This window comes from Pseudophryne corroboree, chromosome 4, assembly GCF_028390025.1.
Source record: "Pseudophryne corroboree isolate aPseCor3 chromosome 4, aPseCor3.hap2, whole genome shotgun sequence".
Lineage (NCBI taxonomy): Eukaryota > Metazoa > Chordata > Amphibia > Anura > Myobatrachidae > Pseudophryne > Pseudophryne corroboree.
In genome coordinates, this window is record NC_086447.1 from 541868240 (window position 1) to 541940328 (window position 72089).

At 44.5% G+C, this 72089-nt stretch overlaps 1 long non-coding RNA gene across 1 annotated transcript; it reads left to right on the forward strand.

Annotated features, from left to right (window-relative positions):
• Nucleotides 1–25820: 25820 nt before the first annotated feature.
• Nucleotides 25821–49882, forward strand: LOC134909925 (uncharacterized). Its single transcript, XR_010176064.1, has 2 exons — nt 25821–26142; nt 49158–49882. It is a non-coding gene; the product is annotated as an uncharacterized LOC134909925 (long non-coding RNA).
• The last annotated feature ends 22207 nt before the right edge of the window (nt 49883–72089 follow it).

Here is a 72089-nt window from a genome sequence, read left to right on the forward strand (position 1 = left end):
TATCCAGTGTATCAGATGTTCTGCTTGATCCATCTTCTATCTGCTGATTTGATGCATCGCTTGTCACTCCTCTTGTCCTTCCTCTTGCCCAAATGTATGGAACATCCAGAAAACTGGTAAGTCTAACTATTACAGGAAGGCCATGTTAGGTTTTGTCTTACACTTTCCTCAGTCATAAATTTCAGCTCATTTTATTACTGTCGTCTCTCTTTAGCTATCCCAATGATTGTTTTCCCTTCCAGCCTGCACTGATTCCCATGCTGATGGAAATGTTATCTTAGTTTTGGTTAAGCTAGGGTTGCCTTCTGTATCTCTCCGGGTACTCCTCTTCCCTATTGGCTGTAGATGGCAGCAACATATCTTTTTCTATATTGCTTGTATATAAAATATATACTCCTCTTCGAAAACTTCTTTGCCATCACAGTATGAAACTTTTGTGGTTGTCTTTAGTAAACAGAAGGCTGAAGAACTACCTCTTCATTGGTAATGGGATTGTCCCATTGATTTGATTTCAGTAAAAACTCCCCAACCGGGCCTTGTATTCCCCTTGCCTCTTTCAGAATCAGAAGCATTGTAAGTGTACATTAATGAGAATTTTGAGAGTGCTGTAGGGATGACACAACCCCACTCCTGTGTTATGCTGTGACATGCGCCATGCAGTACCCATTAACCCTGTGCCAGGGGCACCCTAAATGTTTGCAGTATAGGTGCTGTGCAGTGTATGTCATGGCCTCCTCCAATATTACCTGATGTCTCAGAATGAAGAGTGACAGAAGTCCAGAGCAGTGGCAGACCTTGGCAGTGAGTCAATAGTCTAGTGAGTCACCAAGCTGGGGGGGAAGGGGAGCAGGGGGAGGCAAACCCATAATCTCTATTCATCATCACACACTGGGCTCAGCGGCTCCGTGCATCCATCCTCTGTGCTCCCTACCCATTCACCTTTACTGTGTCCATCACTGTCCCCTACACTCACCCTCACTGCTCACTATACTCACTCTCACTGGTCCCTACACTCACCCTCACTGCTTCCTACTCCAACCCTTCCTCACTGCTCCCTACATCCTTACTGTTCCCTACACTCACTGTTCCCTACACCCACCATCTCTGTTTCTGACACTCACCCTCACTCACTGCTCCCTATACCCTTACTCACTGCTCTCTACAACAACTCTCACTCACTGCTCCCTACACCCATCCTCTATGCTACCCACCCACCCTCACTGCTCTCAACGCCTACCTTACTTCTCTCTATACTGACCATCCATCATTATTCCCTACTTTCTCCATCACTCATTGCTCCCTACACCTACCCTCACTGCTCCCTCACAAATCACACACTACACACAAATAAAAACCACTGCAGCACTGCTAGATCAGACTTAGGCAGTGTGTGAGAGGGGTGTATTAGAATAAACAAAGATATTAGAATTAAAAAAATTATTGTTCTTCAATGTTATAGTTGGATTCTAATGCTCCCCCTCTCCCTATCTAAGTCTGATCTAGAAGCAAGACTAGTGTTTTTATTGTCCATAATACTGTGTGACATACTGTAATAGGTACTAATGTGTGGCATACTGTGCATAATGGGTACTACTGTGTGGCATACTGTGTATAAGGGGTATTAGTGTAGCATACTGTGTATAAGGGGTACTACTGTGTGGCAAACTGTGTAAATAGGGTACTAGTCTGGCATACTGTGTATAAGGGGTTCTCTATGAGAAGTGCTGAATGAGGATTGCTGTGGGTGAGGGGTGATGGGTGTTTCTGGCTGCTGCTGTGAGCTGTGCTGCTGGGTGATGGGTGCTGTGCTGGGATAGGGGTGCTGGGTCAAAGGTGGAACTAGTGGTGGTGCTGTGGAGCACCAGCTCATTATCTTGCCTTGGGCATGAAATTGGCTAGGGCCTGCTCTGCACGAAGGAACTATTTCCTATTTTGCAAAATGAGTGTTCCAAATCCAACCTTGTATTTCACTGGAAGAACAGTCCCATAGGCTGCCACATGTATTACAGTCTATTATAAATATAAAACATGGACCCTGTGCTAACCTGATTGAGAAAGCTGAGCAACAAAAGTTAAGAGATTGGGGAGCAGCTGCATACAGTGGGGCTGAGCAGCATACAATGATCCATCTGAGCTATTGGTCTGGCTCTCAACACAGCTCTGACTGATACATTATTCTTTTTTTTTCATCAAAAGTTTTTATTGAAATTGTGTTCCGTTGGTCACAGAAGGGGGGGATGCAGAAAAAAAGAAAGGGGAAGGGAATGGAAAGGGAACAATGAGTCAACTAGCACAGTCACAGAAAATATTGTATAAACAAACACGGTAACTGTCCACATAATTGAAGCAAACGTAACTATATTAAAATGCACAGTGACACCAATGAGAATAGACTAACAGCAACTTGACCTCTAATAACAAATCAGTAATCGGTTTCAAGCAAGGTATTGGCACCCTCTCCCGAAGTTGTGTAGTTGTGCCTCCGAACCACGTAACTAGAGGGGATGTTGCTGAAAATGCATATGGTAAACCCTGAGTTTCCATCTCATAGGCATGGTGTATTTTACGGATAATTTGAGGAGAGATTGAGGGGAGGGGTTTTTCCAGTTTTGAGCTATTGCAGCCCCAGTGACTATTAAGATATGGCCTAGTAAATAGCAATCGGCATTTGTGAGGCACTTAGGAAAAAGATGAAAAAGGGCCATAGAAGGAGAGTCTGGGAAGGAAATATGGAGAACTTTAGAAGCGAGAGTAAAAACATCCCTCCAGAGTTGGCGTAGATTGGGGCATGTCCAAAATATATGGAAAATGTCTCCAATCTCTAAGCAATTCCTCCAGCAGAATTTTGATTGATTAGCCAAAATGATATGTCGTTTGGTTGGTGTGAAGTATAGTCTATGCAGAAGTTTTGAAATGCATTTCTTTGTGGTTATTGCATTTAGACATATTACAGTATGTGTAGTAAGGTATATCGATTCCGATTGTTACTGTGTAAATGTGCAATTTAAATCCGCTGGCCATCTTAACTGAGCAGGGGATTTGTCCCGTGTCAGATTATTCTGATTTATACCATACCAAAATCTAATGGCACCTCTGCCATTGCTGGATGGAAGTTTTAATAGTATATTAGGAGGAGGTAATAGTAGTGGCCCTGAAGATCTTATTGAGCTAGTAATCCAGAGTACTATGTGATTATATGTAAACATTTCTTTATGAGGAAAACTGGGTTGTAGTTGTAGTGTAGAAAACGAAGTCAGAGTAGTTTGTTCGACTAGGTCAGCAAATCTTGAATTAGTCTAGAGAAAGCAACTACAGACAATTTACAGGAAGGTAAAGAAATCATTTTTGAGGTGGTTACTGACTGTAGCATCCCATGCTTTGAGAGAATCTAAAATAGTACTTGGGGTATTTTGTAGAGATGGTCTTTGTTGCATGGGAATCCATAAGTATGAAAGATTAAAGAGTGGATGTAGGCCCTCATTCTGAGTTGATCGAACCATGCAACATTTTGCTGCTGGTGCGATCAACAAATCTCCGCCTATGGGGGAGTGTATTTTAGCATAGCAGGGCTGCGAACGCTTGTGCAGCCCTGCTATGCTAAAAAAGTTTCCTGCAAAACAAGACCAGGGTAAGAGTTACTTACCCTGTGCAACGGCTCCAGCGATGGAGGTCTCGGTCCTGACGTCTGACATCCGCCCTCCGTTTGCCAGGACCACACCTGCATTTTTCTTACCACTCCCCGAAAAGGGCTGGAAATGGTGAGTATCCGCCCCGGAACGCCTCCCGCCTGTCCATCCGCCACTGCGATCACATTTGTTGCTGGCGGCATCGTTGCCCGGCGACGATCGGCGCCAGGCAACGACGCGTGTGTGCATGTGTCCGCCACACATTTGCGACCCGTTCGCACCGCAGCAAAGATCCGCAGTGTGCAAATGGGTCGGAATGACCCCGCCTTAATTCTTCCTCCAAATTTACCCATTGTTTTGTACCAGTAGGCAGGGACCAATCACTAATTTGAGCCACTAGGCAAGAATTTTGATATGTCTTCAAGTCAGGCACCTCCAAACCTCCCAATTTACTAGACTTTGTCAGATGTTTATAAGCCATCCGGGGTTTTGTTTTTCCAAATATATTGGGTGATTACTGAGTGTACTTGTCTGATAAACTAATGGGAGACCAAATTGGGGATCGTACAAAAGAAGTACATTAAGATTGAGAGAATTTACATATTATAAGCTGCCAACTTGCCCAGCTACGATATTTCTAGGCCTCCCCATATTTTTAAAATCGCTTCTATCTGAGAAAGTAAAGGGGTGTAATTAATTACTGCTATTTTGGTCAACGCGTTGGGAATGTTGATACCTAGATAAAGTATGTAGTGTTTTTTTTCCAATTATAGGGGGTAATTCATACCTGATCGCAGGGCTGGATTTTTTGCTGCCCTGTGATCAGATAGTCGCCGCCTACAGGGGGATGGGAAAATGCAAGTGTGCGTTAGCTTCATGAGCAGAGCTGCAGAAACATCAGTTTGTGCAGTCTCTGCTCCAGAGCCAGCCCTAACCAATATGATGCCCTAGGCAAGATTTTTGCTGGTGCCCCCTAGCATTGCCGCTAGTTCTGCCTCTGACCCTGTGTCCCTTTCCCAGGACCATCACTCCTCACCCATTGCAGACCTCATTTTGGTGTTCCTACCCCCTATATTTTAAATAGGAGCAGTGCACACATTCGGCACACAGCTCAAAAAGGAATGAGTTCTTGCTGGGAAGGAGCATGGCCACACAATAGTACCCCCAATTCAAATTATGCCACACAGTATTGCAATTTTATTCACATTATATCATGTGATAGTGTCCCTTCTTCATGCTACATCACACAGTAGTACCACTTAAACTTGTAAACATTACTCCTCACACTTGTGATCCTTATTCACATTGTATCACACTGAATTGCTCCTTATTCACATTACACCACACCATATTGCTCTTTATTCACATTAGACCACACTGTAGTGCCCTTTCTACTGTATATGTTACGCCACACAGTAGAGCATCTTATGCACATAATGCCACACATGAGTAATGCTTTATACACATAATACCACACAGTAATGCCCCTCACACATATGACACTCATTACTAATGTCCTTATAAACATAATGCACCTTACATATTAAGCCGCACATTGGTGGTCATTCCGAGTTGTTCGCTCGCAAGCTGCTTTTAGCAGCTTTGCACACGCTAAGCCGCCGCCTACTGGGAGTGAATCTTAGCATAGTAAAATTGCAAACGAAAGATCAGCAGAATTGCGAATAGACACTTCTTAGCAGTTTCTGAGTAGCTCCACACTTACTCGGCAACTGCGATCAGTTCAGTCAGTTTCGTTCCTGGTTTGACGTCACAAACACACCCAGCGTTCGCACAGACACTTCCCCGTTTCTTCAGACACTCCCGCATTTTTCCCATAAACGGCAGCGTTTTTTCACACACACCCATAAAACGTACAGTTTCCGCCCAGAAACACCCACTTCCTGTCAATCACATTACGATCACCAGAACGAAGAAAAAACCTCGTAATGCCGTGAGTAAAATACCTAACTGCATAGCAAATTTACTTGGCGCAGTCGCAGTGCGAACATTGCGAATGCTCAATTAGCGGAAAATCGCTGCGATGCGAAGAAAATTACCGAGCGAATAACTCGGAATGAGGGCCATTGGGCCTAATTCTGAGTTGATCGCAGCAGCAAATTTGTTAGCAGTTGGGCAAAACCATGTGCACTGCAGGGGAGGCAGATATAACATGTGCAGAGAGAGTTAGATTTGGGTGGGGTGTATTCAAACTGAAATCTAAATTGCAGTGTAAAAATAAAGCAGCCAGTATTTACCCTGTACAGAAACAAAATAACCCACCCAGATCTAACTCTCTCTGCACATGTTACATCTGCCCCCCCTGCAGTGCACATGGTTTTGCCCAATTGCTAACAAACTTGCTGCTGCAATCAACTCAGAATTACCCCCATTATTAATGCCCTTATACACATAATGACACAAATAGTGTCCATCACACATATGTGGAACACTACTGCACAACCAACCCTCCCATACACAGCACTCACCTGGCTGCTGACACTGTGACTTCTGCCTCTGCTTGGATACAGATGAATCCGCATACATCTTGCCTCAATATGCCATGAAGCAGGAGTTTCCTGGCATGAGTCAGCAGGCAGCTCTACTAATGTTGGGCACCCTTTTTGATTAAAAAAGCATCTTATTTGTATTGCTATGTGGCTAGGATGACAAGCAGCTTCTGCTGTTTAAAATTATATGAAGCATGCCTATATTCTGTGTGTGACTGTGTATGTATCTGCATACGAAATGCTATGTTACAGTGATTTCCAGGAATACACTGTAACATTTCATTTTGTATGCAGATACAGCCGCAGTCACACACAGAATATAGGCATGCCGCATATCATTTTTATCAGCAGAAGCTGCTTGTGCCCCTAGGCATACCAAATGCCCTAGGCAATTGGCAAGTTTGCCTATGCCTAGGGCTGGCTCTGCTCTGCTCAGCCCAGTACTTACTCAGCCGCTGCGATGTGATACTGCTGATCGGGGCCAGAGCTGACGTCAGACACCCTCCCTGAAAATGCCAAATCCCGCTTGTGTTTTTCCGGACACTCCTCTAAAACAGTCAGTTGCCACCCACAAATGGCCTCTTCCTGTCAATCACCTTGCGATCGCTTGTGCAATCGCTTTTTTTGCACCATCCCATCGCTAAGCACCAATGCCCAGTGCAGTCGTCTGCGCGCCGGCGCATTGCGGTGCATACACATGCGCAATTCAGATCTGATCGGACGCTGTGCAAAAATGCACAGCAGCGATCAGGTCTGAATTACCCCCATAGTTATAAAGGGATTTAAGTCTGGTCAGCTTGTCAGGGCTCAGATTGAATGGTAGAGCTTCCATTTTAGAAGTATTAAGTTTTTAAAAAGAAGCATCGCTGTAATGTTTGACTATCTCCTGAAGGACAGAGAACGAAGTTTCAGGGTCTGTAATAAACATGAGAACGTTGTCCGCGAAGAGGCTCAGTTTATGTAAAGTAGAGCCTAATCATATTCCCAGGAATGATGAGGATTGTCGCAATATGGCCGCCAGAGGCTCTATGGCAAGAACATACATAAGGGGGAAAAGGGGGCACCCCTGCCTAGTACCATTTGAAATTTCAAAGGGGGAAGACGTAAAACCATTACTGAACACTGAGGCTGATGGGGAGCTATGTAGTGCTAATATTTCTGATACATTATTCTTATTTAATGTAGTGCAACATTGCTTCAATTACCCTAAATAAATAATAGAAGAATCACTTTATAAATATCTTTATTAGGCAATGTCCATTACAGTTATCAGAATTGTAAACAAACCATTAATCAATGAAAAATCCTGTAAAAAAACAAAACAAAACAATAAGACAAAAAATACAGAGTTCAAGAAATTCAAGATGTAGTCATTCAACGCATCACTTCCCCTTTATGTCCTCAATACTTAACATTTTATCATCATGTCACTTCACTCATTAACACATCCATTCACTTTCCTTTTTTTTTTTTGCAAGCTAATTGATCCCTTTTAATATTGGTGTAATTCTGTATTCACTACTTCATCATACAGTTTTTAGTACTTTTATCTTATCTCTTCACTCACCCCAATAACTATTTTATTTTTCCATTCACTTTTCCTCTGCATTGGGTAGATAGCTGTACAGATTTGTCTGATACTTATTTATTCTTTCAATAATCACACAGCTTTCAGGACTCAGCAAAACAACTCATTATTCACTTTCATGATATGACTGACACTTCCAAATATGTTTATCTTTTAGTTTTTGCAACATCTTCTACACATTTAAGGACTTGCTTTGATTAGACTTTGGCAAATGTTTTTTCTCTGCTCCACCACTATTCATAACATTTTTGTTTATTCAGGCAATAACAGGTGTATATATTTATATTCTGGTTAACATAACCACATGTACATGTTAACTTGATTTTTTTTTTTTTTTCATTGATAATCTCCAGAATTAGTTAATTTATATTAGAGATGAGCAAGTTCGGTTCTTAGAGAACCGAACCCTACCGAACTTTAAGTCGCAAGCCCTGATCCGAGCCCGGCTCGGGTTTTCCCGCCTGACTCAGAAACCGGAACGGGGCAAAATGTCATCATCCCGCTGTTGGATTCTCACGGGGTTTGGATACCATATAAGGAGCCGCGCGTCGCCGCCATTTTCACTGCAGTCCTTGAGAGTGTAGTGAGAGGATATGTCTCCGTCCTCAGTGTCTGTGCGGGAGGGAAAGTGGGGTGGCGATTATAGTGCTGTCTTGTGCTGCTCAGTCCAGTGTAGTGTCTTATGCTGCATCAGTCAGTCCAGTGACCAGTCACAGTGGTGGTATCCTTTGCTGCCATACGTCCAGTGCTGCTGTATAAGAGCCTTACAGTGTCGCTCTGTTGTCCTGCATCAGACCAGTGGTAGTGTCCTGTGCATCAGTCAGTCCAGTGACCAGGCAATCACAGTGGTGGTGTCCTCTGCTGCCATATGTCCAGTGCTGCTGTATAATAAGTCCCTTACAGTGTCGCTGTGTTGTCATGCATCAGACCAGTGGTAGTGTCCTGTGATGTATATTATTTACTCCAAATATAGGGGTTATTAACATTTAACCCAAATATAATTTTTACAGGGTTTGCCCTGTGTGGTGTAGGGGTACACTCTCCTGTGCCGCATATTGTGTTATGTAACTCCAGAAAAATAATGGAGAACAAAAATTTGGAGGATAAAATAGGGAAAGATCAAGAATTACTTCCTGCTAGTGCTGAAGCTGCTGCCACTAGTCATGACATAGATGATGAAATGCCATCAATGTTGTCTGCCAAGGCTGATGCCCAATGTCATAGTAGAGGGCATGTTAAATCCAAAAAGCAAAAGTTCAGTAAAATGACCCCAAAAAATAAATTTAAATGGTCTGAGGAGAAATGTAAACTTGCCAATATGCCATTTACAACACAGAGTGGCAAGGAATAGCTAAGGCCCTGGCCTATGTTCATGACTAGTGGTTCAGCTTCATATGATGATGGAAGCCCTCATACTCCCGCTAGAAAAATGAAAAGAGTTAAGCTGGCAAAAGCACAGCAAAGAACTGAGCATTCTAAGATGGTATCACAAATCCCCTAAGGAGAGTCCAAGTGTGTCTGCGGTTGCAATGCCTGACCTTCCCAACACTGGATGAGAAGAGGTGGTTCCTTCCACCATTTGCATGCCCTCTGCAAGTGCTGGAAGTAGCACCCACAGTCCTTTTTCTGATATTCAAATTGAAGATGTCACTGCTGAAGTACACCAGGATGAGGATATTGGTGTTGCTGGCGCTGAGGAGGAAGTTGATGATGAGGAATCTGATGATGATGTGGTTTGTTTAAATTAAGCACCAGTGGAGACACCTGTTATCCATGGGATGAATAAGCCCATTTTGACGCCTGGGCAAAATGCCAAAATAGCCACCACTACGATGTGGAATTATTTCTCCACAAATCCGGACAACAGGTATCAAGCCATGTGTTGCCTCCGTCAATCTGTAATAAGTAGGGGTAAGGACGTTAACCACCTAGGAATATCCTCCCTTATACGTCACCTGCTGCGCATTCATCAGAAGTCAGTGTCAAGTTGTGAAACTTTGGGTAAGAGCGTAAGCAGTCCACTGACACCTAAATCCCTTCTTCCTCTTGTACCCAAGCTACTGCAATCCACACCACCAACTCCCTCAACGTCAACTTCCTCCTCAGTCAGGAACGTCAGTAGTCCTGCAGGCCATGTTACTGGCAAGACTGAGGAGTCCTCTCCTAACCAGGATTTCTCCGGAGTATCCTTGAGTGGTACGCCTGCTGCTGTTGCTGCCGCTGCTGTGGTTGCTGCTGGGAGTCTATTGTTATCCCAGAGGGGAAGTTGGAAGACCACTTGTACTACTTCAACTAAGCAATTGACTGTCCAACAGTCCTTTGTGAGGAAGATGAAATATGACAGCAGTCATCCTGTTGCAAAGCAGATAACTGAGGCCTTCACAGCTATGTTGGTGTTAGACATGCATCCGGTATCCGCCAATAGTTCAGTGGGACTTAGAGAATTGACGGATATAGTGTGATACTGCGCTCTCAAAAATGGCAGTGGGTATACCTAAAGGGGTGTGCTGCTGGGGGCGTGGCTGGACTACGTCAACCAAATGTATTTACTAGAACTTGGACTTGAGGTAGTGTGTCCCCGGTACCAAATCCCATCTAAGTTCCACTTCACTAGGCAGGCGATACTGAGAATGTACAGAGACGTCAGAAAACGTGTCTTCAGTGTCCTAAAAAATGCAGTTGTACCCACTGCCCACTTAACCACGGACATTTGGACAAGTGGAACAGGGCAGACTAAGGACTGTATGACTGTGACAGCCCACTGGGTAGATGTATTGCTTCCCGCAGCAACAACAGCAATTTCACAGGTAGCAGCATCTCGCAAACGCCAACTCATTTCTAGGCAGGCTACGCTATGTGTCACCGCTTTCCATACGAGGCACACCACTGACTTACGGAAACTGAGGGACATCATCGCCCAATGGCTTACCCCAATTATACTCTACTAGGGATTTGTGATATCGGACAACGCCACCAATATTGTGCGTTCATTACATCTGGACAAATTCCAGCACGTCCCATGTTTTGCACATACAATTCATTTGGTGGTGCAGAATGTTTTGAAAAATGACAGGGGCTTGCAGGAGATGCTGTTGGTGGCCCGAAAAATTGCGGGCCACTTTCAACATTCAGCCACCATGTGCCAAAGACTGGAGCACCAGCAAACACTCCTGAACCTGCCCTGCCATCACCTGAAGCAAGAGGTGGTAATGAGGTGGAATTCAACACTATATATGCTTCAGAGGATGGAGGAGCAGCAAAAGGCCATTCAAGCCTATATATCTACCTACGATATAGGCAAAGGAGGGGGAATGCACATGACTCAAGTGCAGTGGAGAATGATTTCCGTTTTGTGCAAAGTTCTCCAACCCTTCGAACTTGCCACTCGTGAAGTCAGTTCAGACACTGCCAGCTTGAGTCAGGTCATTCTCCTCATCAGGCTTTTGCAGAAGCAGCTGGAGAAATTGAAGGTGGAGCTAAGACGGAGCGATTCCGCAAAGTATGTGGGACTTGTGGATGGAGCCCTTCATTCGCTTTGCCAAGATGCAAGGGTGGTCAATCTGTTGAAATCAGAGCACTACATTTTGGCCACTGTGCTCGATCCTAGGTTTAAAGCCTACGTTGTATCTCTCTTTCTGGCAGACACAAGTCTGCAGAGGTTCAAAGACCTGCTGGTGATAAAATTGTCAACTCAAGCGGAACGTGACCCGTCAACAGCTACTCCTTCAATTTCTCCCGCAACTGGGGCTGCGAGGAAAAGGATAAGATTTCCTAGCCCACCCACTGGCGGTGATGCAGGGCAGTCAGGAGCGAGTGCTGACATCTCGTCAGGGCTGAAGGACCTGCCAATGATTACTGACATGTCTACTGTCACTGCATATGATTCTGTCACCATTGAAAGAATGGTGGAGGATTATATGAGTGACAGCATCCAAGTAGGCATGTCAGACAGTCCGTATGTATACTGGCAGGAAAAAGAGGCAATTTGGATGCCCTTGCACAAACTGGCTTTATTTTACCTTATTTGCCCCCCCTCCGAAAGAGTGTTTACTGCAGCCGGTAACCTTGTCAGTGATTGGCATAGGAGGTTACTTCCACAAAATGTGGAGAAGATGAAGTTCATCAAAATGAATTATAAACTCCTCCTGGAAGACCTTTACTAGCAATTGCCTCCTTAAAGTACACAGGGACCTGAGATGGTGGATTCCAGTGGGGACAAAATAATACTCTGTGAGGAGGAGGATGTACACACTGAAAGGGGTGAGGAATCGGAGGATGAGATCGACATCTTGCCTCTGTAGAGCCAGTTTGTGCAAGGAGAGATTGATTGCTTCTTTTTTGGTAGGGGCCCGAACAAACCAGTCATTTTAGCCACAGTCGTGTGGCAGACCCTGTTGCTGAAATTATTGGTTGGTTAAAGTGTGCATTTCCTGTTTATACAACATAAGGGTGGGTGGGAGGGCCCAAGGACATTTCCATCTTGCACCTCTTTTTCTTCTTTGCATCATGTGCTGTTTGGGGATTAGTTTTATAAAGTGCCATCCTGTCTGACACTGCAATACAACTCTAGGGGTACTGCAGTATAAGTCCAGAGGTACTGCCGTATTGGTCCAGTTCAGTGGTGCTGACTTGTGCTGCATCAGTCCAGTGGTGGTGTCTTGTGCTGCCGTAAGTCCAGTGGTGGTGTCCTGTGCTGTATATTGTTTACTCCAAATAAAAGGGTTATATACATTACTTATATAATTATCCAAATCATTTTTACAGGATTTGCACTGTGTGGTGTAGGGGTACGCTTGCCTGTGCTGCATATTATTATAATAGCTCCAAGTAAAAGGGTTATTTTTATCCAAATTAATGTTACAGGCTTTGCTCTGTGTGTGTGTGTGTGTGTGTGTGTGTGTGTGTGTGTGTGTGTGTGTGTGTGTGTGTGTGTGTGTGTGTGTGTGTGTGTTAGGGGTATGCTCTCCTGTGCCACTAATATTGTGCAGGGCAAATTCCAGCATGTCCAATGTTGTTTGTGCCACACACTTGTGTCGCTTAGCTTAGTCATACAGCTACCTCATTGCACCTCTTTTTCTTCTTTGCATGATGTGCTGTTTGGGGCCTATCTTTTTAAACTTCCATCCTGACACTGCAGTGCCACTCCTAGATGGGCCAGGTGTTTGTGCCGCACACTTGTGTCGCTTATCTTAGTCATCCAGCCCCCTCGTTGCAACCTTTTGGCCTAAAAACAATATTGTGAGGTGTTCAGTTTACAGAATAGACTGGAAATGAGTGGAAACGAATGTTATTGAGATTAATAATACCGTAGGATCAAAATTGCCCCCATATTCTGTGATTTTAGCTGTTTTTATATTTTTTTCAAAAATCATCCAGATCCAAAACAAAAACCAAAACACGAAAGTGTGGTTTTGGCAAAACCAATCCAGATCAAAAACACGAGCATGGAACCAGAACCAAAACTAAAACACGGAAAGTGCCCGCCGCACATCTCTAATTTCTATGTGTTAATTATCTGCACTTAGATTTTTTTTCTAAATTACTAATTAGGCAATATATATATATATATATATATATATATATATATAGCAGGTGGAAGGCGGCACTCCAAGGTCTTAGAAAACACTGGAAAAGATAGGTGCTGAACACCATAAGCTGCAGTAACGTTTCAGTTTATTAATTAAACTTTCGTCAGACCAAAAGAAACATAAAACAAGTCATACCTTTATAGAAGAACACCCAGTGCCTCCATCAGAGTGTGTCTCGTGCAGGGAGCCCGTCCGGTGACGTCACAGTCCTGCGACGTGCGCCTCACAGCGCTGCACCCGGCCCAGCAGTAGCTATGGAAACCAAACAAACGTGACTAATAGAGAAAGCCTTACACCCAGGTGAAAGATCAGATGTAAACAGGAGCTCAAAGTGTCGAGCATTCCTGTAGCCAGCTGAGAGAAGCATAAAGAGCTGTGTGTCTAACGGACACTGCGACAAAAAAGCTAAAGAGTAAAATGCTGGCATAACAGGAATGCTGCGCTAACTGAGCAGAAAGGAAAATAATGTCAGCGAGGTCAAGGACAATGAGTTAGCATGTGTCAAACAATTTAACCCCTCATGCAAACTGAAACAGATCCCAGGGTGTAATGAGGAAAGAGTGTATCACTGATGTAAACCACAAAATACAGTAACAGTTTACAAGAAACACTTCAAGTTAAACTGTTCATTCAGCCCCATAGGGGCAATGGTATTGAGGTTATGGATCCAGGTAGATTCCAGTTGAAGCAACTTACGTCCCCTGTCCCCTCCCCTGATATTAGGGGGGACCTGATCGATGATTTTGTAACGTAAAGTCGCTAAACTGTGATTATGTGATTTAAAATGTCGAGCAACCGGCTGTTCAGTGTCGGTACCCTCCAGTGCCTGTCGGATTGAAAGTCTGTGATTGGCCATTCTTTCTTTGAAAGTACAGATGGTCTTTCCTATGTAAAAAAGGCCGCAGGGGCACCGTATGTAATATATTACGCACTGACTGGAACATGTCAGTACGTAACGTATGGCAATACGTTTGCCGGACTGGGGATGAGTAAAGGAGGGACCTGTTTCCAAATAGCTGCATGTGATGCAGCCTGTACACCGGTAACAGCCTGGTTTTTTGGTAAGAAAATGAGTCTTGGTAGATGTAGACTGTCCAGTGACGTCATTCTTTACCAAGAGGTTTTTAAGACTTCTACCTCTGGTGAAACTGGGTAAAATTTTCAGATTTTTGAAACTCCTGAGATCTGGATCCAGTGTGAAGATGGGCCATAATTGTTTGGCTTCATGCATGTTAAATTGACTGTGATGATGGTATTGCTGTACGAAGGGCACTTTATCGGAAATGGCACCTTTTTTGGTTGCTGCATTGAGTAGCTGATCCCTAGGGATCGCCAGGGCCTTTTGCTTGGATTTGAGAAGATCTGTGTGGTTGTATCCTCTTTCTTGAAACAATGAAATCATGTCATCGATAGCTTGAGAAGCTTTTTGGTACGTGTCAGAGATGCGACAGACCCGCAGAAACTGTGAGAATGGTAGGCCTTTGATGCAGGCTGGTGGATGTTGACTGGATGCATGTAAATAGGTATTACGATCAGTGGTTTTTCTGTACAGGTTAGTATGCAGACTGCCTGCTTCCAATGTAACCTGAACATCTAGAAAATTAACCTTTTCAGAACTGATCGAAAAGGTGAATTTGATGTTGTCATCCTTGGTATTAATGCATTCAATGGCTTTTGTAAGGGCTTCTGCGGAACCACGCCAGATCAGGAACAGATCATCTATGTATCTGGTGATCCATATGATGCCTTGTGCAAAGGGGCCATCTGAAAGAAGAAGTTGTTGTTCCTTGGCGAACATAAAGGCGTTGGCGAAGGTGGGGGCCATGCAAGATCCCATTGCGCACCCCTGTAGCTGCAGGAACCATTTCCCATCAAAGAGAAAATAGTTGCGTTTGAGTGTCAATTCCAGAAGCGTAATAAAAAAGGCAATATCAGGACCAGTATATTCTGAGTCATTGAGTAATAAATTCCTTGTAGCATCCAAACCCTCACTGTGGGGGATATTGGTGTATAAGGAGATGACATCTAGCGTGCAAAGGATGCAATCAGAGGGCAGAGTTTTGAATTGCTGTAATTTCTGTAAAAAGGTAGTCGTGTCCTTTAAATACATCGGTTGCTTTTGTACAATGGGCTGGAGATAAATGTCAAGATATTGTGAAATTTTGTAGTATAATGAGTCCCTGGCCGCAATGATGGGCCTGCCTGGGGGTTGGGTAACACTTTTATGTAGTTTGGGGATGGTATATAATACCGGCGCTATAGGGTGTGCTTGTTGTAAACTCTTGCAAGTGGTATCAGAAATAATGTGATTATGATTAGCATTCATCAAAATGTTGTCCAGTTCCTGTTTGTACTGTACTGTGGGATCTGTAGGTAGATGACAGTAAACAGAAGAATCAGCCAGTTGAGAATAAACCTCAGACTTGTAGTCCTTCAAATTCAGTATTACAACCCCTCCGCCCTTGTCCGCCGGACGGATGACTATGTCCGTGTAAGTCTGTAAATTATGAAGCGCTAGTCTTTCTTCCTTAGTGATGTTCTGTCGGATCCGTGAAGGTTCTCTAGCATGAATCAATGTTTTTTGATCTAACGTTTTGGTGAAGCATTTGATAGAGATGTTGTTTGAGGGGGGATCAAACTTTGATTTAGATTTAATCTTGTGTGGAACATCTGTGATCGAGGCTGGGATGGACGGAGCTACTTTGTCGAAATGTTCTTTGATACGTAATCTGCGTGCAAATCTATAGGAATCAACTTTCCACTGCATTTCGTTGAACTTGCCCATAGGCACAAATGAAAGTCCTTTGTTCAAAACGGCGAGTTCACAGTGTGTGAGAATCCGATCAGAAAGGTTGAAGACAGTATTTATTTCTTTGTCTTTGATGTTTTTTTGGTACTCCCTCCTCCACTGGCCGCCGCGCCTCGTGCGGCTGTTTTTTGGGGGCCGCGCTGTGTGCGTGTGCGTATCCCTAAAGGGGGTTTACCTGTGCTGGTAGATGCTGTTTCGTCAGTTTTATAAGAGGTACCTTCACCACTGGAAGAATCCGTTTCAAAAGGACGTCTGTTTCTTTGCCTTTCCCTGAATCTAGTATTCCGTGGTCCAGCTGGATGTTGTACCCAGGAGTATACCCGGCCCTCCTGGTAGTCACGTTGTACAGTGGAAAGTTTATCCTTTTTATATTTCACCAGTGCTTTACGATGTAAATCAACTTGTTCGGAGAGCTTAGTAAGCCAGTCGGTATCTTTATCACTTTTAAGGGTATCTAAATGCGTTGTATCAAAGGTGGCGATGTTATTCTTAATAAGATTAAGCTCTCTCGTGGCTTCCTCAATGACAAGCAAAATCAAGTCGAAGCTACATTTATTCAGAATAGCCACCCATCTCCTACAGAAGTCCTGATTATACCTTCCAATGGTGGGGGTATTTTTAATTCTGAATCCCCTCGGTATCAATTTTGTGCGGTGATAATCGGATAATGTCACGCCATGCATGAAAAAATCCAATTCCTTCTTTTTCAATTTGAGGATGGAGTAGTACAGCTGCTGTATTTTAGGAGGGCAACCAGGCAATTACCATATGTTTGTGAACGAGTGCCAGCTTTTTTTCATTTATTCATAGTACAGGGAAGAACATTGGGGCTTTGTCCTCCTTTATCCCTGCACAGCAAGGCACCCTCTACTTGTACTCACACCTCGTGGACCATTGGTGTGGAGTTTACACTTTTTCACCTGCACGATGATTTTCATTTTTTTCATTTTTTCTGACTACGGGTGATTTTTGTCAGGTGTATTATGACACAAGAACCTACTGGATTCCGCAACGTTACTCTCCCGGCTGGAGAGATACTAAGCTTTTCAGATGCCAGTGGTGAAGGTACCTCTTATGAAACTGACGAAACAGCATCTACCAGCACAGGTAAACCCCCTTTAGGGATACGCACACGCGCACAGCGCGGCCCCCAAAAAACTGCCGCACGAGGCGCGGCGGCCAGTGGAGGAGGGAGTACCAAAAAAACATCAAAGACAAAGAAATAAATACTGTCTTCAACCTTTCTGATCGGATTCTCACACACTGTGAACTCGCCGTTTTGAACAAAGGACTTTCATTTGTGCCTACGGGCAAGTTCAATGAAATGCAGTGGAAAGTTGATTCCTATAGATTTGCACGCAGATTACGTATCACAGAACATTTCGACAAAGTAGCTCCGTCCATCCCAGCCTCGATCACAGATGTTCCACACAAGATTAAATCTAAATCAAAGTTTGATCCCCCCTCAAACAACATCTCTATCAAATGCTTCACCAAAACGTTAGATCAAAAAACATTGATTCATGCTAGAGAACCTTCACGGATCCGACAGAACATCACTAAGGAAGAAAGACTAGCGCTTCATAATTTACAGACTTACACGGACATAGTCATCCGTCCGGCGGACAAGGGCGGAGGGGTTGTAATACTGAATTTGAAGGACTACAAGTCAGAGGTTTATTCTCAACTGGCTGATTCTTCTGTTTACTGTCATCTACCTACAGATCCCACAGTACAGTACAAACAGGAACTGGACAACATTTTGATGAATGTGTTAGGGTCTCCTGCCCTGTGCTGCCACGTTGTCATGGCAACCGGGAGACAAGTGCTAGAGGAGTAACCTGAGCGCAGCTGATACTCCGGTTCGGGTCTTTTGCTGTGCAGTGGTTATAGGCTCTGTGCATGGCAGGGGATCCGGTGCTGGTTTTTGTGCTCACAGTCTGTGAGGTCTGAGTGGGGCGTGGACAGCACCTGCTTTATAAGGCCTCTTTTCAGGGTAAGCAGATGCTGCTGAATCTTTGTTGGTTAGTCAGTTTCTGAAAGTTAGCCAGTACTGTGTAGCTTTGTATTTGTTTGTTGCTTACTGCAAATAGGCCTGGGGATTTGGTATTACACTCTGCCAATCCAGACCTAGCAGTAAGACTGGAGTCAGTCGTTTAGCTTGCTGGGGTTCTGTTACTACTCTGTGAACTTAGCAAGTTTGCGGCTGTATTCTAAGACTTGCCTGTCTAATCCTGTCTCACTGTGCTAGGTGTCAGGGGTCAGTTTAGTGGCAGTAAGCTGAACCTGTGCACTGCAAGTGAGAATTAGGATTGTGGAGACTCTCCTTGTGTCTATCATTCCATCTCTGACCAAGGAGTTTACTGCCACACCCGTTGGTAACCCTTTAGGGTTTTGCTGTTGCCCTTAGCAACAGCATTTCGGGTTCTCTACGTATTAAAACACAACATCTTGCTTTTCCCATCTGAGCAGTTCTAATACAAGGGAGATACCCAGTTCCTTAGCCTCTGGGCTTCTCTGTTCACTTTGTGTGTATTTTGTTACCCTACCACCTTCTGTGTACGTCATGTCATATTCCCTAGTCTGTCTGTGAGTCCATTTGTTTTGCATAACAGTTCAAACACCAGTACATTCCTGCAGGCACTGGAGTGCATAACAGTCCTGACACCAGTACTTTCCTGCAGGCACTGGTGTGCATAACATATTCAGCAGCCTAATACTCCTGTTGAAATTTTGTGGGAATATGGAGCATACCCCTCAAAATACGTTGCAACAGGTGGTCGATCAGGTGCAGGTCCTGACTCAACAATTTAATGATTTGTCCATTAAAATGCACACCTCCCAGGCTGCTGGCGGAGCTCCCGCAGCAGCAGCACCTGCAGGGGTTAAGGAGCAGAAAGTAAATCTCCCGGATCGTTTTTCTGGAGATCGCTCGCAGTTCTTTTGTTTCAAGGAGAGCTGCAAGCTATACTTCCGGCTTAGGCCTCAGTCTTCTGGGTCGGAGATTCAGCGGGTGGGCATAGTGATTTCCTTGCTACAAGGAGACCCACAGGTCTGGGCATATGGGTTGCAGCCTGACTGTCCGTCGCTTAAAAGTGTTGATGCTTTTTTTACGGCACTGGGCATGTTGTATGATGACCCTGACAAGACGGCCTCAGCCGAGGCTCAGATTTCGATCCTTAAGCAAGGGCGAAGGCCAGTTGAGGTTTACTGTACGGAGTTTCGGAGGTTGGCCCATGATACCCAGTGGAATGACCCAGCCCTGAGACACCAGTACCGAAGAGGTCTTTCTAACCAGATAAAGGACCAACTGGTACAATATCCCTTGCCTGATAGCTTGGATCAGCTCATGCAGTTATCCATCCGGGTGGATAGACGGCTGAGAGAGCGTAGGCTTGAAAGGGAGACTGAGATTTCCTTCCTTCCCAAGGGAACCTCAGACTCTGAGGAATTTTCTGAGGAGCCTATGCAGATTGGGGCTACCCGCCTCTCCTCGCGTGAGAAGACGCGGAGGAGACAGCAGGGGTTGTGTTTGTACTGTGGGAGTAAAGGTCATGTGGTAGTATCATGCCCAGAAAAGCCGGAAAACTTCAGGGCCTGAGGGTGATGGGAAATATCCTGTCAGGCCAGAAGTCAGAATTTCCCAAGAAGACTTTTATCATTCCGGTGACCTTGAAGATCCTCGGTCAAACTGTCAAGACTGAGGCCTTTGTGGACAGTGGGGCCGACGGGGTTTTTATGGACCGCCAATTCGCCCTGAAACACTCTGTTCCCTTAGTACCCTTGGCATCGGAAATTGAGATTTGTGGGTTAAACGGGGAACCATTATCCCAAGGTAAAATTACCTCTTGCACTAGCCAGATTTCTTTGTTTATTGGAGCCACACACTCTGAAAAATTGTCCTTTTATGTGACTGTCTGTACTTTTGCCCCATTGGTGTTGGGGTTACCCTGGTTAAGGGCCCACAATCCTCAATTTGACTGGGTCTCTGGGGAGATTCTTAGTTGGGGTACTGATTGTTTCAGGAGTTGCTTGAGCCTTCCAGTCAGGTTCTCGCAGCTAAGTTTGCCAGGATTGCCAGGGTGTTATGCAGATTTTGCGGACGTGTTCTCCAAAAAAGTTGCAGAGGTACTACCTCCCCATCGCCCCTATGACTGTGCCATTGATTTGTTGCCAAATGCTAAGCTTCCCAAGAGCAGGTTGTACTCCCTGTCACGTCCTGAGACTCAGGCTATGGCAGAGTACATTCAGGAGAACTTGGCTAAGGGATTTATCAGACCTTCACAGTCTCCAGTTGGGTCGGGGTTCTTCTTCGTGGGTAAAAAGGACGGTTCGTTGCGACCCTGCATCGACTTCAGGGAATTGAACCGTATCACGATTAAAAACTCATACCCACTGCCTCTCATTTCGGTCTTGTTTGACCAGCTTCGTACTGCCACCATTTTTTCTAAGATTGACCTACGCGGTGCGTACAATCTAATCCGAATAAGAGAGGGGGATGAATGGAAGACTGCCTTTAATACCCACTCAGGGCATTATGAATATTTGGTGATGCCTTTTGGGCTCTGTAATGCCCCGGCAGTCTTCCAGGATTTCATAAATGATGTGCTCAGGGAATATTTGGATAGATTCTTAGTTGTATACTTAGATGACATCCTAATCTTCTCCCATTCCCTGGAGGAACATCGGAAGCATGTACGCTTAGTCCTCCAGAAACTCAGAGACCACCGGCTTGGGGCGAAGCTGGAGAAGTGCGAATTTGAAGTTCAGCAAATCGCATTTCTAGGATATATTATCTCCCCAGAAGGTTTCCAAATGGAGGGTTCCAAGGTACAGGCAGTCCTGGATTGGGTGCAGCCCACTAGTTTGAAGGCGCTTCAGCGTTTCCTGGGCTTTGCGAATTTTTATAGACGATTTATCGCTGGATTTTCGTCTATAGTGGCGCCCTTGGTGGCACTCACTAAGAAAGGGGCGGATGTTGCTCACTGGTCTTGTGAGGCTAAAGCGGCTTTTGCCCGTCTCAAAAGGGCATTTGTTTCGGCCAAGGTGCTGCGACACCCAGATCCAGAGCGTCCTTTTGTGGTGGAGGTGGATGCCTCTGAGATGGGTATTGGGGCAGTGCTTTCTCAGATGGGAGTGTCTGATAATCGCCTTCATCCCTGTGCTTACTTTTCCCGTAAATTTTCGCCTGCCGAGATGAATTATGACGTGGGTAACCGGGAATTGTTGGCTATTAAGGATGCACTCGAGGAGTGGAGACACTGGCTTGAGGGGGCTAAGTTTGTGGTCTCAATTCTCACTGACCATAAGAATCTGGCATATTTAGAGTCAGCGAAGCGTCTCAATGCCAGGCAGGCACGATGGGCTTTGTTTTTTGCTCGCTTTAATTTTTTGATAACATATCGCCCTGGGTCAAAAAACATCAAGGCTGATGCGCTCTCGCGGAGTTTTGCTCCAATCCAGGAGACCACCGAGGAGCCGTTGCCCATTGTTTCCCCATCATGTATTAAAGTGGGCATTACCCAGGACCTCTTATCATTAGTCCTTAGAGCACAGGAGCAGGCTCCTCCAGACCTTCCGGTAGGTCTTTTGTTTGTGCCTCCTAGGTTAAGACAGCGAGTGTTCCTGGAATTCCATGCCAAGAAGTCTGCAGGTCACCCGGGTATTGCCAGAACTCGGGAGTTGCTATCTAGGGCGGTGTGGTGGCCCTCGGTGGCTAAGGATGTGGATCAGTGGGTTCGAGCATGTGACATCTGTGCCCGAAATAAGACTCCTAGAGGGGTTCCTGTTGGCCCATTACATCCACTCTCTATCCCATCTAAGCCATGGACCCACATTTCAATGGATTTTGTGGTGGACTTGCCCAAATCCTCGGGGATGACAGCCATCTGGGTTGTCGTTGACAGGTTTTCGAAGATGGCGCACTTCGTTCCACTGGTTGGGCTGCCATCGGCCAGACGCCTGTCTGAATTATTTATGCTGCATGTTGTGCGTCTCCACGGGTTGCCACTTGATGTGGTCTCTGACCGCGGATCCCAGTTTGTGGCCAAATTCTGGAGGGCATTTTGTTCCGATCTCCAGATTTCTGTCAGCTTGTCGTCGGGCTACCATCCGCAGTCTAATGGGCAGACTGAAAGGGTGAACCAGTCCTTGGAGCAGTTCCTCAGGTGTTATGTCTCCAAGTGTCAGACTGACTGGGTTGCTCATCTGTCCATGGCGGAGTTTGCCTATAACAACGCGGCTCACTCTGCTACAGGGATCTCTCCCTTCCTTTGTGTGTATGGGCATCATCCTAAGGCCAATTCTTTTGACCCCCTGGACTCCACGCCTGGTGGTTCCTCTGTGGTTTCGGTCCTTAGAGGTATTTGGCGGAAAGTGAAGAAAGCCCTTGTGTCTGTGTCATTAGTGACCAAAAGGGTTTTTGATAAGCGGAAAAGACCCTGCAGCTTCAAATTAGGAGACTTCGTCTGGTTGTCTACCAAGAATTTGAAGTTGAGACAGCCATCTCATAAGTTAGGCCCCCGGTTCATCGGCCCTTATAAGATCACCAGGGTTATCAATCCGGTGGCATTTCAGTTAGATCTGCCCCGTTCTTTGGGTATCAATAAAACATTTCATTGTTCCCTTTTAAAACGGGCGATTAGTAATCCTTCTTCCAGTGGAAGACCTTCCCCTCTTCTGATACGTGGCCAGAGGGAGTTTGTTGTTGAAAGGATTCTTGACTCCAAGGTGGTTCGGGGTCGGCTGTCATTTTTGGTGCACTGGAAGGGGTATGGCCCGGAGGAGCGGTCGTGGGTGCGCAGTTGTGATCTTCATGCCCCCAGACTGATACGCTCTTTCTTCTCGCAGTTCCCCGATAAACCCGGTGGTAGGGGTTCTTTGACCCCTCGTCAGAGGGGGGGTACTGTTAGGGTCTCCTGCCCTGTGCTGCCACGTCGTCATGGCAACCGGGAGACAAGTGCTAGAGGAGTAACCTGAGCGCAGCTGATACTCCGGTTCGGGTCTTTTGCTGTGCAGTGGTTATAGGCTCTGTGCATGGCAGGGGATCCGGTGCTGGTTTTTGTGCTCACAGTCTGTGAGGTCTGAGTGGGGCGTGGACAGCACCTGCTTTATAAGGCCTCTTTTCAGGGTAAGCAGATGCTGCTGAATCTTTGTTGGTTAGTCAGTTTCTGAAAGTTAGCCAGTACTGTGTAGCTTTGTATTTGTTTGTTGCTTACTGCAAATAGGCCTGGGGATTTGGTATTACACTCTGCCAATCCAGACCTAGCAGTAAGACTGGAGTCAGTCGTTTAGCTTGCTGGGGTTCTGTTACTACTCTGTGAACTTAGCAAGTTTGCGGCTGTATTCTAAGACTTGCCTGTCTAATCCTGTCTCACTGTGCTAGGTGTCAGGGGTCAGTTTAGTGGCAGTAAGCTGAACCTGTGCACTGCAAGTGAGAATTAGGATTGTGGAGACTCTCCTTGTGTCTATCATTCCATCTCTGACCAAGGAGTTTACTGCCACACCCGTTGGTAACCCTTTAGGGTTTTGCTGTTGCCCTTAGCAACAGCATTTCGGGTTCTCTACGTATTAAAACACAACATCTTGCTTTTCCCATCTGAGCAGTTCTAATACAAGGGAGATACCCAGTTCCTTAGCCTCTGGGCTTCTCTGTTCACTTTGTGTGTATTTTGTTACCCTACCACCTTCTGTGTACGTCATGTCATATTCCCTAGTCTGTCTGTGAGTCCATTTGTTTTGCATAACAGTTCAAACACCAGTACATTCCTGCAGGCACTGGAGTGCATAACAGTCCTGACACCAGTACTTTCCTGCAGGCACTGGTGTGCATAACAGAATGCTAATCATAATCACATTATTTCTGATACCACTTGCAAGAGTTTACAACAAGCACACCCTATAGCGCCGGTATTATATACCATCCCCAAACTACATAAAAGTGTTACCCAACCCCCAGGCAGGCCCATCATTGCGGCCAGGGACTCATTATACTACAAAATTTCACAATATCTTGACATTTATCTCCAGCCCATTGTACAAAAGCAACCGATGTATTTAAAGGACACGACTACCTTTTTACAGAAATTACAGCAATTCAAAACTCTGCCCTCTGATTGCATCCTTTGCACGCTAGATGTCATCTCCTTATACACCAATATCCCCCACAGTGAGGGTTTGGATGCTACAAGGAATTTATTACTCAATGACTCAGAATATACTGGTCCTGATATTGCCTTTTTTATTACGCTTCTGGAATTGACACTCAAACGCAACTATTTTCTCTTTGATGGGAAATGGTTCCTGCAGCTACGGGGGTGCGCAATGGGATCTTGCGTGGCCCCCACCTTCGCCAACGCCTTTATGTTCGCCAAGGAACAACAACTTCTTCTTTCAGATGGCCCCTTTGCACAAGGCATCATATGGATCACCAGATACATAGATGATCTGTTCCTGATCTGGTGTGGTTCCGCAGAAGCCCTTACAAAAGCCATTGAATGCATTAATACCAAGGATGACAACATCAAATTCACCTTTTCGATCAGTTCTGAAAAGGTTAATTTTCTAGATGTTCTGGTTACATTGGAAGCAGGCAGTCTGCATACTAACCTGTACAGAAAAACCACTGATCGTAATACCTATTTACATGCATCCAGTCAACATCCACCAGCCTGCATCAAAGGCCTACCATTCTCACAGTTTCTGCGGGTCTGTCGCATCTCTGACACGTACCAAAAAGCTTCTCAAGCTATCGATGACATGATTTCATTGTTTCAAGAAAGAGGATACAACCACACAGATCTTCTCAAATCCAAGCAAAAGGCACTGGCGATCCCTAGGGATCAGCTACTCAATGCAGCAACCAAAAAAGGTGCCATTTCCGATAAAGTGCCCTTCGTACAGCAATACCATCATCACAGTCAATTTAACATGCATGAAGCCAAACAATTATGGCCCATCGTCACACTGGATCCAGATCTCAGGAGTTTCAAAAATCTGAAAATTTTACCCAGTTTCACCAGAGGTAGAAGTCTTAAAAACCTCTTGGTAAAGAATGACGTCACTGGACAGTCTACATCTACCAAGACTCATTTTCTTACCAAAAAACCAGGCTGTTACCGGTGTACAGGCTGCATCACATGCAGCTATTTGGAAACAGGTCCCTCCTTTACTCATCCCCAGTCCGGCAAACGTATTGCCATACGTTACGTACTGACATGTTCCAGTCAGTGCGTAATATATTACATACGGTGCCCCTGCGGCCTTTTTTACATAGGAAAGACCATCTGTACTTTCAAAGAAAGAATGGCCAATCACAGACTTTCAATCCGACAGGCACTGGAGGGTACCGACACTGAACAGCCGGTTGCTCGACATTTTAAATCACATAATCACAGTTTAGCGACTTTACATTACAAAATCATCGATCAGGTCCCCCCCAATATCAGGGGAGGGGACAGGGGACGTAAGTTGCTTCAACTGGAATCTACCTGGATCCATAACCTCAATACCATTGCCCCTATGGGGCTGAATGAACAGCTTAACTTGAATTGTTTCTTGTAAACTGTTACTGTATTTTGTGGTTTACATCAGTGATACACTCTTTCTTCATTACACCCTGGGATCTGTTTCAGTTTGCATGAGGGGTTAAATTGTTTGACACATGCTAACTCATTGTCCTTGACCTCGCTGACATTATTTTCCTTTCTGCTCAGTTAGCGCAGCATTCCTGTTATGCCAGCATTTTACTCTTTAGCTTTTTTGTCGCAGTGTCCGTTAGACACACAGCTCTTTATGCTTCTCTCAGCTGGCTACAGGAATGCTCGACACTTTGAGCTCCTGTTTACATCTGATCTTTCACCTGGGTGTAAGGCTTTCTCTATTAGTCACGTTTGTTTGGTTTCCATAGCTACTGCTGGGCCGGGTGCAGCGCTGTGAGGCGCACGTCGCAGGACTGTGACGTCACCGGACGGGCTCCCTGCACGAGACACACGCTGATGGAGGCACTGGGTGTTCTTCTATAAAGGTATGACTTGTTTTATGTTTCTTTTGGTCTGACGAAAGTTTAATTAATAAACTGAAACGTTACTGCAGCTTATGGTGTTCAGCACCTATCTTTTCCAGTGTTTTCTAAGACCTTGGAGTGCCGCCTTCCACCTGCTATTTCTATACGTTGCAAGACGTATTTTAGGAGGGCAACCAGGCAATTACCATATGTTTGTGAACGAGTGCCAGCTTTTTTTCATTTTTATATATATATATATATATATATATATATATATATATATATATATATATATTAGGCAATATATATATATATATATATATATATGGATTATAAATATCCCACTACAATCATATTTTCACATGGTTAACTTTCTTACTAGTTATACTCTATCACGGCTCAGGTATTCTTTTATGCACTCTTCAAAAGAAACTTGTAGAAGAGTTTTACTTTCATTCATTTAGTTGCCAGTTCTTTTGATTCATATTATGTCTTCACCTGTAATATTTTTGTGTTGCTTCACTATTCACTCTATTTAAACTGCATATGTTCTGTTCTTTCACAAACTCCCATCTATTTTATAGCAGCATTTTAATTCATTATAATCTCAAATTACACAATTCTAATTTTAGCTTCAAATCTAGCTTTACTAATAACACCCTTATATATCTTTATTCTTGTCTTTATATAAATCAGATTACTTATCATAGCCACCCATTCGTACCAGAGTGATAGTTTGACTTTGATTCAATTATACAAGCACATTAGTAACTCTTATTCAAGTTTATAACTGTTTCCATCTCGTCGCTTAATTGACAAAATGTTAATATATTTTCGATGCTAATTAATAGGCTAATTACTAAAACTGGAAATGCAAGAGGATATACTTTGCGTTCACTTAGTATGGTTATAAGCAGTGGGCAGCAGTTAGCAGATGAACTTACCCCTTTTAAACTTCACATAGAGTAATATATTTATGATAAATTCGAGGTATAATGGAGGACAAATGATTTTGTGAAAACAAAAAACTTTACTGTTCAAGAAAATCGTTCTAGTACTAAATTCACAATAAAAATGTATGTTAATTTTGAAGGACAGGAAAGGAAGGGGGAGAAGAAAAAACAAGTTTTATGGTAAGAACTTACCTTTGTTAAAACTCTTTCTGTGAGGTACACTGGGCTCCACAAGGAATGGACAATGGGGTGTAGAGTAGGATCTTGATCCGAGGCACCAACAGGCTCAAAGCTTTGACTGTTCCCAGAATGCATAGCGCCGCCTCCTATATCACCCCGCCTCCCTGCACAGGATCTCAGCTTTTAGTTAACCAGTCCAATGCAGTAGCAGGAAAGGAGACGACAACGGTTAGTAGCCACATACTCACGACAGGAGACGTGTCAGCGGCTAATGCCATACCAAGCCAAAGAAGGTAAGTGCGTAAGGGTGGGCGCCTTGTGGAGCCCAGTGTACCTCGCATAAAGAGTTTTAACAGTGGTAAGTTCTTACCATAAAACTCGTTTTCTGCTGCGGGGTACACTGGGCTCCACAAGGAATGGACAATGGGGATGTCCTAAAGCAGTTCCTTATGGGAGGGGATGCACTGTAACGGGCACAAGAACCCGGCGTCCAAAGGAAGCATCCTGGGAAGCGGCAGTATCAAAGGCATAGAACCTTATGAACATGTTCACAGAGGACCACGTAGCCACCTTGCACAATTGTTCAAGGGTCGCACCACGTCGGGCCGCCCAAGAAGGTCCAACAGACCGAGTAGAATGGGCCTTAATGTGATCAGGAGCAGCCTTCACATAAGCATGTGCAATCACCATTCTAATCCATCTGGCCAGAGTTTGCTTGTGAGCAGGCCAGCCCCGTTTGTGAAACCCAAACACAATAAAAAGAGAATCAGATTTCCTAATAGGAGCAGTTCTCTTCACATAGATACGGAGAGCCCGTACCACATCCAAAGACCGCTCTTTGGGAGACAGATCAGGAGAAACAAGTGCCGGTACTACAATCTCCTGATTAAGGTGGAACAAAGAAACCACCTTAGGTAGATAGCCGGGACGAGTCCTAAGAACCACCCGGTCACGATGAAATATCAGATATGGGGAACTACAGGACAAGGCACCCAAATCCGACACTCTTCTAGCTGAAGCAATAGCCAGCAGAAACACCACCTTAAGGGAAAGCCACTTAAGGTCAGCTGAACCAAGAGGTTCAAACAGAGACTCTTGTAACGCCTCCAAAACCACCGACAAGTCCCAAGGAGCCACAGGCGGGACATAGGGAGGTTGGATACGCAACACGCCCTGAGTAAAGGTATGCACATCAGGTAAGGTCGCAATTTTTCTCTGAAACCACACCGACAAGGCAGATATTTGAACCTTGAGGGAGGCCAGACGCAGGCCTAAGTCCAGGCCCTGCTGAAGAAAAGCCAACAACTTGGCTATACTAAACTTGGAAGTGTCATAATCTTTAGATGTGCACCAAACAAAGTAAGAATGCCAGACCCTATAGTAAATCCGAGCAGAAGCCGGTTTCCGGGCCCGCAACATAGTTTGAATGACCGCCTCAGAAAACCCTTTAGCCCTTAAGACGGTAGCTTCAAGAGCCACGCCGTCAAAGACAGCCGGGCTAGGTCCTGGTAGACACAGGGGCCCTGAACAAGGAGGTCTGGGCGTTGTGGAAGTAAAATTGGACGCTCTGACAATAGGCCTTGCAGGTCTGAGAACCAGTGCCATCTGGGCCACGCTGGAGCTATGAGAAGCATAATTCCCTTTTCTTGCTTGAACTTCCGAATTAACCTGGGCAGGAGTGACACCGGAGGGAACACGTACGGCAGTCGAAACCTCCATGGTACCGCCAGCGCATCCACGAATGCTGCTTGAGGATCCCTTGTCCTTGCTCCGAAGACCGGAACCTTGTGATTGTGTCGAGATGCCATCAGATCTACGTCTGGAAGGCCCCACCTTTCCACTAGGAGTTGAAACACTTCTGGATGGAGGCCCCACTCACCAGCATGCACGTCCTGATGACTGAGAAAGTCCGCTTCCCAATTCAGGACTCCTGGAATGAATATTGCCGATATGGCCGGTAGATGGCGTTCTGCCCACTGTAGAATCCATGAGACTTCGTTCATTGCTAGGCGGCTTCGAGTGCCGCCTTGATGATTTATGTAAGCCATTGTGGTGGCGTTGTCCGACTGTACTTGAACAGGACGGTTCTGAATTAAATGCTGGGCTAGGTTCAAGGCATTGAAGACCGCCCGCAACTCCAGAGTATTGATTGAGAGGAGGGACTCCTCCTTCGTCCACCGCCCCTGAAGGGAGTGTTGCTCCAGCACCGCGCCCCAACCTCTTAGACTGGCATCTGTCGTCAACAGGACCCAGTCGGATATCCAGAACGGCCGGCCCCTGCACAGTTGTTGGTCCTGGAGCCACCAGAGCAGCGACAGACGGACCTCCAGAGTCAATGAGATCATTTGAGACCTGATCCGGTGAGGCAGGCCATACCATTTGGCTAGAATCAGCCTCTGGAGAGGGCGAGAGTGAAATTGAGCGTACTCCACCATGTCGAATGCTGACACCATGAGGCCCAGCACCTGCATCGCCGAATGTATCGACACTTGCGGACGAGATAGGAAGCAACAAATCCTGTCCTGAAGTTTCAGGACTTTCTCCTGAGACAGGAACAACCGCTGGTTGTGAGTGTCCAATAGTGCTCCCAGATGCACCATGCTCTGAGCAGGGATCAGGGATGACTTCTTCCAGTTGATGAGCCACCCGTGGGCTTGCAGAAACCAGACCGTCACATCTAGATGATGCAGGAGAAGTTCTGGGGAATTTGCCAGGATTAACAAGTCATCCAAATACGGCAGTATCCTGACCCCTTGAAGGCGGAGTACCACCGTCATCACCGCCATGACTTTTGTAAAGACTCGCGGAGCCGTTGTTAAACCAAAAGGTAACGCCCGAAACTGGTAATGGCAGTTGCCAATCGTAAATCTCAGGTATTGTTGATGAGACACTGCTATAGGAATATGCAGGTAAGCATCCTGTATATCCAGGGAGACCATGAAGTCCCCAGGTTCCAAGGCCAGAACTATAGAGCGAAGGGTTTCCATCTGGAACTTGGAAACCTTCACAAACTTGTTCAATGCCTTTAGGTTGAGAATGGGCCGGGAGGACCCATTCGGTTTCGGGACTAGAAACAGCGGAGAATAGTACCCCCGGACACTCTGCGCAAGAGGCACCTGTACTACGACTTCTGTATCCAGGAGGGTCTGTACCACCGAATGTAGAGTGTTTGCCTTTGTCTTGTCCAACAGGACATCTGTCTGGCAAAATCGATGAGGGGGTCGGTTTTTGAAGGCTATGGCGTAACCTCGAGTGACGACTTCCCGTACCCAGGCATCTGAAGTGGTCTTCAACCATTCCTGGGTATACCCTAGAAGCCGGCCCCCCACCCTGGGATCCCCCAGAGGGAGGCCCGCCCCATCATGCGGCAGGCTTATCTGTCTTGGAAGCTAGCTGACGGGCCACCAGGGCTCTTTTGGGCTTAGGCTTACCAGGTTTGGAAGTGCGGGCCTGCTTGTTGTACGCCTGACCTTTTGCTTTACCTGAAGGACGAAAGGGGTGAAAGGAAGTACCTTTACCCTTCGACACAGAAGGAGCAGTACTTGGCAGACAGGCAGTTTTGGCAGTAACCAAGTCAGCCACAATCTTATTTAAATCCTCCCCAAACAGAATATCTCCCTTAAAAGGGAGTACCTCCAGGGTTTTTCTAGAGTCCAGATCCACAGACCAGGATCTCAGCCACAATATCCGGCGAGCCAGGACTGACGTAGTAAAGGCCTTGGCTGCCAGGATACCGGCATCAGAAGCCGCCTCTTTAATATAACGAGAAGCTGTGACAATATAAGACAAGCATTGTCTAGCATGGTCAGAGGAGATTTCAGCATCTAACTCCAAGGCCCATGCTTCAATGGCCTCTGCAGCCCAAGTAGTTACAATAGTGGGCCTTTGTGCAGCACCCGTGAGGATGTAAATCGCTTTCAGACAACCCGCCACACGTTTATCCGTAGGCTCTTTTAGAGACGTGACGGTGTGACCAGTAGAGCTGAGGAAACCACCATCCTAGCCACATGTGAGTCCACTGGAGGAGGCGTTTCCCAATTCTTAGACAGCTCCGGCGCGAGGGGATAGCGAGCCAGCATCTTCTTTTGAGGCACAAACTTCGTAGCCGGGTTTTCCCAGGTTTCCTGATGTATATCAATTAGGTGGTCAGAGTGAGGTAAAACTTGTTTAATCACCTTCTGACGCTTGAACCTATCTGGTTTCTTAGGAGGAACGGATGGCTCGGGATCATCCGTAATCTGTAAAATTAACTTAATAGCCTCCAAAAGATCAGGAACATCCACATGTGAACCACCCTCCCCATCAGCCGTATCTGAGTCAGAACCTGTGGGGTCCGTGTAAGTGCCGTCTTCATCCGACGAGGTGTCAGTGACAGCAGTGGATTGTGAGGAGACAAGCGCTCGCTTAGAGGACCACTTGGACGTAGGCAAGCGACGGTCAGACTTTTTAGTAGTCAGGGACTGGTTCAACTTCTTTATTTGAGCAGATAAATCATCCGCCCACGGCGGGTTAGCTGCAGGGACCACAAACGGTTGCACCGGCATTGGGGGTCCCATAGGGGGTGTTAGTTTATGAACTAGCATATGCAGAAGCGTGGAAAAAGTGGCCCACGGCGGGTCATTATTTACCCCCGTTGCTACCGTCCCACTGGGGGGCAAGGAGCCCCCAGAACCAGAGCCCAAAGCTGCTATATTCTCCTCATAGGTATCTGCGGCTTCAGCAACACCGGCAGTGTGTTCAGCCCCAGAACCGTTACCCTCAGAAGCAGACATGATATAACTTGCAGTATCAGGTAACACAGTACAATTTGTCAGCAGCACAATACCTCTAGCCCAAACCCCTGCGCAGTGTAGTCAGCACCAGCAGAGATAAAGGAGAGATATGGTGACTAAATCACAGAGAAAAATACGTAATACAGTATATCTTTGTGAAAATCCTATATTAGATAAAACCTGATGCACCAAGCCCCCTCAGGTTATTGAATATAGGGATAGCAGGTTGAGTGAAAGACACGAAATGGACACCACTCAGCTATCAAATGCACACACAAATAGTCACAGTCTGTACAATGCAGAGGTTATTACTATCAATAATACTGCACTGGACTAGCTTACACAGCTATATAACAATAGATATAACAGTACACAGTAAGAACTGGATGTATATCACAGGGTAATTGTACTAGGAAACCCTGACTAAGTGCACTCTCTCTTAACTAACACTGACTAAAAAAGGCAGGTAGAATACTTAAGTGTCTTGTAAAGTCACAGCACTGACAACCAGGCAGCTTTACATAGGAGGATTTGCCCAAGTATTCCCAGGAACAGTGAGCTGAGGGATAATGGCGCCGCAGACACTGCCAGGGAGTGAGGGAGAAACAGATATGCAGCTACAGGGCGGGAACATTTGCAGAAAATGGCGCCCTGGGGCTGGGGGAGGGGTTTCAGGTCCAAGCTCTATCCCCCTGCTGGCAAAACCACCGGGTACTGCGGGCTCTAATAAAACGGTTTATAGAGAAAACCTGACCTGTCCCATGCCCTGGTGATCTAGTGGGATCGCCTGTACTGCCACAGTGTCCACCGCCAGCGCGCGCGGCCCGCCTCCCACTGACCGTGCCGGATCGCGATAAAGACCGGGTCCCGCAAGCAGTACCCACTTACCACCTCCCGAAGCGCGGCCACGCGATACCGGAGAGTCCCCATTGTGTGTGCCTGACAAGAAGAAAACCGGAGCCTCCTGCAGTAGTTACCCGGCAACCATGGCTCGGCAGTGTACAGCGCCACTGGGGAGAGCCGGAGCTACAGCCGTGAATGTCCACTGACATGTAACACTGCTGCTGCTCTTGAAGTCTTCACTTTTTTCCTCAGAAAAAAAGCTCTTCTTAGGGCTCCCTGGAGCCTCTGTTACGTGCCTGCTACTGCAGCACCAACTACAAAACTGAGATCCTGTGCAGGGAGGCGGGGTGATATAGGAGGCGGCGCTATGCATTCTGGGAACAGTCAAAGCTTTGAGCCTGTTGGTGCCTCGGATCAAGATCCTACTCTACACCCCATTGTCCATTCCTTGTGGAGCCCGGTGTACCCCGCAGCAGAAATTAACAATAATAGAGAAAATGGGTAAATCACAATGTTAAAAATGAAATACTCTACAGAGGAGAAAAGGGAAGGTGAAACAGATGCGCACAGTGCCCCGGCCATGTGACCGGCAAAGCAGGAACCCGGAAGTGAAGGAGACCATCAGGAAGTGAGGCGAAGATGGAGGTAGACGGACAAGGGGCAGGGAGCAGGAAATGCAGGTAAGACTCCGTAGGAAGAAGTAGGACACAGCGGATAGTCCTGTCAGGACTAGAAGCAGTGTCCTTTCCCCTTCCAAGACTGTGACCGCTTCCCAGCATCTCTGGCGACCACGATGTGCTTGTAACAAAGCGCTATTGCGGACAGTGCCGGATCACTGGTGAGGCCAGTTGGTCCGGAGTCTGCACACTTGACCACCTGTTACTTCTCCCCCTGCCAGCAACAAATAGGGGTACCCCAGTTATAAGGACTTTGGAGACAGCATAATCCACACTAGCCTGCTCACCTTCCTACAACATAGACCATTCATAGTGAATTAGTAAGCTCTGTACTCTTTGACACTGATACAAGTCTAAACCCACAAAACTGAGACGTGGGACTCCACCCTCTAATTGGACATGATTCAGAATATTATATTTTTAACATTGTGATTTACCCATTTTCTCTATTATTGTGAATTTTTCTTCTCGCCTCTCCCTTCCCTGTACTTCAAAATTAACATACATTTTTTATTTTGTGTTTATCTACTAGAATGATTTTCTCGAACAGTAAAGTATTTTTGTTTTCACAAAATCATTTGTCCTCCATTATACATCGTTATATTGTACACTTCAGACGCAATTGCAGAATATATCATAAATATATTAATTACTAAAACTATCTTTATTTTCCAAACTGTCACTACTCTCACTAGGGGACTGCAATGGTTATCTGCACAGGATTTAGTAGATGGAGATGATGAGCAGTGTGGAACCTTCTCAGGACTGCAGTGGTTAAGTACTAGCTGGAGTTGATGAACAGGGTAAAAACTACACATCATTGCAGTGGTTAAATGCACTGGCTTTACTAACTGGAGTTGATAAGTAGTGTGGGAACCAGAGGCATAACTGTGGGAGGCAGCTGATGGGCTCCTGCTCTTTAGGGGGACACCTCTTCTCCCGTTTTGTGTCTTGCAACACATTTTAATTAAGTTAATCGACACCTGCCGCTATTTCTTCCGTGGCCAATTCCACTCCCTGACTAGTCCCTGCACCTTACAATCACACCCTCTTAATTATAGATATGTGTCATACCCAGGATTAGCAGTGCCAGATTAAGGTCCTAATGGGCCTGGAGCTGTAATTTCTGAAGGGCCTATTGTGTGCCACTGCAGGGGGTGTGACCAGCATGGTGGGTGTGGCTACTTATATGGGGGTGTGATCAGTGCTGTACATATATTTTGTGTGTGTATGCGTGTATATATGCATGTGTTTGAAAAATATAAAACCCTCAGCACTTAAATGCCCAATTATTTCCAACAGCGCCAACACATGCGCTGTACCAGCTTTTAGTGATTCCCACCTTTTTCCATTAGATGGGCACTCACTGGACTTTATCAAATGTCTATTGACCAAAAAGTAGACATTTTGATTCCTCTGAACATTTGGGGCTGCATCAAAGCACAAGTACAGCAGATCAGGCAGAGATTCCAGCACTGTCTCACGTATACCATCAGAACTATGGTGGTCATTCCGAGTTGTTCGCTCTGTATTTTTCTTCGCATCGCAGCGATTTTCCGCTAACTGCGCATGCGCAATGTCCGCACTGCGACTGCGCCATGTAAATTTGCTATGCAGTTAGGTATTTTACTTACGGTTTTCTCTTCGTTCTGGTGATCGTAATGTGATTGACAGGAAATGGGTGTTACTGGGCGGAAACAGGCCGTTTTATGGGTGGGTGTGAAAAAACGCTGCCGTTTCTGGGAAAAACGCGGGAGTGGCTGGAGAAACGGGGGAGTGTCTGGGCGAACGCTGGGTGTGTTTGTGACGTCAAACCAGGAACTAAACTGACTGAACTGATCGCAGATGCCGAGTAAGTGTGGAGCTACTCAGAAACTGCTAAGAAGTGTCTATTCGCTATTTTGAGAATCGTTCGTTCGCAACTTTGATAAGCTAAGATTCACTCCCAGTAGGCGACGGCTTAGCGTGTGCAATGCTGCTAAAAGCAGCTTGCGAGCGAACAACTCGGAATGAGAGCCTATGTGTAAAAAGGCTGCAAACTACATGTGGTCCAACTTGGAACGCCTGGCCTCCCCTGAAGTGATATCAGTTCCTCTACCAGTGGTTCCCAAACTTTTTTAAATCAAGGCACCCTAGAGTATCAGAATATTTTTTTCATGGCAACCCTAGGCCAACAGTTTCTCATTGAGAAATTTAGAAAGAAATATTATATTAAGTAAATTGTGTTTATACAGTATGTCATCCTTAAGTGCAATTATGAGGTGATGACAAGATTTGCTTCTGTTTCTCCAAATATTTTATTATTGACATCCACCAGCACTGGTTTTGCTTATTATATTGACCATAAATAATTTGAATTGGTCCTGGACCACCAACCCAAGGTACCCCTGCAAGAGTCACGAGGCACCCCAGGGTGCCCAAGCACACAAGGACAGATGTACTAAGCAGTGAAAATAGTGGAGAAGTGAGCCACTGGAGAAGTTGCCCATGGTAACCAATCAGCATTGAATTGACATTTATAATTTGCATACTATAAATATATACAGAGCAACTGATTGGTTGCCATGGACATCTTCTCCACTCTTCTTTTCACTGCTTAGTACATCTTCCCCATAGCTTGAGAACCACTGTCCTGTACTGTAGCAACAATATTAACATAAGGTCCCAAAGGTCCAAGCACAACAGAAGCATACCACTACCATTACACCGTCGAACACTTAAGTCATGTAATTGTTCAGGCAAAGTTGTACCGCTCTGCCTGTAACCTCAGGGTACCACATGTGGTACTGATGCACCAGAACTGTGCATGTCACGCTGGAACAGAAAACTGGATGTCCACAGCTAGCTACTCCCATGGAACGCAAACTTCTAATGCAGCTACCAGTTACCAAGCAACATCAGTGTACTGCACATATCATAGCACTGATCCGAAGATTTGAAAGACTATCTAAATTACAGGAATAATAATTTTAAACATCCCTTTATCTCATGGCTCCAACGAGAGAACATACCTAGGCATACAATACTAACAAACGCAATTTAATATGAGCGAATTATAAATACAAACATTTATATATATATATATATATATATATATATACACACATATACACACATATATATATATATATATATATTAACCTACCAGTATATTTTTGGATTGTGGGAGGAAACTCACGCAAGCACAGGGAGAATATACAAACTCCACACAGTTAGGGACATGGTGGAAATTGAACCCATGACCTCAGTGCTGTGAGGCAGTAATGCTAACAATTACACCATCCGTGCTGCCGAATATATATAACAAATCCCCTGGGTAAAAATGTCAGAAGTTTTGCCTATTCTTTCTCCGGTGGAGCCGTAGAGGCTCCACCGGAGAAAGAATAGGCGGCACCTCTGACGTTTTTTTAAGTGATATATTATTCGATCGACTGTATTTCTGGATTTCAATTGAATAACATATATCACTTAAAAACACGTCAGAAGTGCCGCTTATTCTTTCTCTGGTGGATCCGTAACATTACACAGGGAAAAACAAAAACACAGGGGAAAAAAACTGATTTATGCCCTTTACATTATTTGTAATTTTTGCTCCATTAGTAATGCCCCTTACACATTATTCCACACACTGTAATACCCATTACACATTTTTCCACACACCATAATGCCCCTTATACATTATGCCACACCGTAATGCCCATTACACATTATGCCACACACCATAATGCCCATTACATATTATTCCACACACCGTAACGCCTATTACACATTACGGTGTGTGGAATAATGCCCATTACACATTATGCCACACACCGTAATGATCATTCCACATTATGCGACACACTATAATGTCCCTTACACATTATTCCACACCCCGTAATGCCCATTCCACATTATGCCACACATCGTAATGCCCATTACATATTACTCCACACCGTAACACCTATTACACGTTATGCTACACATCATAATGCGCATTCCACATTATGCCACACATCATAATGCCTATTACACGTTACGCCATAGACTGTATTGCCCATTACACGTTATGCCACATACAGTTATGCCCCTGACACCATTTTATGCTCCACAGTAAACATTAAGGGACTAATAAAGAAGTGGAGGAATATGACCTTAGTAGGTACAGAGGAAAGTGATGAACATACAAAAAAAGCATATTTTTAGTCAGATGTATCTGAAGGTGGATGTAGCCCCAAAATACTTACAGCAGGCCACTCTGCTGATGCCATTAAAATGAGGCCATTTTCAAAAGGCAGGTAGTGGACTGTGTGCTCCAGAGGCTGCATGTTCGGGAACCAGGCTCACCCCACATGTGAGCCCAGTGGGCTCTAGTGGCAGCAGGTGCGGGAACCAGGCACACCCCACGTGGGTGACCGGCAGGCGCCAGTGGTGGCGGCTATGTTAACCGGGTGCACTCCACATGGGTGCCCCATGGGCTCCAGTGGTGGCAGGTTCGGGAAACGAGTGCACCACACATGGGCATCCGGCGGGCTCCAGCGGCGGCTATGGGAACTGTGGGGGTCATTCCGAGTTGATCGCTTGCTATTTTTTGCAGCGCTGTGAACAGATAGTCGCCGCCTATAGGGGAGTGTATGTTTGCTTTGCAAGTGTGCGATCACATGTGCAGCCGAGCACTACAAAGTTTTGTGCAGTTTCTGAGTAGCTCAGAACTTACTCAGCCGCTGTGATCACTTCAGCCTGTTTTTGCCCGGAATTGACGTCAGGACACCCGTCCTGCAAACGCTTGGACACGCCTGCGTTTTTCAAACCACTCCCAGAAAACGGTCAGTTGACACCCACAAACACCCTCTTCCTGTCAATCTCCTTGCGATCGGCTGTGCGAATGGTTTCTTCGTAAAACCCATCGCTCAGCAACGATCCGCTTTGTACACGTACAACGCGCCTGCGCATTGCAGTGCATACGCAGTCCTGACCTGATCGCAGAGCAGCGAAAAATCCTAGCGTGCGATCAGGTCGGAATGACCCCCTGTGTGCAGTGTACCCCACGTGGGTGCCCTGCAGGTTCCAGCGGCGGTGGGTGCGGGAACTGGGTGCACCCAACGTGGACACATAAGCAGAGTAGCTTCCTGGCTGTAACCTGTGCAGCAGGCTGGCCACTCCCACCGCCTCCTGCTCCATAGCGCTGCCTGCACAGTGTCTGGCTCTGCACACTACTATTTATTAAAAAACAACTCCCAAGTCAGTGACGAAGTGCCGGTATGCCATACCGCTGCATACCGGCCCACTTCGACATATTATATTATATATACGCACACACACGATACATAGATGTGTGTGTGTGTGTGTGTGTGTGTGTGTGTATGTATGTATGTATATATATATATATATACATACACACAAACACAGTACATATATATATATATATATATATACACACACACACAGTTTATATACACGCACACACTACACACACATAGATATATACAGTTTACACATATACACGTTTTTATATCTATAGATCTATGTGTGTAGTATACATATGTATGCATGTATATGCAGTGTACACACACACACACACACACACACACACACACAGACACACATATATATATATATACAAACATATTTTTTACATACATGTGTACAGTATATATCTCTACAGTATGTGTATGTAGAGTATACACATATATATATATATATATATATATATATCTATATATCCATATATATATATATATATATATATCCATATATTCAAGTCAATGTCTAAAGTATACTTATTTTACCAGCAGTGTAGCAGCACCTCACCTCATGATGCTCAGTCACTCTATCATGATCAGGCCGCCTTCACGGAACAGCCTGCCCTGTTCAGCTGCTGTTAACACTGTGCTGAGTGAGTGTGCAGTCCATGCTGTTGCTTCCTTCACAGAGTACGCGGCGATGCTCGGGGCGGCAACGTCACATGTGCTGACGTCACTGTATGCGGCGCACTGAGGCTAGGGCTAGTGAAGCAGCCTCCCGCTCCCATTGCGCCGCCGTAAGCATACAGTTTATGCCACAAGTGCCGCAGGAGGAGGTGAAGGGGGGTCGCGGCCGGGAGGGTGAGGCTTCGGACACCCTTTGGATGGCTGCTGTAGTAGGAAAACATGTTTTCCTGTTTACAGCAGCAGCAGAGCAGGTGCTTTGGGCCTATTTTGATGGGGGGCCTGGAGCTGCAGCTCCATCCGCCCCATTGTTAATCCGGCCCTGAGGATTAGAACCTACTACCTATTACCCTGGAAGCTGGCACCTTACTGATGGAGCTATTTGCTCCTGTATAGGAAGCATGAGCATTCTAACTATATGAAGTTACTTCTCTGTCAATTGCATGTAACTTCATATAGGGGCTGCTTCAGTATGTATTGCAAATTCTGTTAATTAGCAGAATTTGCAGTCCATGAGATCGCATGCTGGGGGCCGCCCGTCGCAGGGCAAGGCCGCCCCGCATACTGACCGCCGCTCTTCCCCTTCATCAAGCAGAGATTGCGATTGCATCGCAATTTCTGCTTGATAGCAGAAATTAAGGTTGCCTCCTGCCAGCACTGATCACGGCAGCTGCATGTGATGTCATGCAGCTGCTGTGATCATGCCATGCCCCCATTTCAATGACTCCACCCCCGTTTGGCCGCCTAAGTCCCCACAATGATCCATCGATCCATCTCCGCCTAGAAAACGGAATGTTGCAACCACCACATCTCTCTGATTGACAGGCAGAGGCGATCACATTACCTATGCCCCCTCACAGAAACTGAGGGCGCATGCGCAGGATGGGTGCTACGCATGCGCCCACATCTTTATTTGTCATTTTTGTGCTTGATCGCATTTTCGCGATCTAGCCTGAATTAGGCCCATACTTAGAATTCTCATGCTTCCCAAAAATAGCTCCATCAGTAAGGTGCTTCCAGTGTAATAATAGGTAGTGGTTTCTAACCCTGGGTATGACACTTGAAAAATAATAGTCAAAGAAATAATCAGCATTGTGAGTGACTGAGCAGATCTATGTAGTGTGTGGCTGCACACTACATAGATCTGCCGTTGCAATGGTTTTGAATTGACAATTCTATGTAGCTTCATATAATTAGCATCTGCAGCCTTGCCAGTGTCGGACTGGGGCATATAGGGCCCACCGGGGAATGCACTGGTGGGGCCCATAGTTGGGGGTGTGGCCAGTCTCCAGAGGGGGCGTGGCCAGTTGCCACAGAGGCTTCGGTGATCATTAGAGAGTGCATGGTCTGGGCCACTTGATAAATATATATATTTAGTAAATACTGGCAGTGCATCAGGATAATAAAACAGATTAATAACAGCAAAGCACTGTAGAGAATACACCAGCATAAGGTAACATATGTATAATGTATAATTCAAGGGCAGAGTCTGGAACCTGATCCGTATAGGAGAAGGTGGGATCCCCGGCAGTGGGCCCTGCCGGGGGTTTCCCCTGTACTCCTGTTGGCCAGTCAAACCCTGAGCCTTGCTATGCAGGAGCAAATAGCTTGATCGGTAAGGTATCTGCTTTCAGTGAAACAGTTCATGGGTTTTAATTCTGTGTATGACTGCTAAGCAATGTGAGATTCATAATAAATGACAATGAAGTATAAATATAAATATATATATTGTGACAAGAACACTGGAATAGTGTTTGAGGGCAGGTATGTTTGTCCCAGGTTCTTCTCTTACATGTTTTAGAAAAAGGAAAACTTCCAGGAAAATGTTTTGTTTTGTTAGAACCTTTTCAGTTTGCTGGAAAAGCTGGATAAGGGCCCTGAGAGAGAGAGAGGGCAAGTTCCAGACATTGGGCCCAGTTCGGATCTTTGGCCTCACAGAGGGCTAATCAGGGCTTTCAGCTGTGCAAGAGCCTTATAGGGCTGCTAGCCTGATTAGTGTGTGCAGACTGCCTGGGGAGACTGCAGAATCTCTGTGAGAGAAACACCCTTCCTTATACAAGTGAGCCATACAGTGTTTACTGGAGAACTCTGTGTTTTTGCTTAGAGACAGTTAGGAACGTCTTGTGTTTAGTTAGTGCCGGACAGGCAAGGTATTTTCCTTTGATGTTTGTTTTATTTTCTGCTTAATAAAACCTGTTGCGGCCAGTTGCACCACAAACTGGACTTGTATGATTTCTCAGCTGCTGCTTCCTGCCATCTACGCCCTCTTCCCCTACAGTGTTATAACTTATATATAATATATAGATAGATATGGTGTAGATTTTTCCGGCACTCCAAATAATCAATGCAACATGCTGCGGTGCCCTCCTAGTCAGCTTAGCATAAGGTGACAATGTAGGTAGAAGGTAATCGGCGGCACTCGTGCAGACTGATTCAATAATGCAAAAAAGTCTCCCTTTATTGCATACATGTTTCGGGGAAACTGCCTGTCCTCAGGGCCAGACAACAGTGCAAACCAACAAACATAACATTTATATAGTACACATACAAAGACATAAGTGCAAGGATTGTGTGCACCTGTCCACACGGCACGACCGCCCGCAAGCATGCACAGCTCACATCTGCATCGCAGGGCTATGATGTCACGACGCGCCGTGCGGCAGGGAGGTTCCCATCGTAACCGTCATGATACATTCCCAGGCACAACCAATAAAACGGAGCCTGTATAAAACAAAGATACATATAACAACACTTTTAAAAATACATAAAAACCACCAGAAAAGAGCGCTTCAGGATATTAGATCACTCCAATAACCATATACCTATCAACATTAGTCGGTACGACTGCCAATGCTAATTAGCCATTATACTTATCATTAGTGGAAAAATACAAAATACTAAATATTACCTGCCCCACCAACAAGAATATTCCCTGTCCTAAAGCAGTAGTATAACCTAAGGCAATGGAAAAGTTAGACAAACACTAGGGTCGAAAAACAGGTTAAAGAAAACACTGCAAGCCCAGGTTTTCATTAAGGCCACCGGGGGACAGTGTACCCAACCTGGAGATCCACCGCAACTCTTTTTGTAAAAGTAACCTATCCCTATTGCCACCCCTCAATGTGGGAGAAGTGTGATCAATAAGGATGGCTCTAATGCTTGCCATCCCATGTTTCTCCACCAAACAGTGGCAGGCAAACGGTTGGTCGCTAGACCCTTTCTCGAACGCTTTTTTAATAGCACTCCTATGTAGCGCCATCCTTTCCCTGAATTGTCGTATGGTCTTGCCCACATAGGTAAGACCACACGGACAGATAAGAAGATATATGACATGTGTTGTAGTACACATGAGTCGATGTTTAATGGGTAACTTTCCCAATATAATACAACTTGCCCAATATAATACAATCCACAAGGGCAAACTACAAATGGGTTGCTGCAAGTCAGAACATATCTTATATCAAATACTTTGTTGTTATGAGGATGTCTGAAATATTTACACGCAATTAGATGGCTACAAGTGGCACAATTGACACACCTATAACAACCTGAAGGTTTAGTATATTAGGTGTTCTAGGCATATATCTTCCTGTTATATCTGCATGCAGTAGGCTTGTCACATAAATTACTTCCTTTTTGAAATGCTGCCATGGATCTTAAATCCTTAAAAACTGGTAAATCAGGATCAGACCTCACAATAGGCCATAGAGCTTGTGTAGCTTTTCTCAAAATTGGACTAGCTACTGTATAGTCAGTCACCATGGGTAAAATACCCTTCTTGTCTTTTCTGTTGGAAAGAAGATCAGAACATGACATACCTAGAACCTTTAATTTCTGCTCTTTCAAGGTTTTAATGTCATAGCCTCTAAGTACAAATTTATGAATAAGTTTATCAATATGGCTTGCAGTTTTGTGTGGATCACTGGTAATCCTAGCAATCGTCATCATCTGTGATTACGGCAGGCGCCATTTTAACGGCTCAGGATGATGACTAGAGGCCATTAAAAATGTATTTCTATCTGTGGACTTATAATGTACCTCAGTTTCAAACTTATTGTTTCAAATATGGATCTTAACATCTAAAAAGACGGACTCCATGAAACTGTGTACATAAGTCAGTTTAATCGGATAATTTTAACTATCTCCGATAACAAAATATCATGTTTTTCCACACCCCCTGTCGAAAGCATGAAGATGTCATCGATGTATCTTGTGTACCACAAGATACATTCATTGACATGCACATTGTTCAGGAATATCTCCTCCTCAAAATTAAACATAAATACATTAGCATACGTGGAGGCCATGGGTAACCCCATGGCACATCACTGCAGCTGAAGATTATAATTACCATCGTACCAGAAATAATTCCGACAGAGTGTCAATTCCAGCAAACATAAAAAAAGGTAATGATTAAATTCCTTGTCATCCAAAAAAGCACCAAGGAACTGACCCATAGCTGATATACCACCCTCATGTGGTATTGAGGTATATAAGCTTGCAACATTCAAACAACATTAAAGTACCAGATGGTATATTATCAAATATAGACAGCCCAATCAAAAAATATATCATGTCTTTAAGAAACGATTGCTTTCTTGACAATAAGGGCTGTAAAATACAATCCAGTAGTTGAGCGGTGGGCTGATACTAGGAGTCACGTGAAGACAGAATAGGGCGACCCGGAGGCTTCGCCCTATTTTATTGCACCTTAGGCAGCGTGTATAGGGCAGGGATCTTGGGATATTGCACATACAAACTCTTAGAAATCTTGTTAGAGATCAATTGATCATCACATGCTTGTATGAGAATGTTTTTTAATTCTATTTGATATTGTTCTGTAGGATCTCTAGATAACTTGGAATATACATCTGTTTCAGCTAATTGAGACAATATCTCAGCTCGGTAGTCCCTAATGTCCTGAATGATTATGGCGCCGCCTTTATCGGCGGGCCTGATGATAATGTCCTCAGTAACATTTGAGGTCTTGCAATGCCTTGGTTTCTTCTTTGTATAAATTGCATTGTACCGCACCAGGAGCTGATGTAGATTTAGAAACTGCTCCGTCTAGTAGTCTACCAAAGGTCTTTAACGAAGAGTTGTTGGACATGGGTTAAATTTAGAGCTAGATGTTAATCTTAGAAATGGATCCAGAATAGTAGTGTCAGAGGATTCCGGATGATGTTGATAATATCCCTTAAGTCTCAGTTTCAGTTTCCTAGAGAATTTGTGCGCATCCCTTTTCCAATTAAATGAATCAAATCTGTTTGTGAACTTGGACACCTGAACAGCTGTCTATGTATGTGAGTGCCAGCTGAATTGGAATATTATATATATATATATATATATATATATATATCCATACAGTATTCACCGGCACTCACATACTTGAAAACAGCTTGCTCCGGTGCATGTCAGAATGAAACAATAACAATCCAGCAGTAACAGCACTCGGAGACCATGCAGAAAGAGAAAAAAGGTGTATTTCACAACATTGACGTTTTGGAGCAGCGAGCCCCGTCCTCAGAATGTGGTGTACCACTCTACCCTTATCCCCCCATTCTATACTCTTTTTAGCAGTACTGTACCAGCATTGCACTCTTAAGGGTTGGCAGACACCTTTAACTAGGTTACGTGTGTTTTTTAATAATTTTTATTCACTTTCTTTACTGAGAACCCAGCCCACAAGTGGCGCTGTATCATTTTTGGTCACACAATTGCTTTTTGGTATATCGATATAGCAGCCTGGTGAGTCAAGTATCCAGTAATAAACTAGAATGTTTGGAAATATTGACCGTACCGTTAAAAGAAATGATTTATGCCAAAAAATATTTAATGAAAACAAACAGGTGGACGCTCCAACACCTACACAAGATCTTGATGATCTGTTCTGGGGTATGGAGAAACTTCTTATTAAAGAAGTAAAAACTTGGTGGGATGTCAAAGGCCATGAACACTACATCACAGTAAATAGAGTACCCAGAGGTTTGAGACTCCTCAAACAACCCACGTTTGGCACTATGGATACAAAATTCATAGAAGAATGGGACTCCATTTTGCATAGATGCTTAATAGACCTTATGAAACTTCTCATCCAGAAAAATAAGGATGTTTTGGTGGAATTGGAGGTCGAAATAAAGGCGAAAGAATCTGAAATGATCGGATTCAAGGATAAGGAGGACTACATCATTAATGAAAAAGTACTCAACAAGAAACTAGAGCATGTTGAAGGGGAAGTCATCAAAGGGAAAGAGAAAAAATTTCTTCGGGACAAAAATGACTACAGTCAAGGACACATGGAGCAGATTCAAGGCTCCCGGCCATCAGTCGAATGGAGTGGGGAGATATCAATGGAAGACGATACCTAACAAAGGGAGAAAAACCAGGACCAACAGTGAAGATTCGCCATCGAACCCACACATAAGAACAGCAAACAGATTTTCAGCTTTACAAAGAAGAGACTCTACAGGGGATCAGGATTTTTTATCGGCAAGAACAGGTGCACGAACAAAAGACATGGTAAGACACATGGTGAGAGAGGACAGCAGACAGGCATCGCCCCTGAAAAAAAGATTTTTAGAGGAAGAGGAAAACGGGGCGGTAGGAGGGAGAGACCAAAAAAGAAGGAATCTACAGTAACTGAACCGCAGGACAAAGGCATTTTCAACTTATCTAAGCACATATTAACAGAACCAGAGACAACACTCCTCAGCAAGGGCCTGTCATTTGCACCAACGAGTGGTTTAAACAAGTTTGAGACTTTTATTGACCTAAATAAATTTGTGAGAAAATTAACTTTAAAGAGACATTTCTTGCGTAAAGAAGATGCCATCATAAGTAATTATGAGGAATGTTCCAAATCTGGCCTTAAACCAACATCAAAGTATTACCCTCTGGAGTCCAAGGGAAGCAACGTCAGTATTTTTTATGATATGGTAAAAAAGGACTTATGTGACACTGAACAGAAACTGGCTGAGGGAAGGAATATGAGGAACTGTGAATGCAAAGCCCTAAAAAAATTGCAGAAAAACAACAACATAATTATCAAGCAGGCTGACAAAGGGGGGGGGGTTGGTTATAATGGACCATGACCTCTGTACTAAGGAGGCACTAAGACTATTGGGAGATGCTAATTCCTACACACCACTTCAGGGTGATCCGAAGGAACCTTTTGTGGAAGAATTAAGGACCATACTTTTACACGGCCTACGAAACAATGTGATAACAAAGGAAGAATACCAATATCTTATGCAATCCAATCCCATTACCCCCATTTTTTACTTTCTACCCAAAATCCACAAATCCCTGACCAATCCACCCGGTAGACCGATAGTGGCGTGCATAGGTTCACTAACCTCCAATCTATCAGAATACATGGATGTTTTTTTGAAAAACTATGTGACGGCACTGCCATCATATTTAAAGGATACAACATCGGTACTCAATATACTTAGAACAGTGGAGTGGAAGGACACGTACTTATGGGCGACAGTGGATGTCCAATCCCTGTACACATGCATAGAACACTCTAAAGGCATAGCTGCATGCCGGGAATATTTGAACAACGATCCAGCCCTGACTTCTATCCACCGATATTTTATCTGTGATCTTATGCTTTTCATCCTCAGCCATAATTATTTTAAGTTTCTTAACCAGTTTCTTAACCATGCTGCGGCACAGCAATGGGGACGATCTTTGCCCCAAGCTTTGCTAATTTATTTATGGGATGTTGGGAAAGAACGCATGTTTACAGTTCCAGCGCTTTTAAGGAGAATGTGGTACTCTACAAACGTTACATCAATGACATTTTGATCATTTGGAACGGCACGGTTGAATCTTTTAATGAGTTTTTAAGCATGCTGGGAAGTAATGATATGAACTTGAACTTCACCTCAAACACCAACGACAGATCTGTGGAATACTTGGACTTGATTCTAACTGGTGAAAATGGAAGCATCACCACTAAGAATTTTATCAAAGAGGTGGACATGAACAGCTATCTGCACTACCGGAGCAATCACCTTCAAAAGTGGAAGGATAACATCCCGGCATCACAGTTTTCAAGGATAAAGAGAAACTGTACAAATCTTACGGACTGTGAGGACCAATTGGAGATCTACAGTAAAAGATTCGTGGACAAAGAATACCCGGGGCCCATTCTGAAGAAAGCACTAGAAAAGACAAGGAGTGTGGACAGGGAAGACCTCCTGAGGTACAAACCAAGAAATGCTAAGAAGGATACGGTTGCTTTTGTTACCACCTACAGCCAACACGAAAAGACCATTAGGAATTCGCTCAAGAACCACTGGAACATTCTTCTCATGGATCCAGTACTTAAGGACATCCTACCGCCCGAACCAGTACTCATCTTCAAGAAATCTAGAAACCTGAAGGACCATCTTGCACCAAGTTTGTTAAAGGAGAAGTCCACCAGGAGCACCCCGATGCCGAAATGTGTGGATTCTTTTAAGTGTGGGAAATGCAACACATGCAAATATTTACATCATAATAGAAAAACTTTCAGCGATATGGAGGACAAGAAACAGTACACCATAAAAGAATTCATGAACTGCAATACTATGTCTGTGATATACCTACTGGAATGCACCTGCAAAAAGAAGTACGTGGGCAAGACCAAGAGACCGCTCAAAATGAGGATCCAGGAACACGTAAGGAATATCAAGAATAAGGTGGAGAGTCATACCGTATCCAGACATTTCACACTACTACACAACTCTAATCCTGAGGACCTTACGTTCAAGGCCATTGAACATGTGTGTCTGGGAGAGAGAGGAGGTGACCTTGTGAACAAACTCTCGAGAAGGGAGATGTACTGGATATTCCAGCTGCAGACCATGCAACCCACGGGTCTGAACGAAGGATATGAGATTGCACCCTTTCTATGAGGTGCTGTATCCTCCGACATTCCTTCCCTGTCCTTGGCCACAATCCATTCGTGCACACTTTTTTCACTTCTTTCACTTTTAAGTAACTGTTTCAACTCTTTTAATTCTTTCAATTCCTTCTTGTTGTCCGTCTCACACTATAATAAAGTAATAAATCACCAGGACTCGAGTGTTACTGTGCGATCGGATTCCTGGTGTTAAGACGTCTACCTTGGTGTACAGTCAAACCACACTGGCACGCCCAATCTCGCCCGATCTTGGAAGATAAGCAGTGTCTGGGCCTGACCAGTACCAGGGAGGAGGACTGCCTGGGAAGATTAGGTACTATAAGGACTGGCAAATGACGTCAAGCCAACTAGTGACCGATCTGATATCACTTGGTACTACTAGGTTCACACCATCCATGGTTCACCTTATAATCACTGAGGAATAATTCTCTGTGTATAACATGCCATCACTACTCCCATTATCACTTGTGTATGTATCATCTATCTATATATGTATTTAGCATTAATATTCGCCTTCCATATCACTATTATTGTGGTTGTAATACTACAACCTTTTTTCAAATCTCACTAACATTGTCACCTGTAATCACCGCTATATTGAGTTGTAACAGAGATGTCACTTTTAGGTACACAAAAAGCGCTCATCGCATATAATTAATGTAATTATCTTAATTATCAGTATGTGGGCCAATAAGTTTTATTATCCCCTTATCCAGTAGTCTCTATTATCTGTGTGAAAAACCAGTACATAGATGTTACCATATATCTTTCTTGTTTTTATCTATATGGAGCCGTTGCCATGGATACCGTCAAACTACGAATCCTGAGTCTCCAAAAACTCCTTAAAGATGGCCACCGCATTTCCATTATACTCCATGGTGTTTCCCCCTAGCAATATGGCTGCCGCAGCATTTAATGGGAAGGACAATTACCACACTGAGACCTGCACACAGACTGCTGATACCTAGGAGAGGCCGCAGGCACATGCGCAGTGAACGAAGAACGCCGCCGGCGCATGTGCACTAGCGAACCAGAAGTGGGGCGGAAGTACCCGGAGACACGTGACCCGCTACTTCCGTCACCGGAAGTGTGGCGGAAGTGCCGCACTTTAATACATTTTCACAGTTTTGAACATTTTAAACAGTGTTTTCGCTTTATTAAACACTCGTTTTTAGTGTGAACATCTTCACAGTGATCCTGATTGCCCTAAACCATGTTTTAATTTAGTGTCCTTTATTGCTCTTAGGCTAAATGTTTTCATTGAGTCACATGACCAATTATGACATCACAACCCCTGAGCTAGTATACCAGGGGTATAAATAGGCATGGTATCTCATTCTGTCCCTACCCTTTGAAGAAGTCTGATGTGACGAAACGCGTTGGGTTCCCTGCACTGACCTCCCTGCCTATTTTAAGCTAAGTCAGAGCTCCTTACCTTTTACAAAGAATGTTTTAAAAAAACTTTTTATGTTTTATTCCACTTTTATGTGTTATTAAAAACTTGTTTGTATTATTATATATTTTTTGGCTCATAAATTTTAAGGTTTAGTGACTTTATTCTAAACAACACTAGTCGCCGGTACCCTTATCCCCCCATTCTATATAAATATATATATATATATATATATATATATATATATAATACGTATATATAAACATACATACATACATATATACATACATACATACACTGCTCAAAAAAATAAAGTGAACACTTAAACAACACAATGTAACTCCAAGTCAATCACACTTCTGTGAAATCAAACTGTCCACTTAGGAAGCAACACTGATTGACAATCAATTTCACATGCTGTTGTGCAAATGGAATAGACAAAAGGTGGAAATTATAGGCAATTAGCAAGACACACCCAATAAAGGAGTTGTTCTGCAGGTGGTGACCACAAACCACTTCTCAGCTCCTATGCTTTCTGAATGATATTTTGGTCACTTTTGAAAGCTGGCAGTGCTTTCACTCTAGTGGTAGCATGAGACGGAGTCTACAACCCACACAAGTGGCTCAGGTAGTGCAGCTCATCCAGGATGGCACATCAATGCGAGCTGTGGCAAGAAGGTTTGCTGTGTCTGTCAGCGTAGGCACTACCAGGAGACAGGCCAGTACATCAGGAGACATGGAGGAGACCGTAGGAGGTCAAAAACCCAGCAGCAGGACCGCTACCTCCGCCTTTGTGCAAGAAGGAACAGGAGGAGCACTGCCAGAGAACTGCAAAATTACCTCCAGCAAGCCACAAATGTGCATGTGTCTACTCAAACGATCAGAAACAAACTCCATTAGGGTGGTATGAGGGCCCAACGTCCACAGGTGGGGGTTGTGCTTACAGCCCAACACCGTGCAGGATGTTTGGCATTTGCCAGAGAACACCAAGATTGGCAATTTCGCCACTGGCGCCCTGTGCTCTTCACAGATGAAAGCAGGTTCGCACTGAGCACATGTGACAGACGTGATAGAGTCTGCAGACGCCAAGGAGAACATTCTGCTGCCTGCAACATCCTCCAGCATGACCGGTTTGGCAGTGGGTCAGATAATGGTGTGGAGTGGCATTTCTTTGGGGTGCCGCACAGCCCTCCATGTGCTCGCCAGAGGTAGCCTGACTGCCATTAGGTACCGGGATGAGCTCCTCAGACCTCTTGTGAGACCATATGCTGGTGCAGTTGGCCCTGGGTTCCTCCTAATTCAAGACAATGCTAGACCTCATGTGGCTGGAGTATGTCAGCAGTTCCTGCAAAACGAACGCATTGATGCTATGGACTGGCCCGCCCGTTCCTTAGACCTGAATCCAATTGAGCACATCTGGGACATCATCAGGAGCATGTCCAGGCATTGTAGGGAGGTCATACAGGCACGTGGGGGCCACACACACTACTGAGCCTCATTTTGTCTTGTTTTAAGGACATTACATCAAAGTTGGATCAGCCTGTAGTGTGTTTTTCCACTTTAATTTTGAGTGTGACTCCAAATCCAGACCTCCATGGGTTAATAAATTTGATTTCCATTGATATTGTTTGTGTGATTTTGTTGTCAGCACATTCAACTATGTAAAGAACAAAGTATTTAATAAGAATATTTCATTCATTCAGACATAGGATGTGTTGTTTAAGTGTTCCCTTTATTTTTTTGAGCAGTGTATATTTATCTATATATGGGGACAACACTGTTTATCTTGCCTCTGAGCAACTGGGACGAACTTACACCACTGGTGAGAACTGAACAGGATTGCTGATAGGCACAAGCTAGGAGAAGCTGGAGATGAGAACAGGAACTATTGAACTCAGGACTTGAATGTGCACCATGGAATGTGCACCAGATGGCAGATACAGCAATCCTGTCATGACTGAAGTTTTGTGAACCCGGCGTGTACGTGAAGCACGTGCAGGCACCTGGAGGACTGTGTGTATATTGGCTGGTCTGTGGGAATCAGTGAGATGAAGAGCTCAAAGAAGACTATGGACGATGAAGTAGGTACAAAAAGTAAGATTTAATGGAGTAATGATAATTCACAGAGGCTGAGATTTCCCCAATGACTGAACTGAAGAATGGAGTTAATAAATGTAATGAAATAGTTAATAGAATGATGCTGTAGCACTCTGTATGAAGAACAGTGACTGTGGCGGTGACTTTAAGACAAGGCTGAAGAAGAACTGAAGACTGTAACTGTGACTTTAGGACGAGATTGAAAAATACTGTGACTGTGTCTTTAAGATGAAACTGAAGATTACTGTAATTATCTTTAAAACAAAACTGAAGTATACTGTGGCTGTGTTTTTAAAATGAGACTGAAGAATACTGTGACTGTGTCTTTAATACGAGACTGTAGAATAATGCGGCTGTGTACCGGATATAACTGAAATGCAACTGTAATCCGGCTGGGTACCGGATATAACTGGTAATGCAACTGTAATCCGGATAGGTACCTGATATAACTGGTAATGCAACTGTAATCCGGCCTGGGTACCGGATATAACTGGTAACACAACTGTAATCCGGGCTGGGTACCGGACATAACTGGTAACGCAACTGTAATCCGGGCTGGGAAGCAAAAAAGAAGAGGTTAACAGGAAACTAAGGTAATTAGTATTACCTTTTAGGGAGCTCAGCTACTAAGCTCACACTGAGCTGTGTGACTCAAGGAACTGGCAGCTTCTGAAACACATGTCTCTCTACTTATACCTCTTGGTCCTTGGTGATTGGAGTCAGATGATTCATGGAGTCTCAGGCTGGCACAGGATTGGATAGCTTATGGTCAGGTGATCAGACCCTGTCACGTCAGTACTCCAGGTTAGGCTCTGATGTGGAGTGAGGCCTAGCAGGCCGAAAAAACACTAAAGCCTGAACTTCTGCAAATTAACAGAGGATGCTGCCTTTTAGGCCTAAACTCCAGACTGCTGAACACAGTTAAGAATCAAATGCTGCTCACAACTGATCACTGATTCCTCAGTGGAATTCCTACTCAGGTGGTTAATTAAAGGTAAGCAACACATATTTGCAGTCTTTATGCTGAGCTAAAGCAAATGCAAGTTACAGGATATGCTGAGGTAAGCCACAGAATATTAAAAAATACTGTCAGGATCATGACAAATCCTGGAATCAGGTAGTAGAGCTGTTATTACTGTAACAAGGAATTGCCAAGATACAAATTTACTGGCAATGAGCAGTTGAAAGTGAGGGGTTTAAATAGGGCACTCTGATGAATAATTGGTGCATCTGGTCATGTGGAATCTAACCCTATAGTGATTGGGAGAAATCAATCCAACTTGGTGGTGCTCATGCAGTGTTGAAGCCACACATAGGCGCCAAATCAGCAGCTAATCTGGACTCAATATGTTTATGTTTACTGTAGTAAACAGAGGAAGCACTGCAGCAGATAAGGCAACAGGTCCCGTAGGAGGGCATCAGAGTCTGTAGCATAACAGTATCCCCCACTACACACACACCCTTATGTGTGAACACTGGAAACTGCTGTGGTCAGGAAGGAAAGTTCTGATGAAACTTGCAAATGAGAATTGGAGTCGGTACATCTGAGGTGTTGATCCAAGCTTGTTCTTGTGCATAGAGACACCCACTGCTGCTATCTCACATACACAAGTGTAAACATTGGGAACATCAGGAACACTTCCCTTGCATCGAACCTCTGAGCAACCCATTGCTGGCTAAAAATAAGTGTCACATCTAACATGCCAGGGCCTCTCCAGTTACATACAAATTTACAGTGGCTGACTATGGCAGGCCCATTTAAAATGCTCCCAAAATGCTTACATTTTTCTAGCCACACCCCATTATTTCCTCTAAAATCTTCTTGGGGGCCACTCCCACTGGAGAAAGAACTTAGCAATTAGCAGCAGATATGATATAGCACAGAAGAAGTATTTTTGGGGATGGTTGCCCCCCCCCCCCCCCTATCCCCCCATTCCCTCACAGCAACAACGGGTTACTGCCGGACAGCTAGAACCATTGAAGCCATGGAACTTACCCAGACTGGGTAAATGAGGAGCCCCTCAAAAGGTAGGCCTCAACTGCAGTGTGTTATGGTTGTATGGTTTTGGTGATCCATCTCAGGACCCTTGGGTCTGATAGCAGCATAGGTGAAATTAGTAGTATTTATGAGATTATTGTTCATAGAGCAAACACAGATAGCAAGAGAACACTAGTGGTTTGGATAGAATCCTTTGGTCAGAAGCTGTGCCAGGATACTGGAATCTGCAAACATGGAAACATTGGAACTGTTTGTGGTGAACTCAACCCAGGCACATGGACCTGAAATCCACTTCTGGGAAGTCAAGCAATCTCATTGTAGAAACTCGGGACAATATAGTACTGGTCTTGGAATCAGAACAAAATGAAAACAAATCTGCCAACTGACCTTAGCTGCACAGTCCTAGATCCACACCCTGACCCCAGACTTGGAACTGGAATGTGGACTTGTAACTCAGCAACCAAAAACCAGAAATGTGGAAAGCAGGGCAACTGCCACACTTGCACTCACTGTCCTAGAATACTCACCCTGAAGCTCTGCACTGTAATTGGATCTTATGAGACCCAGAACCAGCCAAAGCCACAAGACACTCAGAACAGGGAAATGTGACACTATTCAGCCACATTGAGGGGAATTCAAATGTTGTCGCCCACAATCTCCCATCTAAAGTGATGGGAGATTGCAAGGGATGATATAAAATTGATTTGCCCTATTGTGCTGATCGCGCCCAATAGTATTGGGTGCTGCTAAACCCAACTAATTGGCACAATTGGGAAAGTGCAGTTTGGACGGCCCATCACTTTTCACACATTTCAGCTCGCCTCCCCCAGCAGATGCAAAGTGAAATGTAGACGCTGGCAGCGGATCGCACCTGAAAGGAGTTACATCAGAATAGCTCCGATCAATGCCATCTAGTGGCTGACGGCACAAATAGATTTGAATCTCGCCCATAGTGTGTTATCTCATGGAGACTATGGGGGTCATTCCGACCTGATCGCAGGCAGCCGTTTTTCGCAGCGCAATGATCAGGTCACTACTGCGCATGCGTATGCACCGCAATGCGCAGATGCGTCATACGAGTACAAAGCGGATCGTTGGATTTAACGAAGAATCCATTCACACAGCCGATCGCAAGAAGATTGACAGGAAGAAGGCGTTTATAGGTGTCAACTGACCATTTTCGGGGAGTGTTTGGAAAAACGCAGGCGTGTTGAAGCATTTGCAGGGCGGGTGTCTGACGTCAATTTCCGGGACCGGACAGGCTGAAGTGATCGCAGCGGCTGAGTAAGTTCAGACCTATTCAGAAACTGCACAAACTATTTTTGTAGTGCTTGGCTGCACAGGTGTTCACACACTTACAAAGCTAAAATACACTCCCCAGTGGGCGGCGACTATGCGTTTGCACGGCTGCAAAAAGTAGCTAGCGAGTGATCAACTCGAAATGACCCCCTGTGAACATTTAATGATACTGACAGTCAGGGGTGTATCTACGGGTCTGGGCACCCCAGGCAAAGTAAGGGACTGGCGCCCCCCCATATTTAAAAATAGGGAAGGTGCATGTGCAAAAAAGGGACATGATCTTGTGGGAAAGGGGCATGACCATACAATAGTTCCCCCAATTCAAATTGCGCTACACAGTAGTAACCCTTATACACATCATGCATACACAGTAGCAGTTCCCTTTACACATGCCCACCCAGTAATTCTTATAACACTGAGGAGACACCATCAGTGCCTGGCCTGGCTGAGGAGGCAATGCCACCCAAGGCCAGGTAGTATAATCAAATAGTAGTGCAAAGAAGTGCAGTGCAGCGCACTACCCAGTGGTGCAAGTAGAAAAAAATCCTTTGTGGTACTGTGTGCGTGCGCCGAAGTGCAGTGCCAGATACACATATGCCCCCAATAGTGCAAGATACACATATGCCCCAACAGTGCCAGATACACACATGCCTGCACAGTGCCAGATACACATATGCCCCCACAGTGCCAGATATGCTCCCACAGTGTTAGATATGCACCCACAGTGTCAGATACACATATGCCTCCACAGTGCCAGATACACATATGCCTCCACAGTGCCAGATACACATGCCCCCATGGTGATAGATATGCCCTCATAGTGCCAGTTATGTTCCCACAGTGCTAGATATGCCCCCACAATGCCAGATACTCATATGCCCCCACAGTGCTCGATAAGCCCCCATAGCCATATAGTCATAGTCCCCATCCCCCTCCCAGCACATAGCCATAGTCCCCTCCCAGAAAATAGCCATAGCCCCCACCTCCCCAAGCAATAGCCGTAGTCCCCCCAGCACATAGCCGTAGTCTCCACCTCTCCCAACACAGTCATACAGTAGTCCCCACCTCCCTCCCATCACATAACAATAGTACCCTGCCAGCATAGATAGCCATAGTCCCCACTCCCTGCACATAGCCCCTCACCTCCCTAAGCACTTAGCCATAACCCCCTTCCCCCGCCCAGCACATAGATGTAGTCCGCCCTTAGCACACAGTAGTAGTAGTCTCCCCACTCCCAGCACATGCATAGCCTCCCCACACAGCACATAGTCCTAGTCCCCACCCCACAACGTCCCAACAGATAGCCGTAGTGTTTGCAATACCTGCTGTGCCGAGCTGCCTGGGATTGAGGGCGGAGGATCGGTCTGCGGGCATGAGCTGACGCGCCGGTGTCTGGCACCGCACCAAACTACGTAAAGAAACTGAAAATAAACTACAAGGTTGCTGGGAGTTGTAGTTTATTCTCAGTTTCTTCCCTTTAGTGCATTGCAGTGCCGGACACCGGCACCAGCTCCTGCCTGCTGAGCGATACTCTGCCCTCCATCCCAGTCAGCTCAGTACAGCAGGTATTGCCAGACACTACGGCTTAAGGGATTCCACCCATTGGCCAAGGGTGGCACTGTTGGGCAGTACCCCCTGCTTGGTTGGCACCCCTGACGAGTGCCATCCTGGCCAATGGGTAGATACGCCCCTGCTGACAGTATAGCAGGACATCCAAAGACAATGGTAAGTCCAGAATTTGCTGGAGAAAAATGTGGGGCACTGGAGGTAAGTAGTGAAGACAAGCACACAGATACTTGAGGGCATTGGGAACTGCAGAGCCCTGGTACTGGATGGTGCTGAGTACAAGGAAATTATAGAAGTGATAAACAGGGACACATTAGGATACTACTGAAACCTGGAACAAAGAACTATCCCCAAGAAGGAAACATAGAGATGTGCTCCAGAGCATTTTTGGTGGTTTTGGTTCTAATTGTCATCAGGTTTTGGTTTTGTATTTGGTTTTATATTTCAGCTGTGACTGGTTTTGGTTGTTTTTTTTCCAAAGATTGATAGAAAAAGATAAAATCACTTAATTTGACCCTTTTATTGTTCCTAGAGTATTAGTAACATCAATACAAAATTTCCAGTAATTTTGACTCAATTTTGATCAGCTCACTATATTGTCACCAACATAGGGGGTCATTCCAAGTTGATCGCAGCCAGCAACTTTATGCTGCTGCTGCGATCAATAGTCCACGCCTATGGGGGAGTGTATTTTATCTTAGCAGGGCTGCGATCGCTTGTGCAGCCCTGCTAAGCTAAAAAAATTTCAAGCAGAACTTGACCAGCCCTATTCCTACTTACCCTGTGCGATGATCCCTGCGATGCTGAAGCTGCTTCTGACGTCAGACATCCGCCCTCCGTTGTTCTGGACACGCATGCGTTTTCCAATCCACGCCCCGAAAACGGCCTCCAACACTGTGGAGACGCCCAGGTCCACCTCCGTCCTGTCAATCTTCTTAGCGGCCCGCTCTGCGACCACTTTATTCGCTAGACGCTACGTAACCGGGCTAACCCAGTCACCGGGCAACGTCGCGCTGAGCACTACGACCACCGCGCATGTGCATTCCGCACCCGTTCACACCGCGGCAAAAAAACGCTGCGTGCGAACTTGTCGGAATGACCCCCATAGGCCGAAGGCTGGCTGGCTAAACTAAGAAACAGTGCACAAATATTGGAAAGCTGCTCAATCAGATGTAATATCAGTCAGGTGCTAAAAGGGAGGGGTAATTCTGTGAAAAAAAAAACAATTTGTGTTCCCACTGAGTGAGTAATAATACTACATAATTATCAGATAATACGGAGATCTTAGTTGCGTATATCTGCAGATATAGGGTTATTAACCCTTATTAATTTTTCACCTGTGTGCTGACCTGGGGTAGCCGACCTGTGCCGGCATGATGGGGTCCTGCACCCTGGACCCATACCTAGTATTAGGGACCCCCAGTGACGGAGAAGCCTTGTCGATCGGCCTGGGGGCTTAACCCTATATCTGCAGATAAACGCAACTAAGATCTCCGGTTTACCTGATTATTATGTAGTATTATTATTACTCACTCAGTGTGCATTAGGGAACACAAATTATTTTTTTCGTAAACTAAGAAACAGAGCAGCGGCAGTGATTTCTGTTTAAAAATGTTTTGCAAATTAGTAATAGATTAGCAATAACAAATCAAACCAACTCACAACTAATTTCTATAGAAAACAAAACAACACAGAGGGCCTAATTCAGACCCTGTCACTGTTGTGCAAATATCGCCATGAAGCGATTTTTGCACATCTGCGCATGCACGTATGCTGATATGTGCATGTGCAAGGTCCTAAACTGTGTTCTCTTCAAAACTCTATTTAAGACCTAGAGAGAGGCAGGAACGGGGCGTCGATGCCGCGTTTTGTGGACGTCAATGCTCCGTTTAAGGTCGTGGTCCGGACAACAGAGGTGTGTCCGGACCATTGCTGGGCGGGTCGTGACAGCTGCATGACATCAGATTTGAATTAAGTGTGCAATATTATTGTTCTAATTAGTGATGTGCACAGGAAATTTTCGGGTTTTGTGTTTTGGTTTTGGATTCGGTTCCACGGCCGTGTTTTGGATTCGGACGCGTTTTGGCAAAACCTCCCTGAAAATTTTTTGTCGGATTCGGTTGTGTTTTGGATTCGGGTGTTTTTTTACAAAACCCCTCAAAAACAGCTCAAATCATAGAATTTGGGGGTCATTTTGATCCCATAGTATTATTAACCTCAATAACCATAATTTTTACTAATTTCCAGTCTATTCTGAACACCTCACACCTCACAATTATGCACTGCCCTCCTACTATATATACACCGCACCACTTAAATGCACCACAGGGATGGATGGATAGTATACTTGACGACAAAGAGGTAGGTAGAGCAGTGGCCTACTGTGCCGTACTGCTACATATTATATACTGGTGGTCATCAAAATTATGCACTGTCCTCCTACAATATATACACCGCACAACAACTAAAATGCACCAAAGGTATGGATGGATAGTATACTTGACGACACAGAGGTAGGTAGAGCAGTGGCCTACTGTACCGTACTGCTATATATTATATACTGGCGGCCAGCAAAATTATGCACTGTCCTCCTACTATATATACACCGCACCACTTAAATGCACCACAGGGATGGATGGATAGTATACTTGACAACACAGAGGTAGGTAGAGCAGTGGCCTACTGTACCGTACTGCTATATATTATATTCTGGCGGTCAGCAAAATTATGCACTGCCCTCCTACTATATATACACCGCACCACTTAAATGCACCACAGGGATGGATGGATAGTATACTTGACGACACAGAGGTAGGTAGAGCAGTGGCCTACTGTACCGTACTGCTATATATTATATACTGGTGGTCAGCAAAATTATGCACTGTCCTCCTACTATATATACACCGCACCACTTAAATGCACCACAGGGATGGATGGATAGTATACTTGACGACACAGAGGTAGGTAGAGCAGTGGACTACTGTACCATACTGCTATACTGGTGGTCACTGGTCAGCAAAATTCTGCACTGTCCTGTTCTCCTATACTACAATGCAGCACAGATATGGAGCATTTTTCAGGCAGAGAACGTAGATATTTTCAGCACACTCAGCACAGATATTTGCAAGCACACTGAGCACAGATACTTGCAGCACACTGAGCACAGATATTTGCAGCACACTGAACACAACTGAGAGGACGCTGCACGTCCTCTCCCTATCATCTCCAATGCACGAGTGAAAATGGCGGCGACGCGCGGCTCCTTATATAGTATACGACTCTCGCGAGAATCCGACAGCGGGATGATGACGTTCGGGCACGCTCGGGTTAACCGAGCAAGGCGGGAGGATCTGAGTCTGCCTCTGACCCGTGTAAAATGGGTGAAGTTCGGGGGGGTTCGGATTCCGAGGAACCGAACCCGCTCATCACTAGTTCTAATGTTAAGTTCTGTATACCATGTGATGTTAATTTCTGTATACCATGTATTGTTCTAATGTGTGTTGTACTGTATGTATGGCACTGCAAAACACTTGTGGCGCTTTATAAATAAATTGTAATAATAATAATAATAATATTAATAATAGTAATAATAATAATAATAATAAAGTAGTAACAATTTACAAACAGCAAAGAAAAAAAACCTAAACCTCCCTCTTGGGGATGCGGTTAATATACCTACAATCAAAATCCCGACTGTCAAAATCCCAACAACCATTGACCGACGGTCAAAATCATGACATGATCATAATACCGACATTTAAAATGTAGCCAGGTCAAAAAGACGACATGAGTTTTTCGTGATTTTTTTTAAATGAAACCGACTTAAGTGGACCTATGTCGACATACACACCAAAAACAATGAAAAACTCTTGTTTTTTTACCTTGTCGGTATTTTAAATGTCGGTTTTTTGACCTTGTCGGGATTTTGACCTTCGGTCAATTGATGTCGGGATTTTAACCATGGGGATTTTGATTGTAGGTATTTCATACTGATTCCCCCCTCTTGTAGGTCCTGGGCCACTGTTGACTGGCATTCTGTGCTCATGTAAAGCCCTGATCAATAGTCCTTTCTATTGAGCAGTTCCCCAAAATATCCCCAACTATAAAAATAGTACTCCGTACCTGTGTGTCGGATGCCATGCAGGTTGGATACAGTGCAGATCGTATATAGCGAGGGTTGGATATAACGAGGGTCAGATACAATGCATGTCAGATACAGTGCATATTAGACACAGCGTGGGTTGTATACAGTGCAGGTCGGATGCAGTGCAAGCTGGATACCTTGCAGGTTGGATACAGTGCAGCCAGATACAATGCAGGTCGGATACAGTGGGGGTCAGATATATTAAGGGCCAGACACAATGCAGGTCAGATACAGCATGGGTCAGATAAAGCGAGAGTTGTATACAGTGCAGATTGGATACAGTGCAGGCTGGATAAAGTGTGGGTTGTAGAAAGTGCGGGTCGGATACAGTGCAGGTCAGAAACAGTGCGGGTCAGATACAGTGCAGGTTGCAGTACAGGGCGGATACAGTGTGGGTTATAGTGTAGGTCAAACCAGTGCAGGTCAGATACAGTGCATACACCAATAGTGCACTAAGGCTTGGTACACACTTGACGATATGCAGTTGACATATCATCTGATCTGGCAGATCGGACGATGTATTGGTCACATCGTCTAGTGTGTATGCACTATATAGTTTATTATGCGCACCAGAGCCATATCTAGACTTTTTGGTGCCATGTTCCAGAGAAAGAACTGGCGCCCCTCTCCCCCATTTTTCCAGTAGGGACATAAGGTGCATACCTCGTGGGGAAGGGGCATGACAAGATTGATCCCAGAGAAAGCCCATGCTATGATGCCTTTTCCCACATTTTATATATATATACTGTATATGTTTATATATATATAGATATATACACAAAAATGTATAGACCACTGCAAGAAAATGGTATTGTACACAAATTCTCTTTATACGACATTCAAGAACCTAACTTGAGAGCTCATTGTTATTCAGTTATAATACCCTCTATTAAATAACACATTTCAATATACTGCCGGTATCTGTCCTTTACGTCGACAGCACTTAGGTTGACACTCATTAGGTCAACCACTATTGGTCAACATGCATTAGGTCAACATGGTCACTATGTTGACATGGTCACTAGGCCGACATGGAAAAGGTCGACACATGAAAATGTTGACATGAGGTTTTTTTTTTTTTAATTCCCTTTATGAACTTTTTCATACTTTACGATCAAGGTGGACTATGATTGGGAATAGTAACCTGTGCCAACTGCAGTGGTAGCAGAGCTCGGCGCCTTAAATGAAGCATGGCGAGTAAAGTGAGTTATGCGAGGGGACACGGTGCACTAATTGGGGTTCCCGGTCACTTTACAAAGAAAACAACACAAAAGATATATAAAAACCTCATGTCGACCCTTTTCCATGTTGACCTTATGACCATGGCAACCTTGTCACTGTCAAACAATAGTAGTCGACCTAATGACTGTCAGCCTAGTTACTGTCGACCCTATGATCCACACTTATACTGCCATACCCAGGATTCAAACCTATAACCTGTTGAATTCAAAGCAAACACCCTACTCATTGAGCTATTTGATCCCTGCATAAAAACTATGTATGCTATATGAAGCTACTGGTACTTTGAAAAACAAAATCAGTATTGCAATTGAGCGGATCTATGTAGTGTGCACACACACATCCAATCTCTTGCAGCCACATACTACATAGATCTGCTCAGCAGCAAAGCTGATCATTTTTTCACAAAGTACAAGGTAAGCTTCAAGTAGTTAGAATTTTCTAGCTTATAATTATTTACCTTTCTTTGCAAGGGCAGATAGCTCATTAAATATATATTGTCTGACTGCAATGCCACAGGCAATGGGCTTGAATCCCAGGTATGTCAGCATCTTGAAGTGTAATAAATGACAGTGTGACTGAATAACAAAGAAATCTCAAGTTAAGTTCATGAATGCTGTATACGTATTAGCAACAGAAGGAGTCAGGGTAGGCGACAGGCGTGGTCAGGATATGCTGGGCTTCAAAAAGGAGAGAAGCTGCAAGTGAAAGTAATTATAACTGATAATTGACAAGTGCCACCAACAGAGACATCTACCCTGCAGTGCTATGTGCAGTGCCCCCTCTGCACACACCTGCAGTAGTTACGACCCTGATTCGCACTCCGACGGGTTGTTAACTATGTCTGATATATTTGGGTTTTACTATGAAATCTAAAGATATCATGAAAGCCAGCATACTCCTGGATGTGGCCTTTTGACGTTATCGTTCAGACATCATTTGCAATGTCACATCTAATGTGCATTGTGTAGTGTTTACTCAGATTTACTGTGACAGAAGGTGCGGGGTGTCCTCAGTGCGGCGTTGTCCTCAGTGCCTGTGTCGGCAGTGCAGGAGTGCTGCCATTGTAGGAGTGCTAGCAGTGTCGGCAATGTGGGAATACTGGCAGTGTCCTCAGTGCATGGGTGCTGGCTGTGTCAGCAGTATGGGGGTGCCAGCTTTGTTGGCAGTGCAAGGGTGCTGGCTGTGTCCTCAGTGCAGAAGTGCTAGCATTGTCAGCAGTGCAGGTGTGCTGGCAGTGTTTTCAGTGCAGAGATACCAGCAGTGTCGGCAGTGTGGGGGTGCCAGCCATGTTCTCAGTGAAGGCGTGCTGGTGGTGTTGGCAGTGTGGGGATGCCCGACGTGTCTTCAGCACTTGGGTGCTGGTGGTGTCAGCAGTGCGGGAGTGCTGGCAATATGAGTAGTACGGGAGTGTCAGCAGTGTTCTCAGTGCAGGGGTGACAGTAGTGTCAACAGTGTGGAGGTGTCACAGGTGTCAATGCAGAAATGCCAGTGGTGTCAACAGTGGGGGCTGCCAGCCATGTGTGGGTGTAGCCCATGTCAACAGTGCTAAGGAGCCAACATCTTGTTGCACTGTCTGCTGTGCCCACTGAAGTCAATGGGGAAGCACTAATTGGCTGAGAGCCATGTGAGATGGCCCTCTCAGCCAATCAACGGTCAGCCCATTGATTTCAATGGGATTGTGATATCCGAGATCCGACAGCGGGAGGATAGGGCTTTGCCTCATTTTGGGATCCAAGGCAGCCAGGCAGTTCCAAGTCCCATCTCAGATTGCCTTGGATCCCAGAAATTCGGAGCAGTTTGGATTTGCTAAAATCTGAACCACTTATCTCTAGAAACTTGTTGTTCTGGCAATAGAATGAACACCAAAGCTGGTTTAAATGGGGTTCTGTCTCAGAACTGATAGGACTTACTGAGAGATTACATGATTGAAACCAATATAATCTGATGATGTAGTGCTGATCAATTTTGCAGATGGACTTGGGATGCATGGATCACAGGGATAAAGCACTGTCAGGCATGGTAAGTGGAGTTAAGATCCTGATATATGACACAGTGGGGCTGGAACCCTAGCCAGGCATCCACATCCTTGCACCCAAAGTTTATGACTGAGGCTCCTGACTGCTTGTATCATAATTCATAATCCCAGTCACCAGAAGGAATTTCTCACTGAATAGAACATGGAATTCAAGTGCTCTTGAGGGTGTGATTGTAGACAACAAGATGCAAATATGTAGAAGCCTGTGAGCCAGTTATTATAGGAGTAAGTGCTCCAGAGGTTGTGTTTCCAGAAAACAAGAGGAAAATATGAACAAGCATGCAAGCTACAGTAATTACTATTTATTATAGAAGCAATAAGCATCCCATATCTGAGCTGGAGGAGGAATACAAATATACAGTTCAACTGTCATTCCCTTGAACATGCACAACAGACTCACCAGAGGAACCGGAATAGAATCATCTTCCAGTTCGCAAATGGACACATCTGGCACTTTCACAATGTCCTTGGGAGGAGATCCATTTAATTTGCTGGCTGTCAGGATACCAGCAGTCAGGATACCGACGCCAGAATCCCGCCAGCTGGCAGTGCCGCCAGCTGGAATCCCAGCAAAATAGGATTATTCCCACTCTTGGGTATCCACGTCACTTATAGAGTGGGAATAGATCCTGTTGGCAAGCCACCGAGCCGGCAGCATGGTGAGCGCAGCAAGACCGCAAGGGAACTCTTTGCGCTTAACCCACTGCCGGCATTCTGGTGTGCGGGATGCCGCTGTTGGTATATGAACAGCTGGCATCCCGCCCTCTGGTAAATTATATGTATTCCTTTGGGAGGGACACCTGCAAAAACATCCATAACATGGACAGACAGAGAGCCACCAAAAGAGGCAGCAAGAGTAGAGGAGTATGAAACAGAGAAACAGAAGTAATTTTGTTTTGGACAAATAAAGATGAGAGTACACAAGGGGCACCAGTTGACCATGCAATTGGGCGAGATGTGGGGAATCAGTAATCACAGTCAACCCAGAAGCCACTACTCCAGGTACCGGAGCAGGAAACATCACTAATAAGTGAATTAGAGCACCAGTCAGCTGTACTTGTATGATGTCCACTTATAACCTGGAACTTCTCTTACAGCTCAAGGATTCCCTGGGAGGGCTGACCAAAGAGTGGGCTGGTGCTATCATTAGATTATAATTGATGATGATGATGATGATGATGATGATGATGATGATGATGAGGCCAATAGCCTAGAAGTGATTTGTGCAATAATATTATACCTGTGGGGGTAACATGGACCTGCAGCTGCAAAGCACCCAATGTAATAATAATCTACCAAGCAGATGGAAGTAGACGCTTAAAAACTGGGGGCATTCCTTAATGTAATTAGACAAAGTAAATACGGGGCAAAAAAATAAAGAAATGGAGAGGGAAGGGTGAAAAAGGAAGGAGCAGATATATAACAAAAAGAAAACAGGAATGAGCTAAGATACATATCACAAAGCAGCAAAGCAGAATACAGCAGGAGAATAAATGAAAAAAACACAGCAATAAAATAATGCATGTGCACTACAAATGGGTGTACTATGCTTTGCCGGCTGTCGGGATCCTGGCATCCAGCATACCGGTGCCGGGATCCCAACAGCCAGAATGCCGTCAGCGGAGTGAGTGCAAAAGAGCCCCTTGTGGGATTGCTGCGCTCACCATACTGCAGACATGGTGGCGCGCAATCCAGGGGTGTCGTGGACAACCCAAGAGGGAGAAAAGGTGTCCTTATACCAGCGGTTGGGATCCCAACGCCGGTATGCTGATCTCTGGGATCCTGACAGCCGGTATAACAAGTGCCACCCCTACAAATACAAGTACTTTCCTACTACAAATAACAAAGAGGAAGTTACTTACCTCACAAAAAAAAATAAACTCCTCTTCAATTTACTTATCATTGAGGGAAATGACCAGCACATTAGCAACATGCCAAAAACCTCTTGTGGTTTATTGTCTCTCAGGTATACATTTGCAGTCTTCAGTTAAATGTAGGCAGTGCACAATGGGCACATGTGTGCAAATTAGATATATGTTGCTTCCAATTCCACATTATTTTTTTACCCACTTGAGATGAAGCCTTCAGAATTCCATGATCACCCTACTTTCACATTTCAGTAATTCTTTTTTACCAATAAAAGATGCAGATGCAGTGTTGGATTGGGGCATGAAGGGACCACCGGGGGAATGCAGTGATAGGGGCCTATACTTAGGGGTGTGGTCAGCCTATAAAGGGGGTGTGGCCAACCCCCACAGAGGCTTGAAATACACAATAGACTTGTGCAGTGTAATGCAACATATCTACCATTTATAATACAAGTGCACAATCTGGAACCTGATCCCTAGAAGAAGGAGTGGGGCCCCAGGCAGTGGGGCCCACCGGTGGTTTCCCCTGTGGGCCAGTCCAATCCTGTGCAGATGAATGAAATATTAGCATTCATTGTAAATGTTATGTATTTACAAGTCCAGCATGTAAACTATGCTATGTACACATTAAGGGCTTATTGCAAAGTTTCGAGTAAAGGGGGAAAAAAGAGAAAATTTGCACCTTGGCAAAATGTTGTTGCACTGCAGAGGATGACATGTACAATGGCCCTCATTCCGAGTTGATCGGTCGCAAGGCGAATTTAGCAGAGTTACACACGCTAAGCCGCCGCCTACTGGGAGTGTATCTTAGCATCTTAAAATTGCGACCGATTATTCGCAATATTGCGATCACAAACTACTTAGCAGTTTTAGAGTAGCTTCACACTTACTCTGCCTGTGCGATCAGTTCAGTGCTTGTCGTTCCTGGTTTGACGTCACAAACACACCCAGCGTTCGCCCAACCACTCCCCCGTTTCTCCGGCCACTCCTGCGTTTTTTCCGGAAACTGTAGCGTTTTCAGCCACACGCCCATAAAACGCCGTGTTTCCGCCCAGTAACACCCATTTCCTGTCAATCACATTACGATCGCCGGAGCGATGAAAAAGCCGTGAGTAAAAATACTATCTTCATTGTTAAATTACTTGGCGCAGTCGCAGTGCGAATATTGCGCATGCGTACTAAGCGGATTTTCATTGCGATGCGATGAAAAATACCGAGCGAACGACTCGGAATGAGGGCCAATATGCATGCAGATTTAGAGTTGGAAAGGGCATATCTGATGATTCCTAATTAGCTCAATTATACATTTCAGTGTAAAACAAAGCATTATTGTGCGCAACCTGCAAATCAGTCTGTACTTTTCCTGCATGGTAAAAGTTGGAGGGGGTGGAGGGGGTTTGGGGGTTGATGAGCTGTTTGATAATATTTGTGTAGTTCTAAAGATAATCTCTATGCATGATAACCCAAAATGTGTTTTACTATATACAAATTCCATTAAATATGAGAAACACTAGAGCGCTAGCTGAAGTTGTAGGTGTATTTTCATCTGCAGTACAGTAGATCCTCTATTACCTCAAAGCAGTGATATCATTCAAAAATTGCTAATTGAAAAACAAATTAATCAATTAAAATTAAACAGGCAAACAATTAGGAATGTAATTCTATTCATATGTACATGTTGTTGTTGTTGTTGTTGTTGTTGTTGTTGTTTTTTCCTTTTGCAATATTATACAGTATGTGGGTAAAACACTGAAAGGAAGAATCTAACATAAAAAGTAACATAAATGCAGATGTTTACAGTCTGAGTCACCCATAACCAAAATGCTTGGGACCAGAAGTATTTTGTATTTTGTATTTTTCTGTATTTTGGAATATTTGCATACCATAATGACATATCTTGGGGATGGGACACAAGTTTCATCACAAACTGCATTTATGTTGCATAAACACAGTATACTGTACATAGAGTCTGAAGGTAATTTTATACACTATTAGTAATAATTATGTGCATGAAACATAGGCTGGATATAATGTCGTCCGAGTTCGCCCAACACGCGGGTTGGGGACCGAACTCTGACTTTTTAAAAGGGTAATCATTTACAAGGCATGGTTATGCCTTGTAACTGACTGGGCCTTTAAAAAAAGTCTGAGTTCGACTAACCACCCGCACGTCGGGCAAATTTGGACGGCATTGCAACCAGCCCATATTTTATACATAATAGTGATGTGCACCGGACATTTTTCGGGTTTTGTGTTTTGGTTTTGGATTCGGTTCCGCGGCTGTGTTTTGGATTCAGACGCGTTTTGGCAAAACCTCCCTGAAAATTTTTTGTCGGATTCGGGTGTGTTTTGGATGCGGGTGTTTTTTTCAAAAACCCCTCAAAAACAGCTTAAATCATAGAATTTGTGGGTCAATTTGATCCCATAGTATTATTAACCATAAATAACCATAATTTCCACTCATTTCCAGTCTATTGTGAACACCTCACACCTCACAATATTATTTTTAGTCCTAAAATTTGCACCGAGGTCGCTGGATGACTAAGCTAAGCGACCCAAGTGGCTGGCACAAACACCTGGCCCATCTAGGAGTGGCACTGCAGTGTCAGACAGGATTGCACTTAAAAAATAGTCCCCAAACAGCACATGATGCAAAGAAAAAAAGAGGCGCACCAAGGTCGCTGGATGGCTAAGCTAAGCGACCCAAGTGGCAGACACAAACACCTGGCCCATCTAGGAGTGGCACTGCAGTGTCAGACAGGATGGCACTTAAAAAATAGTCCCCAAACAGCACATGATGCAGAGATAATATATATATATATATATATATATATATATATATATACTGGTGGTCAGCAAAATTCTGCACTATCCTCCTGCTATATACTGCGCACAACTACAAAGCAGCACAGATATGGATGGATAGTATACTTGATGACACAGAGGTAGAGCAATGGACTACTGTACTGTACTGCTATATATATACTGGTGGTCAGCAAAATTCTGCACTGTCCTCCTACTATATACTGCGCACAACTACAATGCAGCACAGATATGGATGGATAGTATACTTGATGACACAGAGGTAGAGCAATGGACTACTGTACCATACTGCTGTATATATATACTGGTGGTCAGCAAAATTCTGCACTGTCCTCCTACTATATACTGCGCACAACTACAATGCAGCACAGATATGGATGGATAGTATACTTGACGACACAGATATAGAGCAATGGACTACTGTACTTTACTGCTATATATATATATATATATATATATATATACTGGTGGTCAGCAAAATTCTGCACTGTCCTCCTACTATATACTGTGCACAACTACAATGCAGCACAGATATGAATGGATAGTATACTTGACGACACAGAGGTAGAGCAATGGACTACTGTACCGTACTGTTATATATATACTGGTGGTCAGCAAAATTCTGCACTGTCCTCCTACTATATACTGCGCACAACTACAATGCAGCACAGATATGGATGGATAGTATACTTGACGACACAGAGGTAGAGCAATGGACTACTGTACCGTACTGCTATGTATATATACTGGTGGTCAGCAAAATTCTGCACTGTCCTCCTACTATATACTGCGCACAACTACAATGCAGCACAGATATGGATGGATAGCATACTTGACGACACAGAGGTAGAGCAATGGACTACTGTACCGTACTGCTATATATATATACTGGTGGTCAGCAAAATTCTGCACTGTCCTCCTACTATATACTGCGCACAACTACAATGCAGCACAGATATGGATGGATAGTATACTTGACGACACAGAGGTAGAGCAATGGACTACTGTACCGTACTGCTATATATATATACTGGTGGTCAGCAAAATTCTGCACTGTCCTCCTACTATATACTGCGCACAACTACAATGCAGCACAGATATGGATGGATAGTATACTTGACGACACAGAGGTAGAGCAATGGACTACTGTACCGTACTGCTATATATATATAATGGTGGTCAGCAAAATTCTGCACTGTCCTCCTACTATATACTGCGCACAACTACAATGCAGCACAGATATGGATGGATAGTATACTTGACGACACAGAGGTAGAGCAATGGACTACTGTACCGTACTGCTATATACATATACTGGTGGTCAGCAAAATTCTGCACTGTCCTCCTACTATATACTACAATGCAGCACAGATATGGAGCATTTTCAGGCAGAGAACATAGATATTTGCAGCACACTAAGCACAGATATTTGCAGCACACTGAGCACAGATATTTGCAGCACACTGAACACAGAAACTGAGAGAACGCAGCCACGTCCTCTCGCTATCATCTCCAATGCACAAGTGAAAATGGCGGCGACGCGCGGCTCTTTATATGCAATACAAATCTCGCGAGAATACGACAGCGGGATGATGACGTTCGGGCGCGCTCGGGTTAACCGAGCAAGGCGGGAAGATCCGAGGCTGCCTCGGAACCGTGTAAAATAGGTGAAGTTCGGGGGGGTTCGGATCTCAACGAACCGAACCCGCTCATCTCTAATACATACATGAAATTAATTTATGTTTAAAATGCACCTTATACACATAGAGCCTATTTTTTCTCTAATGGGCAAAACCATGTGCACTTCGGGGGAGGGGTGGGGGCAGATATAACATGTGCAGAGAGAGTTAGATTTGGGTGGGATGTGTTCAAAGTGAAATCTAAATTGCAGTGTAAAAATAAAGCAGCCAGTATTTACCCTGCACAGAAACAATATAACCCACCCAAATCTAACTCTTTCTGCACATATTATATCTGCCTCGCCTGCATTGCACAAGGATTTGCCCATTAGGGGAAGAAAATGGTAATTTGCAATCAACCTTGAATTAGGCCCGTAGCCCGAAGGTAATTTGATAAATACTTTTAATAATTTTGTGCATGAAACAAAGTTTGTTTACATTGAACCATCATAAAGCAAAGGTTTCATTATCCCAAAAAATTTTGGATTTCTGAATATTTTATATTTTTGGAATATTGTATATGGAAGACTCAACCTGTATGTATATGTATCCATGCACTGAAGCATTAGTGGGACAGCCAGCAACAGTACTGTAGCTTTATTTCTGCAGAGTATGATCCCCTTTAATTTCAGAAAAATAAAAATGAAACTATCATATTATTTCCCAAAAATCTGTAATCTCACAGCATAATAATCATGAACTAATTTAACATAACAATCCTCCTTGATTGACCTAGTTACCAAAAAAATAATCAATTCAATAGTATACACCAATGGTTCTCAAACTCGATCCTCAGGACCCCACACGGTTCACGTTTTCCATGTCACCCAGCAGCTGCACTGTGTATCACCAACTGCCACATTTTTAAAATCTACAGGTGTCCTGCAAAACATGAACCGTGTGGGGTCCTGAGAACCGAGTTTGAGAACCTGTGGTATACATTGATGTTTTACTAGACTTAAAGCGAAATAATGCATTTGTACACAGTAAGATCAAAGACTATTATGAGTGGAATAGTTAATATTTCACCAACATGTTGCTGATGTGATTGAATTAATAAATGAGCCAACTGCAATCTGATAGGGATGTTGTAAGCAGATACACAGAGAAGTGCACGCTTTCTCTATCAAAGTCTTCACAATGTTTTGTAGCTGAGCCAGGAAAAGTGTTTATATCAAACATAAATCAAATAATAAGTCAGCTTCTATTTCCATGGTTAATTGTCTCATAGCAACAATAGATATTAGCAGCCAGTGAAACTTCTATAAGAAAGAAGGTTAATGAAACATAAGAATGTAATGTAGCATGATTCTAAGAAACAATGATTGTCCTATTTTCAGCGAGTTTTTAAAACATGTTATAATGATATACAGCATTTGAACAGTCAAGAACACAAATGACTTCTTTACAGAAAAAAAATGTTTTGTATTCAGTAGACAATGTTTTATTTTATTCTTTTTTTCCAAATTTAAAAGAAATTGTCTTACAGGAAATATATTCTCCAAGATTAAACTAAATAATTGTATTTGTAGTCATGTACATATTTAAGTAACATGTTTTGTTGCTAATCAGCATTAA